The 61,039-nt window shown below is 45.2% G+C and overlaps 1 protein-coding gene and 1 non-coding gene across 2 annotated transcripts in view; both read left to right on the top strand.

Annotated features, from left to right (window-relative positions):
• The first annotated feature begins 558 nt into the window (after positions 1–558).
• On the top strand, positions 559–31,930 carry LOC138372897 (lactosylceramide 4-alpha-galactosyltransferase-like). Its single transcript, XM_069338575.1, has 7 exons — positions 559–1,691; positions 11,140–11,302; positions 18,170–18,417; positions 20,756–20,966; positions 23,834–23,996; positions 30,595–30,767; positions 30,960–31,930. The coding sequence occupies exons 1-7, from the start codon at positions 1,638–1,640 to the stop codon at positions 31,244–31,246; spliced, it is 1,299 nt and encodes a 432-aa protein (XP_069194676.1). The 5' UTR covers positions 559–1,637; the 3' UTR covers positions 31,247–31,930.
• Positions 31,931–60,059: 28,129 nt separating this feature from the next.
• LOC123761796 (uncharacterized) overlaps positions 60,060–61,039 on the top strand; it is a 2,921-nt gene continuing 1,941 nt past the window's right edge. The window contains exon 1 of the transcript XR_011230968.1: positions 60,060–60,967. This is a non-coding gene — a transcript (uncharacterized protein). The remainder of the gene's footprint in view (positions 60,968–61,039) is intronic.

The raw sequence follows: 61,039 nt of genomic DNA, 5'->3' as shown, positions 1-61,039 counted from the left end.
CCGCATACTTCTGATGGCATGAAAGTATATTATGGTTCCAATAACAGTCTACATGTAAACTGGCAAATGAACCTTTGTCATAAATGGAGATTATTCTCAAGGTATATCTTTATTGTATTATATGTTACTGGTTTAAAATATATATGTATGCTGAAAACGTTTTCTTTGAAGAATGGGGGTTTCTGCAAATGAAATTCATGGGGATACTCAAATAATTTTCAATTGTATATATCACATTCTCGTCATTAATACATCGTATTAATGTAACCAAGTGTAATGAAACCTAACCATACCTTAACCTAACCTAACCATGGATAGAGATTAGATAATAGCATAAGTTATATAAGTGTTCCCTTGAGGGGGGTTTCTAATCCCTGCGGACCGGTTAATTGGACATATTGAACTCTAGAACATAAATACGAGCATATAAACACCTTAATTATTTACTCTTTATAACCAAACATTTCTTAAATAATAATACTAATTTTAGCATAATAATAATTATTGAAAAATCTAGTAATAATTAACAAATTACTTGGTTTACGCATTATAAATAACCACATATTTGTTCTATTTGTTCTCCAGGCACAGAAAACGGAGGTGTCCCATACAGAAAATGGAGACTTGTAAACAAAGACAGAGCGGACAGTGTTACCAACGCCAGGCGGAGAGGCGGCTTGGGGACGATGTTTTACCCTGAGAATAAATAAGATTGGACGGTTATTGTCGTAGATTCAGCTACTCAGAACAATAAGTTCCAGTACCACGGGCTATGGTGAGCCCGTGAGTGGAGGCTTTTTGGAGCCATTATCTGTATCAGTGGCTGATACTAGAGATCTGCAAGATTGGACGGCTTTTGGGATCTGGTAACTGTGCAAGGCCCCAGCGGAAGCTAAATATTTTGTTAATATTATAATACCTAATAAAGGTTTTCTCAATTATTATAAATATAATTTTATATGTAAATAAATTATATAAAATTATCAAATTATTCATAAAAATTCACAGAGGGCGAAGACCAAGCATTAAAAGAATGTATTTTTAAATTCAAATGTGACAGTTTCTCTCAGCCAATCGTAGCACTAGCATCCCAGGCTCGCCAGCCAATCAGTGAACCGGTTTCACAGGCAGCTTGCCAATCATAAACCAGCTTCCCAGACAGAGAGCCAATTACATAACTAGCTTCCGAGACAGCCAATCAAGAAGTCACCCCGCCAACCACAGAGCAATGAACTTCCACCCAATCACGATGCAAGCTTCCAAATAGACTCACCAATCACGAACCAAATCAGCTCATTCATAGCCAATCACGAAACCATGTTTACCATTATTACAACCAATCAATAAGACTGCAGCGAGTCAAACATTCCAATCTAGCGCCAAATTACCAAGATAACCGATCATATACCGAGCCAACCAATCACAAGCCAGCACTCTCGAACATGTAGAGAACATGTTAAGATCATTCGACAAGTCTGTCTTAAATAAGCTGATATATGGGCTTACATAAGCTGATCTGAGCTTAGATATGCTAATCTGGGGATTAACTGAGCCATAAGTGAGCTGACCGGCTCACGAAACTGGCTCTTGACTGACGTAGTTTGACCGCACTGACTGGTCAAGTCTAGCGCTTACGGATGAACCTTCGCAGATATCTCTTCGTGCTGTTTCGTCACTGTTTCAGATTCGTGGTGAGTTTTTATATATAATTTTTGATGTCATTGGCCGTGGATATTGTTGGTTTAAGCGACCAACACATAGTAAACATTGTGTAAATGGTCGCTTTCAACCAGCGGTGCCCATTGGCTAGTTGAGTTGAAAATAGTCCAATGGTAACCTTGTATACGAAATTGTATTATTATTATTTTTCATATTTCTTGGTTTAGTTTGTTATATTTATATCCATAAAAGTATGTTTGTAAATTGGTATGCATGCTGTACATGCACGCATGCACGCGCGCGCACGTCAAGGGGCCTGATGGCTGAGTGGACAGCGCTAGGGATTTGTAGTCCCAGGGGTCCGGAGATCCATCCCCGGCGGAGGTGGAAACAAGAGGGTAGATTCTTTCACCCAGATTACTCTATTCATCTACCAGTAAATAGGTACTTGGGAGTTAGACAGCTGCTACGGGCTGCTTCCTGTGTGTGTGGGAGGGGGGAGAAGTTGATTGATTGACAGTTGAGAGGAGGACCCAAAGATCCACAGCTCAACCACCGCAAGCACAACTAGATGAGTACACACAATTCTGATAAAGAAAGAGATCTAGGGGTGGTTCTAGATAGAAAACTATCACCTGAGGACCACATAAAGAATATTGTGCGAGGAGCCTATGCCACGCTTTCTAACTTCAGAATTGCTGTTAAATACATGGATGGCGATATACTAAAGAAATTGTTCATGACTTTTGTTAGGCCAAAGCTAGAATATGCAGCTGTTGTGTGGTGCCCATATCTTAAGAAGCACATCAACTGGAAAAGGTGCAAAGACATGCTACTAAGTGACTCCCAGAACTGAAGGGCAAGAGCTACGAGGAGAGGTTAGAGGCATTAAATATGCCAAAACTAGAAGACAGAAGAAAAAGAGAAGATATGATCACTACATACAAAATTTATAGGAATCCGGATCTCAGGAATTCTTTCTGAGACCTGGAAATTCAAGAACAAGAGGTCATAGATTTAAACTAATTAAACACAGATGCCGAATAAATATAAGAAAATTCCCTTTCGCCACCAGAGTGGTAGACGGTTGGAACAAGTTAGGGGAGAAGGTGGTGGAGGCCAAGACTGTCAGTAGTTTCAAAGCGTTATATGACAAAGAGTGCTGGGAAGACGGGACACCACGAGCGTAGCTCTCATCCTGTAACTACACTTAGGTAATTACACTTAGGTAATTACACACACACACACACACACACACACACACACACACACACACACACACACACACACACACACACACACACACACACACACACACACACACACACACAAACACACACACACACACACACACACACACACACACACACACACACACACACACACACACACACACACAAACACACACACACACACACACACACACACACACACACACACACACACACACACACACACACACACACACACACACACACACACACACACACACACACACACACACACACACACACACACACACACACACACACACACACACACACACACACACACACACACACACACACATACACACACCAGGAAGCAGCCTGTAACAGCTGTCTAACTCCCAGGTACCTATTTACTATTAAGTAACAGGGGCATCAGGGTGAAAGAAGTTTAGCCAATTTGTTTTCGCCATGACCGGGATCGATCCCGGGTCCCTAGATCTACGCATCCAGAGCGCTGTCCCGCACAGCCGCTAGGCGGTGTGTGTGTGTGTGTGTGTGTGTGTGTGTGTGTGTGTGTGTGTGTGTGTGTGTGTGTGTGTGTGTGTGTGTGTGTGTGTGTGTGTGTGTGTGTGTTGTGTGTGTGTGTGTGTGTGTGTGTGTGTGTGTGTGTGTGTGTGTGTGTGTGTGTGTGTGTGTGTGTGTGTGTGTGTGTACTCACCTAGTTGTGTCTGCAGGATCGAGCATTGACTCTTGGATCCCGCCTTTCGAGCATCGGTTGTTTACAGCAATGACTCCTGTCCTATTTCCCTATCATACCTGGTTTTAAAATTAGTAATAGTATTTGCTTCCACAACCTGTTCCTGAAGTGCATTCCATTTTCCCACTACTCTCACGCTAAAAGAAAACTTCCTAACATCTCTGTGACTCATCTGAGTTTCAAGCTTCCATCCATGTCCTCTCGTTCTGTTACTATTCCGTGTGAACATTTCGTCTATGTCCACTCTGTCAATTCCTCTGAGTATCTTATACGTTCCTATCATGTCCCCCCTCTCCCTTCTTCTTTCTAGTGTCGTAAGGCACAATTCCCTCAGGCGCTCCTCATACCCCATCCCTCGTAGCTCTGGGACGAGTCTCGTTGCAAACCTCTGAACCTTTTCCAGTTTCATTATATGTTTCTTCAGATGGGGACTCCATGATGAGGCGGCATACTCTAAGACTGGCCTTACGTAGGCAGTGTAAAGCGCCCTAAATGCCTCCTTACTTAGGTTTCTGAATGATGTTCTAACTTTTGCCAGTGTAGAGTACGCTGCTGTCGTTATCCTATTAATATGTGCCTCAGGAGATAGATTAGGTGTTACGTCCACCCCCAGGTCTCTTTCACGCGTCGTTACAGGTAGGCTGTTCCCCTTCATTGTGTACTGTCCCTTTGGTCTCCTATCTCCTAGTCCCATTTCCATAACTTTACATTTGCTCGTGTTGAATTCTAGTAGCCATTTCTCTGACCATCTCTGCAATCTGTTCAGGTCCTCTTGGAGGATCCTGCAATCCTCATCTGTCACAACTCTTCTCATCAACTTTGCATCATCCGCAAACATCGACATGTAGGACTCTACGCCTGTAAACATGTCGTTAACATATACAAGAAATAGAATTGGTCCCAGCACCGATCCTTGTGGTACTCCACTTGTTACTGTTCGCCAGTCCGACTTCTCGCCCCTTACCGTAACTCTTTGGCTCCTTCCTGTTAGGTAGTTCCTTATCCATTCTAGGACCTTTCCCCCCACCCCCGCCTGCCTCTCGAGCTTGAACAGCAGTCTCATGTGCGGTACTGTATCAAAGGCTTTTTGGCAGTCCAGAAATATGCAGTCTGCCCAACCATCTCTGTCCTGTCTTATCCTCGTTATTTTATCATAGAATTCCAGAAGGTTTGTTAGGCACGATTTCCCTGTCCAGAACCCATGTTGATGTTTGTTCACAAACCTAATGTTCTCCAGGTGTGCAACCAGTCGCAGCCTAATTATTCTTTCCAGTATTTTACAGGGGATGCTTGTCAGTGATACAGGTCTGTAGTTAAGTGCCTCCTCCCTATCTCCTTTCTTGAAGATCGGCACGACATTTGCCTTCTTCCAGCAACTGGGCAATTCTCCTGACATAAGTGACTCATTAAAGATCATTGCCAGAGGCACGCTGAGGGCCTGTGCTGCTTCTTTTAGTATCCACGGTGATACTTTGTCTGGTCCAACTGCTTTAGTTGCATCTAGAGTTGCCAACTGTTTCATTACCTCCTCTGCTGTCACCTCTATATCTGATAGTCTTTCATCTAGGGTAACCCCTTCCAACAATGGGAGCTGCTCAGGCTCGGTAGTGAACACTCCATGGAAACTGGCATTCAGTGCCTCGCAGATTTCCTTGTCACTTTCAGTATATGCCCCCTCTGTCTTCCTTAGTCTTGTCACTTGGTCGTTCACCGACATTTTTCTTCTTATATGACTGTGTAGTAACTTGGGTTGTTTTTTCGCTTTGATTGCAATATCGTTCTCATAGTCCCTTTCCGATGTTCGTCTTATGTTAATGTAATCGTTCCTAGCTCTGTTGTATCTGCTTCTGTTGTCCTCTGTTCTTTGTCTTCTGTACTTCCTCCACTCCCGTCTGCTGGCCATTTTTGCTTCCTGACACTGTCTATTAAACCATGGGTTATTATATTCCTTCTTATTTTTTCCCTTTACCGTTGGTATAAATCTCTCTTCGGCCTCCTGGCATTTCTGTATGACTAGGTCCATCATATCTTGGACTGTTTTTCCTCTAATTTCTTCCTCCCACTGCACTTCACCCAGATAGTCCCTTATCCTCATATAGTCCCCTTTCCTGTAGTCAGCTCTCCTTTCCCAGATCTCTTGTCCCATGGTCATAAGTTTGAATTCCATCATGTAGTCAAAGACTAGGACACAATGGTCACTGGCCCCTAGAGGTATTTCATGCTCTAAATTCTCGATATCTTCTACGTTCTGGGTGAAAATCAGGTCTAATAGGCTCGGTGCATCTCCTCCTCTTTCCCTTGTGTCTTCCTTCACATGTTGTGTCAGGAAATTCCTGTCTATAACATCTACTAATTTTGCTCCCCACGTTTCGTCCCCTCCATGGGGATTCCTTGATTCCCAATTTATCTCTCCATGATTTAGGTCCCCCATGATCAGCAGCTTCGCTCTCATTCTGTGGGCTAGTGTTGCTGCCTTCTGCAGTTCATCTATACATGCTTTGTTGTTGTCATCATACTCCTGCCTGGGTCTTCTACTGTTTGGTGGGGGATTGTAGATTACCAGGATCACAATCTTCCTCCCATCTACTGTCAGAGTTCCATGTATGAAGCTTGTGCACTCATTGGTAACTCGATTTCCCAGGTCTTCAAACTTCCATTTCCGCTTTATTAGGAGTGCTACTCCCCCTCCCTGTCTGTGTGTCCTCTCTTTTCGTATCACCTGGTACCCTTCAGGAAAGATTGCATCTGAGATCATGTCATTAATTTTAGTTTCCACAATTGCAACTATGTCAGGATCTGCTTCACTCACTCTTTCTTTTATCTCTTCTGCTTTATTAGATACCCCATCAGCATTGGTGTACCAAACCTTGAGATTCTTCATGGAAACTCTTGTACCAGAGTTCTCCCTTTCTCTGGGGGTCTGGGGGGATCTGGGGGATGTCTGGGGGGTGACTGGGGGCAGAGGGGATCTGGGGGATCTGGGGGGTGTCTGGGGGATGACTGGGGGCGGGGAGGGTCCGGGGGATGTCCGGGGGGATCCGGGGGGTGTCTGGGGGGGTCCGGGGGGTGTATGGGGGGTGAAAGAGTTCAGGAGGGGGGTGTTCAGAAAGAGTGCTTGGGGGGCTACTGGGGGCTGGGCTTCTAGGAAGGTAGGTAGGAGGGTCTGGGGTAGGGCCTGGGTAGGTAGGTCTGGAGTAGGAAGGGCATACTGGGTCTGAAGATTGGGGAGGGCATAGAGGGGTTGGGAGATAGCGTAAGGTTGGGAGACAGATAGAGGTTGAGAGGTTGGGAGGGGGAAGGATAGAGGGGGTGGGGGGGACCTCCCACCTCCCTCGCAAGGGTGGGGGGTCACATGGAAGGAGAGGGGATGAGGAGGGGTGAGGGCTGGGTAGGCTTTGGGTGTTGAGAGGATGAGGTCTGGGTGGGTTCTTGGGGTTGAGGGGATGAGGTCTGGATGGGTTTTGGGGGTTGAGGGGATGAGAGCTGGGTGGGTTTTGGGGGTTGAGGGGATGAGGGCTGGACGGGTTTTGGGGGCTGAGGTGATGAGGGGGTCCTTGGAATGTGGGATGAATTTGACTCCAGTGGGGTCAGAGGGGTCAAGGGATGTGCTGGGGAGATAAGCAGGGGCGGCTGATTTGGGAAAGGGGTGACCTGAGAAGCACGTGTGAGCTGGTTAGCATGGGGTGGTTTAGCACTGGGGTGTGTAGCTGCGCTCAAATGGAAAGAGTCGTACTGTTGTTTGCTTGCTCTGTGGGCAATCTGTTCCTCCTTCGTCATGAATTTGTCAATAAATACGTTGTAGTAATTTTCGCTACCTCTGAGTAGGTGTTTGTGATGCAGTATGTAATCCACTGCCTCTTCGTTAGTGAACTGTACCAGGACAGGTCGTTTCCTGTTACAGTTGTATGGTCCAATGCGTCGGTGGACTTGCACCTCATTCCCTGCCATCTGGGCTCTCATGTCTCTCAAGATCCCCTGTAGTTCCAAATCCTCAATCTCCATCCTTTCCTGCCTCGATGTGTGTGTATGTGTGTGTGTGTGTGTGTGTGTGTGTGTGTGTGTGTGTGTGTGTGTGTGTGTGTGTGTGTGTGTATGTGTGTGTGTGTGTGTGTGTGTGTGTGTGTGTGTGTGTGTATGTGTGTGTGTGTGTATGTGTGTGTGTGTGTGTGTGCGTGTGTGTGTATGTGTATGTGTGTGTATGTGTGTGTGTGTGTGTGTGTGTGTGTGTGTGTGTGTGTGTGTGTGTGTGTGTGTGTGTGTGTGTGTGTGTGTATGTGTGTGTGTGTGTGTGTGTATGTGTGTGTGTGTGTGTGTGTGTGTGTGTGTGTGTGTGTGTGTGTGTGTGTGTGTGTGTGTGTGTGTGTGTATGTGTGTGTGTGTGTGTGTGTGTGTGTGTGTGTGTGTGTGTGTGTGTGTGTGTGTGTGTGTGTGTATGTGTGTGTGTGTGTGTGTGTGTGTGTGTGTGTGTGTGTGTGTGTGTGTGTGTGTGTGTGTGTGTGTACTTACCTAATTGTACTTACCTAATTGTGCTTGCGGGGGTTGAGCTCTGGCTCTTTGGTCCCGCCTCTCAACCGTCAATCAACTGGTGTACAGATTCCTGAGCCTATTGGGCTCTATCATATCTACATTTGAAACTGTGAATGGAGTCAGCCTCCACCACATCACTTCCTAATGCATTCCATTTGCTAACTACTCTGACACTGAAAAAGTTCTTTCTAACGTCTCTGTGGCTCATTTGGGTACTCAGCTTCCACCTGTGTCCCCTTGTTCGCGTCCCACCAGTGTTGAAAAGTTCGTCCTTGTTTACCCGGTCGATTCCCCTGAGGATTTTGTAGGTTGTGATCATGTCCCCCCTTACTCTTCTGTCTTCCAGTGTCGTGAGGTGCATTTCCCGCAGCCTTTCCTCATAACTCATGCCTCTTAGTTCTGGGACTAGTCTAGTAGCATACCTTTGGACTTTTTCCAGCTTCGTCTTGTGCTTGACAAGGTACGGGCTCCATGCTGGGGCCGCATACTCCAGGATTGGTCTTACATATGTGGTGTACAAGATTCTGAATGATTCCTTACACAGGTTCCTGAACGCCGTTCTGATGTTAGCCAGCCTCGCATATGCCGCAGACGTTATTCTCTTTATGTGGGCTTCAGGAGACAGGTTTGGTGTGATATCAACTCCTAGATCTTTCTCTCTGTCTGTTTCATTAAGTACTTCATCTCCTATTCTGTATCCTGTGCCTGGCCTCCTGTTTCCACTGCCTAGTTTCATTACTTTGCATTTACTCGGGTTGAACTTCAACAGCCATTTGTTGGACCATTCACTCAGTCTATCCAGGTCATCTTGTAGCCTCCTACTATCATCCTCTGTTTCAATCCTCCTCATAATTTTTGCATCGTCGGCAAACATTGAGAGGAACGAATCTATACCCTCTGGGAGATCATTTACATATACCAGAAACAGTATAGGTCCAAGGACTGACCCCTGCGGGACTCCACTTGTGACGTCTCGCCAATCTGAGACCTCACCCCTCACACAGACTCGTTGTCTCCTGTTGCTTAGGTATTCCTCTATCCACCGGAGTACCTTCCCTCTCACTCCAGCCTGCATCTCCAACTTTCGCACTAGCCTCTTGTGTGGCACTGTATCAAAGGCTTTCTGACAATCCAAAAATATGCAGTCTGCCCACCCTTCTCTTTCTTGCCTTATTTTTGTTGCCTGGTCGTAGAATTCAAGTAACCCTGTGAGGCAGGACCTGCCATCCCTGAACCCATGTTGATGCTGTGTTACAAAGTTCCTTCGCTCCAGATGCTCCACTAGTTTTTTTCGCACAATCTTCTCCATCAGCTTGCATGGTATGCAGGTTAGGGACACTGGCCTGTAGTTCAGTGCCTCCTGTCTATCCCCTTTCTTGTATATCGGGACTACGTTAGCTGCTTTCCAAGTATCTGGCAGTTCCCCTGTTGCCAGTGATTTGTTATACACTATGGAGAGTGGTAGGCTCAGTTCTCTTGCTCCTTCCTTTAGAACCCAAGGGGAGATTCCATCTGGGCCTATAGCCTTCGTCACGTCCAACTCTAGTAAACACTTCCTTACTTCCCCACTGGTAATCTCAAACTCTTCCAGTGGTTCCTGGTTAGCTATTCCCTCACTTACCTCTGGAATTTCTCCTTGTTCTAAGGTGAAGACCTCCTGGAATTTCTTATTCAATTCCTCACACACTTCCTTGTCATTTGTAGTGAATCCTTCCGCCCCTATCCTTAATCTCATAACCTGTTCCTTTACTGTTGTTTTTCTCCTAATGTGGCTATGCAACAATTTAGGCTGAGTCTTTGCCTTGCTTGCGATGTCATTTTCGTATTGTCTTTCTGCCTCTCTCCTCATCCTGACATATTCATTCCTGGCATTCTGGTATCTTTCTCTGCTCTCCAGTGTCCTGTTATTCCTATAGTTTCTCCATGCCCTTTTACTTTGCTGCTTAGCTAGCCTACATCTTTGATTAAACCATGGGTTTCTCATCTTCATTTCTCTGTTTTCCTTTTGGACTGGGACAAACTTGTTTGCTGCGTCCTTGCACTTCTGCGTGATGTAGTCCATCATATCTTGGGCCGTCTTTCCCCTGAGCTCTGTTTCCCATGCTATATCTGTTAGGAATTTTCTTATCCCCTCATAGTTTCCCTTTCGGTATGCTAACCTTTTGGTTTCGGTATCCCTCCTCGAGTTCAATAACCCTTCTTCAATCAAGTACTCAAACACCAGTACACTGTGGTCGCTCATTCCTACTGGGTCCTACTGTGTGTGTGTATGTGTGTGTGTGTGTGTGTGTGTATGTGTGTGTGTGTGTGTGTGTGTACTCACCTAGTACTCACCTATTTGTGCTTGCGGGGGTTGAGCTCTGGCTCTTTGGTCCCGCCTCTCAACCGCCAATCAACTGGTGTACAGATTCCTGGGCCTACTGGGCTCTATCATATCTACATTTGAAACTGTGTATGGAGTCAGCCTCCACCACATCACTGCCTGAGACATTTACTAACTATTCTGACACTGAAAAAGTTCTTTCTAAAGTTCCTGTGGCTCATTTGGGTACTCAGTCTCCACCTGTGTCCCCTTGTTAGCGTACCACCCGTGTTAAACAGTTTATCCTTATCTACTTTGTCAATTCCTCTGAGAATTTTGTTGGTAAAGATCATGTCTCCCCCTTACTCTTCTGTCTTCCAGTGTCGTGAAGTGCATCACCAGTGAGAGTGGGCTGAAGATATTTTCTTCTATTACATTTATATTTGAATGATAAAAAAATATTTATTTGTGTTACTTTGCTATATATTTCTTGCAGAAACCTCGTTGAAAATTACTGATCTAAGAATAACTCCTCTGGTCCACTTGAGCCGCAGAGCATTGTCCCCTCCGGTTTATTTTCACTTGGTTCTCGAGTGGAGATGGAACTAAATGCTAACCGTAACAAGTGTACTTATAAGATGTCAGTGACTTTCAGCTCTATTTACCCCACGCCTCATCCACAGGGAGGCCAGCGTCAGAACTTGGAAGGCGGGTGTGGTGGGCGTTGCTGTGGGCGTGGCATGGGCGTGTGCAGCATGGTGCGGCTGTGGGTGTCTTCGCGGGCGGTGGTGGGCGGCAGTCTGGCCGCCCTGGTGCTTCTCCTGCTGGTGATCAAGATCCTCCTTGGTGAGTGTGGCCTCCAGAATATGTCTCAGTGACGACATACTCATGTGGGTATGTCTGTCCCTGAGATATACTCACATGAGTATGTCTCAGCATCACAGAGTCCTGTGAACATGTTACCTGGTGAGTAATAACTGGAACACTTGAGTTTCCTGAGTAATATTGTAACTTATCTTGACTCATGGTAAAGTTCCTGAGTAATAATATAACTCCTATCTTGACTCATGGTAAAGTTCCTGAGTAATAATATACCTCATATCTTGACTCACGGTACAGTTCATAAAGCCAGATTAAGCTTGCAGTTTTCGGCTAAAGTTAGAAAGTAAGTAAGTAATTATCAAAAGAAGGCACCAAACCGGGAAGGCTATGTAGCACCATCAAATGCGCGGAATAATCAGAGGGCGCTAAATATCACCAAGGATGCCAATACGAGAACAGAAACGCATAAGGCGAACGATATCAAAAGTATCCGAGTCGCCAAGAATTCTATTAAGGGACAGGTGACCGCGAGAGGTGGTCGGAAAACAAGACACACGCTCGTCCCGGAAGTCAGTACATTCAAGAAGGACATGCACGACCGTAAGAGGGACACTGCAACTAGGACAATAAGGAGCAGGGCAGCGCTCCATCAAGTGACCATGGGTTAAGCGAGTATGGCCAATATGCAACCTCGCCAGAGCTGTTTCCCACCGCCGGTTACGGTGGTAGGAGAAAGGCCATGAGGACACACAACTTTTAAGAGAACGTAGTTTGTTACCAGTAACAGAAGACCAACAAGGCTGCCAACAGGTAAGGATGGAGGAATGGATAACTGGGTAAAAGTCTGCATAAGGAATACCTCACGCATCCTCATGCTCATTTAAAGAGACACCAATATGGCTGGGAACCCAGCAAAACTCAACCAACTTAAATTTACTGTAAATAAGAAACAGCCAATGCTGGATCTCGACAACTACTGGATGAACTGGATTAAAGGACCCGAGAGCCATGAGGGCACTACGAGAGTCAACAACAACTACAAAGGAAGATTGACAATGAGAAAGCAGGAGACGAAGAGCATAGAGAATAGCATAAAGTTCTGCTGTAAAGATGCTAGTCTCCGGAGGCAAGCGACACATATAAGTGCAATCAGAAAAAACAACAGAGTAGCCTACACTGTACGCAGACTTAGATCCATCGGTGAAGACGGAAACAGAGCGGGAGTGAGAAGAAAAGTGCTCAAGGAAATGGCGTTTTAGAACCGTAGGAGGGGTAAAAGCATTAGTGATGTGGGTCAAGGATGTACAAAACTGCAGAAGGAGGATTCTCCACGGGAGGCAACGAAGGAACAACATGACGAGAAATATTAGAAATACGAACGGAAAGAGAAAACTGTAAGCGAGATAACCGGACAGAAAGAGGGAGGTGGTGAAGAGGAACAGGAACCGCAGGAGGGGCAAAAGTTAAAACACGACAGAGGCGAGAGGAAGGATGTTGTAAGGACCGCGCAAGATAGCGAAGACAGTAGCGATCACGGCGGTCCTGGAAAGATAGGAAACCAGTATCAACATACAAGCTGAGGACGGGAGTCAAACGAAAGGCACCAGAACTGAGACGCAACCCAGTATGGTGCAAAGCATCAAGACGGCGAAGAGTAGAAGGAGAAGCAGACGAGTAAGCAGGGCAACCATAATCGAGTTTAGACAGGACGAGAGAGGAATGTAAAGCAAGGAGAGTGCACCTATCTGCTTCCCAAGAAGTATGGGACAATACCTGAAGGAGGGTAAGGGCCTTAGAGTATTCAACTCGGAGGTAAGAGATTTGGGGCGACCAAGACAAACGGGTGTCAAAAATCAACCCCAAAAGCTTTTCGGAATCCTGGTACATAAAGGGATGACCATAAAGTGACAAAGAAGGACGAAGAATATCACACTTCTGAGTAAAAGTCATAGCGCAAGTCTTAGACTTAGAGAACCTGAAGCCATGATCAACACGGCGGCCCAAGATGACACAGCATCAATCGCCAGTTGAAGCCAGCACTGAAGGAGAGGCGAATCATCACCCTAACAGCAAAGGGTAAGATCGTCGACATAGAGAGCGGAGAAGACGCCAGAAGGAAGGGAGAAAAGAAGACCATTGAGGGCACAGAGAAGAGAGTAGTGCTCAGAACACTACCCTGGGGCACACCTTCGTATTGCTGAAAAGAGGCAGAGAGAGCGGTACAAGCCTCACCCGAAAAAAACGACGAGAGAGGAAGCTGCGGAGAAAGAGAGGGAGATGACCACGAAGGCCAAAAGAATGAAGTTGGGATAGAATATGATATCGCCAAGTGGTGTCGTAAGCCTTTTCCAGGTCAAAAAGGATGGCAACAACGGAGGTCTTCACAGCAAAAGCAGTATGAATATAGACCTCCGAGTTCACCAAGGACATCTGTTGTGCTGCGGCACTTGCGGAAACCAAATTGAGAAGGGGAGAGGTGATGATGGTGTTCTAAGAATCACATCAGACGAACGTTAACCTTACGTTCAAAGAGTTTGCAGACACGACTCGTGAGGGCAATAGGGCGAAAGTCCTTAGGGGAAGTACCCAGAGACCCTGGATTGCGAACAGAGAGGAAAACGGCATCCAGCCAGTCCTCAGGGACTGACGACGACTCCCAGATCTGATTATACAGACTCAGTAAATACTGAGACGTGCACAGGAGATAGCGAAGCATCTCATAATGAATGCCATTGGAGCCCGCTGCCGTAGAACCGCAGAGGGCCAGGGCAGACCAAAGTTCAGAGAGAGAGAAGGGATCGTTATAGGGAAGTCGAAGATGAGTGCAGAAATCTAAAGGACAAGATTCAAGGACAGGTTTAGGAAGAAGGAAAGATTGGGGAAGATGAGAACCAGAGCTAACAGAAGAAAAGTGGGAACCCAGTTTGGTAGCGATCTGCAACGGGTCTGCCACAAGAGTACTACGGAGGTGAAGGACCGGCGAGACATCGAGAACGAACTTACCCGTTATCTTGCGGATACGCTTCCAGATCGGTGGCAGAGGAGTTTCAGACGTAATGGTGGAGACATAAGACACCCAACATTTACGTTTAGCTATACGGATGGCCCTACGGGCCACCACACTTGCCTTCCAAAACAAAACAAAAGAATCGGCCGTCTGCCGGCGGCGGTGTCTCTTCCAGGCTGCACGCTTACAGTGGACAGCCCGAGCACAGTCTGTATTCCACCAAGGAATGCACTTCCATGGGCCCCGAGAGGAAGAGCGAGGAATAGAGCGGACGGCAGTGTAGAAGATGGTGTCATGAAAAAGGAGGAGAGAGCGAGGGAGAGGCAGAAAGAAGAGGTCAGAGAGAGCAGCACTGAGGGTAAATAGGTTCCAGTCTGCCTTAGCAAACTGCCACCTAGGGAAGGAGAGGGGAGGGTGAAAAGAGAAAAAGGTAACAAGGATGGGGAAATGGTCACCGCCATGGAGGTCATCAAGAACCTGCCACGTGAAATCTAAGTAAAGAGATGACGAGCAAAGAGAAAGATCAAGACAGGAAAGGGTGCGAGTCCGAGAGTCAAAATGCATGGACTCACCAGAATTCTGAAGAGACAGGGAAGAAGAGAGGATAAACAGCTCAAGAAGGCAACCTCGGGTATTTGTCAGAACATCGCCCCAAAGGGAATGACGACATTTGAAATCACCCAGCAGGAGCACAGGCTCCGGCAAGGAGTCCAGTACGTGTTTAAGATCGGGAAGAGAAAGACGGACACTCGGGGGGAGATAATTGGAATAAACCGTATACCATTTCCTCACAAAGATACGAGCAGCAGAACAATGGAGAGGCAAAGGAAAAAGTAAGGGGACAAAGGGAACATCAGAGCAAATGAAGAGAGCAGAAGAGTTAGGAGCCCCATCAATGGCTAAGGGGGGGGAAAGGAATAGCCACGAAAGCGACCAGGACGAGCACCAATCATCGGCTCCAAGAGACAGACACAAAGGGGCAAAAACCATGAAATCATAAGTTTTTAGTTCAAGGAAATTGGCGTAATTACCACGAACGTTCCACTGAAGAATAGACATCGACAAGAAGAGAAAGGACAGCAACAGAGAATAACGAAGAAACAAAGGTGAAAAGGGAACACAGCACGTTAAAGAAGCGCAGGATCAGGAGTCAGGGTCAGTGAAGTCAGGGTTAGGGGGCATGGGTAAACTGAGTAAAGAAGGCGGGAAGGGAGCCTGAGGACCGACCAGGAGCGGACGAGTAGGATCTGGAGGAAGAAAAGAGGAGGATAACCGAGGGTCAAGGACAGTAGCAGGAAGGGCAGAAACCAGGGAGTGCACTTCAGCAAGGGCAGCAACCGAGAGGGCAGCGGGGGCCAAAGAGACCTCCATAGCAGGAACAGGGGGCGCAACCACCGAAACGGGAGGGGATGGAGCAAGAGAGTCAGAGGTACGGGGCGAAGGAGAAAGCGAAGCCTTCTTACCTGCTTGGGAGGAGGAAGGAGAGGAGCCAGGCTTACGCGTCTGACTCAAAGAGACAGGCGTCCCAGCAACTACGTACTGGGCAATAGATTCTAGAGTCTCAACAGGTGAAGCAGAACAAGAGCATACACGACGACCATTGGGAGAGCAATGTACATCAGCCCGCACTGACAAGCGGCGGGGAAAGCCAACAGACGGAGGAGAAGGATGGGAAGGAGGATCGGAGGGAGACGAGGAAGAAGACACAGAAGACACGACAGACTGGGTAGAAAGAAGGGGAACCCCAGACAGAGGACCAGGAGGGGGACCCTTCGGGACAGAACTCAAAGGAACTGGAGGGGGGCAGTGGGCGTATCAGGGTCCAAGGCCCGGAAACGGTTGTGAGTCTGAGGAAGGATGAGGAGAGGAAGAGCGCAACACGCGAGCATAAGAGACGTTAGATTAACATGGGAGATGGCGAACTTGGCGCCTCGCCTCAGGAAAAGACAAACGCTCCCGGTGCTTCAAGTTGAGGACGGCTGCCTCAAGCTTGTACTGTATACACGCACGGGAGAAGGTAGGGTGGGCTTCACCGCAATTGAGGCAGCGAGCCTGGGGAGAAGTGCACTCCGACTTAGAGTGACCCTCGCCCCCACACATAGGACAGAGAGAGACAGTACCAGAGCAGCGGAGGGCACCATGCCCAAACCTCCAGTACTTATTAAAGAGCCGAGGAGAGGGAATGTACTCCTGGACGGAGCACCTGGCACCAGCAAGAATGACAGAGGGCGGAAGGGTCCCAGCTACCATCAAAGGTAATCTTCACAACCCGAAGGGGTTGATGGCGACGGCCACAAGGGGGACGAGTAAGCAAGTTTACCTGGAGGACAGAATGACCCTGGGTTTCGAGGATATGTCAAACATCTTCGTGGCAGTCCTGGAGATTCCGAACACTGGTTGCAACATGGGGTGGGAGGAGAATAGTGCCAACACTGGCATTCAACCAAGCGTTCTTGGAGACCCAAACAGGGGGTCTCGTCAAGGCAGGACAAGGCGGCCAAGCGGGAGGCTGCATCCTGAGAAGGAGCAGCAATGACACATGTACCGAGACGGGTGGGGTGGAAGATAACAGAGGCATCTACTGAATCATCAAAGTGCCTATGGAGGGAGAAATCGTCAGGAGGCGCAGAATCAAGAGGGAGGAGATCAAAGTATTTGGCCCATGAAGCGGGACCAAACAAGGCCTGATACACATCAGTACGGGAAGGAATTGAGCGAGTGCGGCCGTGGCGAGAACAGCATTGAGAACCCCAGAGAGAGAGAGGGGTTAAAAGGCGCAGTAGTCACAACTAAAGACCGAGCCGTGCTAGGGGACAAGGTGGTCACCACTGGGGGCTTGGGGCTCGACCCAACCACAGAGGAGGGAGGGGAGCCGAGGGGAGTTGTCAGGAGGGTCAAAGGAGGAGCAAGGTCAGGGCCCAATGCAGCAGGGGCTACAGAGCCCGGTCTTCCAACACAGGCCGACTCGAGGGCTTGGTCGCCCACCCCACGAGCCCGAGAAGGTAAAAGAGGAACATTAAATACGAGAGGAAAGACATTCATTCACGAATGTGCCCCCACGCCCACCACGGAGCCTCAATTAGAGGCAGGACACCCAACAAAAGACATGTTGCCGATCTTGCCGGGCCCTCTAGGGGTGTGTCGTGAGTATACGCCCGACAAACGCCACCTTAAGAACCGTCAGTCCGTCGAGATCGGGTTCAGTGACGAAAGGAGGATTGTCAATAAAAGGGTCCCCTTGCTCAAGACGTCGGGTACTACAGTTCTATGGGTGTAAGAGTATGCCTCCTCAAACACCCGGGCGTCAAAACAAAAGAAGGTCTAAAGAATGATCAAAACAGGCAAAAGGTCAGCAGGAGATGACAACGAGAAAGGAGAAAAGTGGGGGGGGAGAAGAACGAAAACACGAGGAAAAGGAAAAGTTGTCCAGCAAAATTCGTGAGGACAGCAGCAGGAGCAGAAGGCCACAAAAGGACAGAGGACTGACTCATGGAGCATCACACTCTGGCAGCCGCCCACCAACCCCCCTCACGGCATCAACGAGCCGGTCAGCGAGAGGGGCTAAAGTTAGAAAGCTTTCCATTGTGCTTTGATTAGACAAAAGTTACTGATACTTGGCTCCCAGTGTGAATCTTGACTCCCAGTGTGAATCTTGGTTCCCAATGTGAATCTTGGATCCCAGTGTGAATCAAATTCTTGGTTAAAGTAAGCTGTATAGGCCTACCCGTGCTTCATTATTGATAAAACAAGCTATATAGGCTTACTCTTAGTTCAAATGAAAGAAGGTCCTCAGGACATGAGTTCAGTGTCACACAGTAATGGTTCATGTTTCTGAACTTTATGCAGAAATTGGTTATTGTTATAACTATATATTGTTTCAACAGGCAGCAGGACCTCCCTGAGTCTTCCAGCGGTGGTGGCCGACTACGAAGACCACTTCGCTATAGACGTGGTGATGGGCGTCGAGGGTGGAGTGGGCGAGGGTGGGTGGCGGGCGGCGGCCTGCACCCTACAGGCCAGCACCACCCCGCCGCCCTTCCCCGTCAGGCTGCCCAAATTCACCGCCTCTTCCAGCGCCCAGAACATCTTCTTCCTGGAGACTACGTGTGCGTCGGCCCTTAATGCTAAGATGGTGGGTGGAATGAGTGTTTGTTGGGTGGTGTTTGGGGTCTGGTGGTGGTGTTGGTTGGTGGTGTTTGGTGTCTGGTCGGCGGTGATGGTTCGTGTTTACCACTTGGGCTGGATGGTATAGAGCGACGGTCTTGCTTCAAGCAGGTCGGTGTTCAATCCCCGACTGTCCACAAGTGGTTGGGTACTATTCCTTCCAACTTAAAATTTTTCCTTGTTTACAAGACTTGATGAAAGGGATGTTATGTATATAGAGACTTTGTCTCTGTCTTGGCCCGACAGAGGGGCGCCTCACAGCTGAGTAGACAGCGCTTAGGATTTGTAGTCCTGTGGTTCCGGGTTCGATCCTCGGTGGAGGCGGAGACAAATGGGCAAAATGTTTCTTTCACCCTGATGCCCCTGTTACCTAGCAGTAAATAGGTTCCTGGGAGTTAGACAGCTGCTACGGGCTGCTTCCTGGGGGGGGGGGGTAACAAAAAGGAAGCCTGGTCGAGGACCGGGCCGCGGGGACGCTAAACCCCGAAATGAAATGATGAAATGAAATGAAAACCTCTCATGCCATGTTCCCCTCGTGGAAGATACCCCTCAGGATGGAGGGAATATTGTGGACTTTGAGGTCCCTGAGGGCCTCAAGTTTGGCGCTTGTGATGTCTCTCTTCTGACAAAAGAATACTAGACAGACTAAGTGTGTTTCATCTTCCAGGGGTTAAGAGCAGATGTCCTGGTGGGTCACATGACTCTTTCCTGCCATCCACTTTGACACTTCCTCTCATAGATGAACTAAAATTAGTGCACCTAACATGACAGTTACATAAAGTTTGTGTCTATACACCACCTTCGAACCTCATCATTTTGTCAACAAACTAATTATTAATAAAGTCATCACGTCAACATGTTTCTGTACAAGTTGTTAACTGCGCTTATCTCTAGTTTCCTGTGTTTATCTTCATATTCCCTGGGGATTTTCATGTGGCTTTACCATAGCAAAACAACACAATATTATCATTGAAAATTCAGCTAATCAAACTACAGTATACTGTATATGTTTACTTCCCTTCAATGCTTTCTCGAATTCTCTTTAGTGAAGGCTGAGCCTGTATTAATGTGATTACCTATCTAATTAGTGGACCTATCTAATTAACAGTGCTTATAAAAGTCCCTCTCCGTACCAAGGCAAACGTTGTGTCGAGGTGGTCACTAGGCACCACCAACACATCCTGTTCGCTCACTTATTACCTCACATTCACCAAACATAGTCAAATCATAACATAGAAGGAAAAGGCAATGTACAGGATCTGGGTGTACTCATGTCGGAAGACCTTACCTTTAAAGAACACAATAAAGTAGCCGTCACAACTGCAAGAAAAATGACAGGTTGGATAACAAGAATCTTTCACACCAGAGATGTTATACCGATGATGATACTTTTCAAAACGCTTGTGCTCTCTAGAGTGGAGTACTGCTGCACAATGACAGCCCCTTTCAAAGCTGGAGAAATTGCTGACCTGGAGAGCGTGCAGAGATCCTTTACTGCTAGAATCCACTCAGTAAAACATCTAAGCTATTGGGACCGACTAAAATGCTTAAATCTGTATTCTCTTGAGCACAGACGGGAGAGATACATAATAATTTACACATGGAAAATAGTAGAGGGGCTGGTCCCAAACCTGCACATAGAAATAACATCAAATGAGACCAGGAGGCATGGTAGGATGTGCACAATAGCCCCGTTGAAGAACAGAGATGCAACAGGTACTCTGAGAGAGAACTATAAACATCAGAGGCCCTAGACTGTTCAACACGCTTCCGCTACACATAAGGGACATAACTGGCCGACCCCTCATAGTGTTCAAGAGAGAACTGGATAAGCACCTCCAAAGGATACCTGATCAACCAGGCTGTGATTCATACGTCAGGCTGCGAACAGCTGCATCCAAGAGCCTGGTTGATCAGTCCAGCAACCAGGAGGCCTGGTCGACGACCGGGCCGCGGGGACGCTAAGCCCCGGAAGCACCTCAAGGTAACCTCAAGGTAATATTGTTTAAAGAGTCGACCAATCCACACACACACACACACACACACACACACACACACACACACACACACACACACACACACACACACACACACACACACACACACACACACACTTCAAGTTAAGCAAAACAGCTGGATTTTTTATGGAGTGGCAAATTGAAAGAACGGCGGCCTGCCTCCAATGCACAACCTGACTCACCGAGTAACATGAGTATTACCAATCTAATTAATCCCCCCAAACATTAGCATTCAGTCTACCGTCTCTTCACAGGTGGTAAATAATATTTTCTTCAATAACTTGACAGGCGTGTGCAGTAGAGAGCGCAGCAGTCCACCACCCCGACCACCAGGTCCACCTAGCCCTCACGTCCACCCACGTAGGGGGCACAGATGCCATCATCCACGCCCTCGCCTCCTACAGCAACATCCACATCTCCACGCTGGATGTTGACGACGTCCTGGAGGGTACAGGACGACTCGGCAAGTGGCTCCGAGGGATGGAGTGGGCAAGGAGCGGTAGGTGAAAGGGTGACGTGGAGCGGTAGGTGAAAGGGTGACGTGGAGCGGTAGGTGAAAGGGTGACGTGGAGCGGTAGGTGGAAGGGTGACGTGGAGTGATAGGTGGAAGGGTGACGTGGAGTGGTAGGTGTAAGGGTGGCGTGAAATGGTAGGTGGAAGGGTGACATGGAGTGATAGGTGGAAGGGTGACGTGGAGCAGTAGGTGGAAGACTGCTTTGGTCAGCTTCTTGATCTCTACCACTGAAGGGGTCTTTGCCAGTTCCTGCAACATAGTCTCCATCACTAATTATCCTAGTTACTAGCCAAAGTAAAAATAAAAAATAAAAATTGGAAAAAATACAAAAATTTGCACGGCCCCTGTTACAAGGCCACACTTACCTCAATCGTGAAGAGATCCAGTTGGATGTCTAGTCAGTGCAAGATGTATCCTTTGCTAATTGAGCTGGACCCTAGGCTACCACACAACCGTTCTGCGGAATGCAAGAAATTTAGTTTCGGCACTCAAAAATCAAAATTTTTACAATTTATATATAAAAATTTCAGTTCCAGGTCAGGCCAACCACTTGTTATGGGGTATGTGGTTGTACTGAGAGGGCCAATTTTAAAAGACTAAGGAGTTCCTAAAATAGTGGCAATACGGAGGCCCTGGCCCCCAGGGAAAGAATATTTCCCAGCAAAGAATAATAGTTTGGCTAGAATAAATGTCTGTAGTCTAAGGTAATCCCCTATTCCACACTCAACAGGATGAAAAGATACTCCTAGCTTATTCCTTATTTATTAAACCCTCTAATAATCCCCATATACATTAATACAACGAATCTCTTTACCACTCTACCTTACGTTAAACACCTTGGTGGGTCCATCTAATTACCACAAGTTACACAAACTTCAGAAAGCTTCCTGGCAATACGTTAGTAATGAATAAATATGATATGCTAGGTTAGGCTGACCTAACCTAATCTAACCTAACCTAACCTAACCTAACCTAACCTAACCGAACCTAACCTAACCTAACCGACGCTTGGATCGTCGACTTGATTTGGCGTCACCAGCTCTTTATTTTCGTCAAATTTCTTTATAAAGAGATACTTTTTCAGATTAAAATTATGTTTTTTCGTGTTGTACATTTACCACCAACATTATAATGAGTAAATATATCATATTTATTCATTACTAACGTATTGCCAGGAAGCTTTGTGAAGCTTGCGGTAATTAGACGGACCGACCTTGGTCCATATAAGCAGGATGCAAGGTTTACAATTGCAAACTAGGGTAAAGACTACTTGGAGAAGGACACTTGTAAAGGCTCTAGGTAGCCTAGGTAAACTTGAGCACATGTGGTTTCACTAGCACACCCTAGAGTAATCTATGGGATATAAACACTACCTTAGGCTACACCAGAACTTAGCTACACAATTTGCCAGAACACTGTAACACAGTATTACTTAACTTAGAGAATCAATGTAGAATAAGGTAAGGGAAAGGGAGGAGGAGGAGAAGAACGGAGAAGAACTCTTAAATATGCTGCCGGGAAGTGGCCTAGCTGATCATACAGCAATAAACAGACAAGTCTTCACCGACATTCATTATTAGTTACTTTAACAGTTCTAAGAATAGCTGATAGCTAGTTCAATGTTATATTTAATAATCAACAAGCTCAGAACCTGAATGCTCTGTGAAAAACACGATTCATCTTACGTTTGGCAAGGAAGATGGAACCAAGGTATGAGAAGTTCTGCATATAAACGTTATTGTTAATTAACTATCCTTCTCACAAAAGTATTTGGAACTTAATTTGACCTCTGGTTTCCAACTAAGAATCTAGGGTCGTAACAACAAGCCTAAGGTATATACTGTATATATATATATATATATATATATATATATATATATATATATATATATATATATATATATATATATATATATATATATATATATATATATATATATATATATATATATATATATATATATATATATATATATACACAGGGTTCCTCTCCCAGACAAAATGTAGTACGTCCATCTCAATAGAGTATGCTAGAATTAGCATTAGTTTTACACATCTCATTCTCAACAGACTACACTAGAGTTAGCAGTAGTTTTACACGTCTCTGTCTCAACAGACTACGCTAGAGTTAGCAGTAGTTTTACACGTCTCTGTCTCAACAGACTACGCTAGAGTTAGCAGTAGTTTTACACGTCTCTGTCTCGACAGACTACGCTAGAGTTAGCAGTAGTTTTACACGTCTCTGTCTCGACAGACTACGCTAGAGTTAGCAGTAGTTTTACACGTCTCTGTCTCGACAGACTACGCTAGAGTTAGCAGTAGTTTTACACGTCTCTGTCTCGACAGACTACGCTAGAGTTAGCAGTAGTTTTACACGTCTCTGTCTCGACAGACTACGCTAGAGTTAGCAGTAGTTTTACACGTCTCTGTCTCGACAGACTACGCTAGAGTTAGCAGTAGTTTTACACGTCTCTGTCTCGACAGACTACGCTAGAGTTATCAGTAGTTTTACACGTCTCTGTCTCGACAGATTACGCTAGAGTTATCAGTAGTTTTACACGTCTCTGTCTCGACAGATTACGCTAGAGTTAGCAGTAGTTTTACACGTCTCTGTCTCGACAGACTACGCTAGAGTTAGCAGTAGTTTTACACGTCTCTGTCTCGACAGACTACGCTAGAGTTAGCAGTAGTTTTACACGTCTCTGTCTCGACAGACTACGCTAGAGTTAGCAGTAGTTTTACACGTCTCTGTCTCGACAGACTACGCTAGAGTTAGCAGTAGTTTTACACGTCTCTGTCTCGACAGACTACGCTAGAGTTAGCAGTAGTTTTACACGTCTCTGTCTCAACAGACTGGGCTGGAATCAATTTGTCGGATGCGCTACGTCTGGGTGTGGTGTGCTCTGTGGGAGGTATTTACCTTGACTTGGACATGTGGACAGTGGCACCCTTGCCTTCCAGCGAGTCATGGATTGGTCGGGAACGCTGGGACCATCTCTCCAATGGTGCCTTCAAGTTAGTATTGGATGTAATACTTGTGATATAATACTGACAAGATGATACTAGCAAACCACACACCAGAAGTTCAGATGATGACGTTTCGGGATGGACCGAAATGTCATCATGTCCTCATCTTCTGGTGTGTGGTTTGGTCATCAAGATGAGCCACTTGTTAACATTTAGATTTATGCAAATCTGTAAATTTGAGCATATAATAGTATAAATTATGAAGATCTTGACAGATCTTCCCCCCCCCCCCCTCCCCATCCGGCCCGTTGGCGCCGTGAGGGAGCTTGGTGGACGGCTGCCGGAGTGTGATGCTCCGTGGGACAGTCCTCTGTCCTTTTGTGGCCTTATGCTCCTGCTGCTGTCTTCTCTAATTGTGCCGGATTGCCTTTCCTTTTCCTTGTGTTTCGTTTTTCTCCCCCCTCTTCTCCTATCTGCTTGTCATTTCCTGCCGACCTTTTGCTTGTTTTTGGTTATTCTTTTGGACTTCTATTTTGACGCCTGGGTGCTTGAGGAGGCATACTCTTGCACCCGTAGAACTGTAGTACCCAACGTCGAGAGCGAGGGGAACCTTTTATTGTCAATCCCCCTTTTGTCGCTGAACCCGATCTCGATGGACTGACGGTTCTTAAGGTGGCGTTTGTGGGGCGTATACTCACGACGCACCCCTAGGAGGCCCCGACATGATCGGCGATGGCTTCTTGTTGGGTGTCCTGCCTCTAATTGTGGCTCCATGGTGGGTAATGGGGGACATTCGTGAATGAATATTTTTCTCTTCGTACCTATGTCTAATTGTGTTCCTCATTTACCTTCTCAGGCTCGTGGGGTGAGCGACCAAGCCCCCGAGTTGGTCTGTATTGGAAGACTGGGCTCTGTAGCCTCCGCTGCATTGGGCCCCGACCTTGCTCCTCCTTTGGCCTCTCTGACTACTCCCCTTGGCTCCCCTCCCTCCTCTGTGGTTGGGTCGAGCCCCAAGCCCCCAGCGGTGACTACCTCGTCCCCTGGCACGGCTCCATCTCTTGTTGTAACTACTGCGCCTTTTAACCCCCTCTCTCTCTCTGGGGGGTTCTCAATTCCGTCCTCGACACGGCCGCACTCATTCGATTCCTTCCTGTTCTGATGCATATCAAGCCTTGTTTGGTCCCGCTTCGTGGGCCAAATACTTTGATCTCCTCCCTCTTGATTCTGCGCCTCCTGACGATTTCTCCCTTCATAGGCACCTTGTTGATTCCGTGGATGCCTCTGTCACCTTCAACCCCACCCGTCTCGGTACATGTGTCGTTGCTGCTCCTTCTCAGGATGCAGCTTCCCGTTTGGCTGCCTTATCCTGCCTTGGCGAGACCCCTGTTCGGGTCTCCAAGTACGCTCAGTTGAATGCCAGTGTTGGCACTATTCTCCTCCCACCCCATGTTGCAACCGGTGTTCAGAATCTGCAGGACTGCCATGATGATATTCAGAATATCCTTGAGGCCCAGTGCCATTCTGTCCTCCGGGTAGACACGTTTACTCGTCCCCCTCGTGGTCGTCGCCGTCAACTCCTTCGGGTTGTGAAGATTACCTTTGATGATAGGACCCTTCCACCCTCTGTCCTTCTTGCTGGTGCCAGATGCTCTGTCCAAGAGTACATTCCTTCTCCTAGGCTCTGTAACAAGTGCTGGAGGTTTGGGCATGGTGCCCTCCACTGCTCTGGGACTGTCTCTGTCCTTTGTGTGGGGGCAAAGGTCACTCTAAGTCGGAGTGCACTTCTCCCCAGGCTCGTTGCCTCAACTGCGGTGAGGCCCATCCTACCTTCTCCCGTGCGTGTGTCCATTACAAGCTTGAGGCAGCCGTCCTCAACTTGAAGTACCGGGAGCGTTTATCTTTTCCTGAGGCGAGACGCCAGGTTCGCCGGCTCCCGCCTTATGTTAACATCTCTTATGCTCGCATGTTGCGCTCTTCCTCTCCTCGTCCTTCCCACCTTCCTCAGACTCACAACCGTTTCCGGGCCTTGGACCCTGATACGCCCACTGCCCCCTCCTCTGTTCCTTTGAGTTCTGTCCCGAAGGGTCCCCCTCCTGGTCCTCTGTTTGGGGTTCCCCTTTTTTCTACCCAGTCTGTCAAGTCTTCTGTGTCTTCTTCCTCGTCTCCATCATATCCTCCTTCCCATCCTTCCCCTCTGTCTATTGACTCTCCCCGCCGCCTGCCAGTGCAGGCTGATGTCCATTGCTCTCCAAACGGCCGTCGTGTGTGCTCTCGTTCAGCTTCCCCTGTTGAGATGCTGGAATCCGTTGCCCAGTACGTAGTTGCTGGGACACCTGTCTCTTTAAGTCAGAAGCGTAAGCCTGGCTCCTCTCCTTCCTCCTCCCCAGCAGGTAAGAAGGTTTCGCTTTCTTCCTCGGCCCCCTACTTCTGCCTCTATCGCTCCTTCCCCTCCCATTTCGGTGGTTGCGCCCCCTGTTCCTGCTATGGGGGTTTCTTTGGCCCCCGCTTCCCTCTCGGTTGCTGCCCTTGCTGAGGTGCGCTCCCCTCTTTCTCCTCCCCCTCTTTCTCCTCCCCCTCTTCCTGCTGCTGTCCTTGACTTCTCCTCTCGGTTGTCTCTTCCTCTTCCTCCTCCTCCTCCTCCAGACCCCGCCTGTCCACCTCTGGTCTGTTCTCCCACTTCCTTCTCTCCATCTTTGCTCAGTTTACCCATGCCCCCTAACCCTGACTTTGCTCACCCTGATCCCGACCCTGATATTCTTTAACATGCTCTGTTGCTCTTTCGCCTTTGTTTCTTCCTTGTTCTCTGTTTTTGTCCTTTCTCTTCTCGTCGATGTCTATTCTTCAATGGAACGTTCGAGGTTATTACGCCAATTTCCTTGAACTCCAACTTCTGATTTCGCAGTTTTCGCCCCTTTGTGTCTGTCTCCAGGAGCCGATGCTTGGTGCTCGTCCTGGTCGCTTCCGTGGCTATTCCTTTCTCTCCCCCTCCCCCCCAGCTATTGCTGGGGCTCCTAATTCTTCTGCTCTCTTGATTCGCTCTGATGTTCCCTTTGTCCCCTTACTTTTTCCTTCGCCTCTCCATTGTTCAGCTGCTCATATTTTTGTGGGGAAATGGTACACAGTTTGTTCCATTTATCTCCCCCCGAGTGTCCCGCTTTCTCTTCCTGATCTGAAACACCTACTGGACTCCTTGCCGGAGCCTGTGCTCCTGCTGGGTGATTTCAATTGTCGTCATTTCCTTTGGGGTGATGTTCTGACGAACACCCGAGGTCGCCTTCTTGAGCCGTTTATCCTCTCTTCTTCCCTGTCTCTTCTAAATTCTGGTGAGCCCACACATTTGGACTCTCGGACTTGTACCCTTTCCTGTCTTGATCTTTCTCTTTGCTCGTCTTCTCTTTACTTGGATTTCACGTGGCAGGTTCTTGATGACCTCCATGTCAGTGACCATTTCCCCATCCTGGTTATCTTTTTCTCTTTTCACCGTCCCCTCTCCTTCCCTAGGTGGCAGTTTGCTAAAACGGATTGGGACCTATTTACCCTCAGTGCTGCTCTCTCTGACCTCTCCCTTCTGCCTCTCCCTCGCGCTCTCCTCCTTTTTCATGACAGTCTTCGACGCTGCCCTCCGCTCTATTCCTCGCTCTTCCTCTTGGGGTCCACGGAAGTGCGTTCCCTGGTGGAATGCAGATTGTGCTCGGGCTGTCCGCTGTAAGCGTGCAGCCTGGAAGAGACACCGCCGTTGGCAGACGGCCGATTCTTTTCTTTTCTTTTGGAAGGTATGTGCAGTGGCCCGTAGGGCCATCCGTACGGCTAAACGTGAATGTTGGGCATCTTATGTCTCCACCATTACGTCCGAAACTCCTCTGCCACCGAACTGGAAGCGTATCTGCAAGATAGCAGGTAAGTTTGTTCCCGATGTTTCACCGGTCCTTCACCTCCGTGGTACTCTTGTGGCGGACCCGTTGCAGGTCGCTTCCGAACTGGGTTCCCACTTTTCTTCTGTTAGCTCTGGTCTTCATCTTCCCCAATCTTTCCTTCTTCGTAAACCTGTCCTTGAGTCTCGTCCTTTCGATTTCTGCACTCGTCTTCGACTTCATTATAATGATCCCTTCTCTCTCTCTCTGAACTTCGTTCTGCCCTGGCCCTCTGCGGTTCTACGGCGGCGGGCTCTGATGGTATTCATTATGAGATTCTTCACCATCTCCCTCCGTGCACGTCTCAGTATTTACTGAGTCTGTATAATCAGATCTGGGAGTCGTCGTCAGTCCCTGAGGACTAGCTCGATGCCGTTGTCCTCTCTGTTCGCAAACCGGGGTCTCTGGGAACATCCCCAAAGGACTTTTGCCCTATTGCCCTTCCAAGTTGTGTCTGTAAACTCTTTGAACGTATGGTTAACGTTCGTCTGATGTGGTTCTTGGAACACCATCACCACCTTTCCCCTTCTCAATTTGGTTTCCGCAAGTGCCGCAGCACGACAGATGTCCTGGTGAACTTGGAGTTCTATATTCGTACTGCTTTTGCTGCGAAGACCTCCGTTGTTGCCGTCCTTTTTGACCATGAAAAGGCTTACGACACCACTTGGCGATATCATATTCTATCCCAGCTTCATTCTTTTGGCCTTCGTGGTCATCTCCCTCTCTTTCTCCGCAGCTTCCTCTCTCGTCATTCCTTTCGGGTGAGGCTTGGTACCGCTCTCTCTGCCTCTTTTCAGCAATATGAAGATGTGCCCCAGGGTAGTGTTCTGAACACTACTCTTTTTCTGGTTGCCCTCAATGGTCTTCTTTCCTCTCTTCTTTCAAGTGTCTTCTCCGCTCTCTATGTTGATGATCTTACCCTTTGCTGTCAGGGTGATGATTCGCCTCTCCTTCAGTGCCGGCTTCAACTTGCGATTGATGCCGTGTCGTCTTGGGCCACCAATCATGGCTTCAAGTTCTCTTCTACTAAGACTTGTGCCATGACTTTTACTCGGAAACGGGTCGTTCTTCGTCCCTCTTTGTCACTTTATGGTCATCCCCTTGAGTACAAAGATTCCGCGAAGCTTTTGGGGATATTCTTTGACACTCGTTTGTCTTGGTCTCCCCATATCTCTTACCTCCGTGTTGAGTGCTCTAAGGCCCTTACCCCCATTCGGGTATTGTCCCATACTTCTTGGGGAGCGGATAGGCGCACTCTCCTTGCTTTACATTCCTCTCTCATCTTGTCTAAGCTCGATTATGGTTGCCCTGCTTACTCGTCTGCTTCTCCTTCTACTCTTCGCCGTCTTGATGCTTTGCACCATACTGGGTTGTGTCTCAGTTCTGGTCCCTTTCGTTCGACTCCCGTCCTCAGCTTGTATGTTGATACTAGCTTCCTGTCTCTCCAGGACCGCCGTGATCGCTACTGTCTTCGCTATCTTGCTTGATCCTTGCAACATCCTTCTTCTCACCTGTCATGCTTTAACTTTTACCCCTCCTGTGGTTCCTGTTCCTCTTCACCACCTCCCTCTTTCTGTCCGGTTATCTTGCTTACAGGATTCTCTTTCCGTTTGTATTTCTAATGTTTCTCCTCGTGTTGTTCCATCCTTGCCCCCGTGGAGAGTCCCCCTTCCGCAATTTTGTACATCCTTGACCCACATCACTAAAGCTTTTACCTCTCCTACGGTTCTAAAACGCCTTTTTCTTGAGCACTTTTCTTCTCATTCCTGCTCCATTTCCGTCTTCACTGATGAGTCTAAGTCTGCGGACGGTGTTGGCTACTCTGTTGTTTTTCCTGACTGCACTTATATGTGTCGCTTGCCTCTGGAGACTAGCATCTTCACAGCAGAACTTAATGCTATTCTCTATGTTCTTCGTCTCCTGCTTTCTCGTTGTCAGTCTTCCTTTGTAGTTGTTGTTGACTCTCGTAGTGCCCTCATGGCTCTCGGGTCCTTTAATCCGGTTCATCCAGTGGTTGTCGAGATCCAGCATTGGCTGTTTCTTGTTCACAGTAAATTTAAGTCAGTTGAGTTTTGTTGGGTTCCCAGCCATATTGGTGTCTCTTTAAATGAGCGTGCGGATGCTGCCTCCAGGGAGGCTGTCCGCTCTTGTCCCATCTCTCGTAAAGGTATTCCTTACTCCAACTTTTACCCGGTTATCCATTCCTCAGTCCTTACCCATTGGCAGGCTTGTTGATCGTCTGTTACTGGCAACAAACTACGTTCTCTTAAAGGTTGTGTGTCCTCATGGCCATCCTCCTACCACCATAACCGGCGATGGAAAACGGCTCTGGCGAGGTTGCATATTGGCCATACTCGCTTAACCCATGGTCACTTGATGGAGCGCTGCCCTGCTCCTTATTGTCCTAATTGCATTGTCCCTCTTACGGTCGTGCATATCCTTATTGAATGTCCTGACTTCTGGAATGAGCGTGTGTCTTATTTTCCGACAGTCCCCCGCGGTCGCTTGTCTCTCGATAGTATTCTCGGTGACTCAGATACTTTTGATATCATTCGCCTTATGCGTTTCTGTTCTCGTATTGGCAGCCTTGGTGATATTTAGCGCCCTCTGATTATCCCGCACATTTGATGGTGCTAAATAACCTTCCCGGTTTGGTGCCTTCTTTTGATAATTACTTACTTACTTGACAGATCTTCTGCAGGTTCCTGTTCTAAATTCCTGAAATATCTCCTCAGAATCCCTAAGGATCATTGGCTGTGTGTAGAGGCCATCAGGGAGCTGACGGAACACTTCCAGGGCAATGTTTGGGGACACAACGGTCCAGGGGTCTTCCAGAGGGTGGTGAGGAAGGCTTGCAACATCCAGAACATCACTGATGTCCACCAGTGCAAGGATCTCGTAATGTTGGGTGAGCGTAACTCTCATTCACTATTGGGCCTGGACCTCGTAGTGCATGCAAACATCGCTGACATAGTCATGCAAAACATTAATAATGATTTCTATGTTGCTGGGAAATAGTTGATAGCACACTTGGTACATGTTTACCGTTCAGTCTTACTGCTAATATATCCGGTCGCTCATGGTAGTAATGTTTCCGCAGCTCCCTCCACCTTCTACCCGCTCCACTGGAAGCGCTGGGAAGAACTCTTCGTATCTGGTGGGGGCATTTCTTGGACTTGGCCTCAAAACACTGTTGGAATCCACCTTTGGAACAAGTTTAGTAAGGGGGCGCCCCTGCACCCCGGAGATGGCTCGATCGTTGACAAAACCTCACAGAAGAACTGCCCCAAAATATTCGACACAGTCACACAGATCAGGAAGCTCAGAGATAACTTGCAAAGAAGAAAGATGCGCAAAATATCTTCAAGACACAGTTTGGAAGCATGAGAAAAGCATATTAATCTTCAGTTATTATGTTTATAGCACAAAGTTACTAAGAGAATGCTGTGTCCACAATACCTGAGTATAAAAGGTTACTTGTTCAAACCCAAAGCTGAGCAGATGTTGCAACTTGCAGCTGTTGTTTGGGCAATGAAATAGAGAGGCTTTCTAGTAACGTCCTTACACCCAGTGCCCAGTGCCCAGTGCCCAGTGCCCAGTGCCAAGTACTCAGCTCATAACATGTATCAGGGACCGTTTTCCATTTACATTAAACTAACAAAAAAAATTGAATCGTTATTAGAAGTTATGCGATCTGGAATATGCAACAATTAATGGCAATAACTGGGCTGATAATTAGACCCAAACCACAAACCTGACAATCCAAGGCAATAATGATATTAGGGTTCATCCTGGACCATTAGCACGACCTAATGATGATTCAGGACCAACCAAATCACCGCCAATTGTCTCTATTTTCACATTTCTGGCTTGGGTTTGATTTGAAATATTTCATGACCCTAAAAATATCCGTAAACCCCAGATAAATCCCAGAGGAATAATACAAATATTTTTGTCACATATGTGTATATGTATTATAATTGATTTATATATTTTATATGTTTTATTTTCACCAGCAGGCTGGTGATGGTTATAAATATTTTCAGTGACAATATATACATATGAAGTTTTTTATGGAGTGTATATTGTTATACATTGTATAAGCTAATGTGTATACGCATGTTAAAAAAAAAAGAACTCCAAGTCTACCTATATGTGTAAGTCATCTTTAGTTTGTGCGTGCGTATGACTTATGCGTGCGTATGATTTACGCATGCGTATGACTTACACGTGCGTATGACTTACGCGTGCGTGTGACTTACGCGTGCGTATGACTTATGCGTGCGTATGACTTACGCGTGCGTATGACTTATGCGTGCGTATGACTTATGCGTGCATATGACTTACGCGTGCGTGTGACTGACGCGTCGCTGCTGATCTGACGCTCCTGTGTTGGAAGACAAGACAGTGATGCTCAGAGTTTGGGTTTCACATTTTACTGTTAGTGAAGTGTTTAGGTGTATGTACTACATATTAGTGAAGTGTCTAGGTGTATGACCTACATATTAGTGAAGTGTTTAGGTGTATGTACTACATATTGGTGCCAAAATGGGGGGGGGGAGGATGGGTAATTATGTTGGGAGATTGAGAGGATTACACACTGTGTAATGTGTTCATTGTCCAACGCCACCATTGTTACTGCCAGAATTATCTGACACCATCATCATCATCATCATCGTCATCTGACACCATCCTTGGTGTCACCATTAGTTGGATAACATCGTTATCAGACACTATTAGTATGATAACAGGTTTCCTCTGATGCCATTAGCACTACTGTACAGTGTAGTCTGACACCATGGTCATCAGTAGTTTGATCAACCCTTCCTCGTGAGTTGTCACAATGGACAGAAAATGATGTACTAACCTAACCACTGGACCCGTGCACATAAAACATGGTTGATTGCGAGCTGCTGTGATTTATAGCACATCATATTATGTCCGTTTGGGGATTTTGACGTCAAAATGTTATGTATTATTCGAGAGGACAAGCTGGTCTAACGACACCATTGTTGCTAGTTGTTTGATGCCGCCATTTTAACTACTATTGTTTGCGTCGTTATTGTTATATCTGACTTGTTGGTTATTATGATATCTACCATGTTTGTTAGATGTATATTGTTTACACACCTGGTCGTTATTTGTTTGTTTTTCACGGTCTCCAGGGAGTTCTGAATGGCTTATCTGTCTCCTTTGCGGTTTGTTTTTCACTGATTTCATGACTCGTTTGGTACAACATCTGTAATTGTTGTTTGACACAGCAAATCTCTGTGACTGTGTCTATTGTTTGACAATATCTCCACCTATTTTGACTAGTAACGTTACCTAAATTCAACTCTTCCTCCGAATAGACAGTACGTTACTGTCTATTTGGAGGACTGTCCAAATAGACTGAAAAACTGTTAGTGTAATAGTGACTGTCTGCATAGTACATAAATACACTTAATTGTGCTGTTACATTTACCTCCCCATATATTCTCCTAATTTTGTGTTAATACACTCAAAATTTTTAGGTTAAAATTTTCGTGTTCAACTCTTGAACTTGAATATGTCCATAGAGCTAGCAAACAGGGCGAGGATAGTGGCCCAACCACCGCGGAATTGAACTTGAGTAGAGTGAAGTAGGATTGAGTGGGGGCGTCATTTGCAGTGTACACAGAGGCTGGGATCGCAAGCAGTTGACGGTTGATTACAGATGTTGATGTTTAAGCGTTTCGTTACTGGTCTTTTTTGTTGACGATTTCAGCAAACTCTGATCTTTGGTCTTCTTCTTGGACTTGTCGGTCTTGGTCTTGGTGGTCTGACTTGGTGCTGGCCTTGTGGTGCTGTCGTAGGTGCAGTGTCGTGAAGGACACCGGCAGCTGAGTTATCTTGAAGTTATCTTGAGATGATTTCGGGGCTTTAGTGTCCCCGCGGCCCGGTCCTCGACCAGGCCTCCACCCCCCAGGAAGCAGCCCGTGACAGCTGACTAACACCCAGGTACCTATTTTACTGCTAGGTAACAGGGGCATAGGGTGAAAGAAACTCTGCCCATTGTTTCTCGCCGGCGCCTGGGATCGAACCCAGGACCACAGGATCACAAGTCCAGTGTGCTGTCCGCTCGGCCGACCGGCTCCCAGTGAGTAGTGACATTTCCGTGGAGGAGGAGATGGTGTTCCAACAGACACGTCCTCATCCGATTCATCGGATGAGTGAAGAGGAGGTGGTAAATCGCGCAGGTAAAACTCTTGAAGGTTGAGTTCTTAAATTTGAAAATATCCTGAGTTACTTTATAATTTATTGAAAGACTTTAGCTTTGTTTTATTAGTTAATATAGCTATAGGTTAAGTACTAATTGTAATTAAGAAACAATAAATACTATTTACATGTTTGTCCTCCTACACTAAGAAGGTTAGGTTAGGTCGTGGCTTTCTATACAGCTTTTCAGGTAAACTCTAATGTTCACAATATTTTGGTGCGATGCTGGCGATTAAGTGTATTTATGTACTATGCCGATAGTCAGGATTGTACTTATTACATTTAGTATTAAAACGTACTGTCTGTTCGGAGGATGGGCTGCCTGAATTTACCTGAGAGCCTCGAGCTCTAGGAGCCCAGATGAGAAGACATTGCTGGAAGCATGTCAAATTAATTGTCTCTTTATTATTTCTAATTTTTTTTCAATTGAATATTGAGCTTACCTTGAAGTTACCTTGAGGTGTTTTCGGGGCTTAGCGTCCCGTGGCCCGGTCGTCGACCAGACCTCCTGGTTGCTAGACTGGTCAACCAGGCTGTTGGATGCGGCTGCTCGCAGCCTGACGTATGAATCACAGCCTGGTTGATCATATCCTTTGGAGGTGCTTATCGAATTCTCTCTAGAACACTGTGAGGGGTCGGCTAGTTATGTCCCTTATGTGTAGTGGAAGCGTGTTGAACAGTCTCGGGCCTCTGATGTTGATAGTTCTCTCTTGAACACTGTGAGGGGTCGGCCAGTTATGCCCCTTATGTGTAGTGGAAGCGTGTTGAACAGTCTCGGGCCTCTGATGTTGATAGTTCTCTCTTGAACACTGTGAGGGGTCGGCCAGTTATGCCCCTTATGTGTAGTGGAAGCGTGTTGAACAGTCTCGGGCCTCTGATGTTGATAGTTCTCTCTTGAACACTGTGAGGGGTCGGCCAGTTATGCCCCTTATGTGTAGTGGAAGTGTGTTGAACAGTCTCGGGCCTCTGATGTTGATAGAGTTCTCTCTCAGAGTACCTGTTGCACCTCTGCTCTTCAACGGGGGTATTCTGCACATCCTGCCATGTCTTCTGGTCTCATGTGGTGTTATTTCTATGTGCAGGTTTGGGACCAGCCCCTCTACTAATTTCCACGTGTAAATTATTATGTATCTCTCCCGCCTGCGCTCAAGGGAGTACAGATTTAGGGTCCTTAGTCGGTCCCAATAGTTTAGGTGTTTTACTGAGTGGATTCTAGCAGTAAAGGATCTCTGCACGCTCTCCAGGTCAGCAAATTCTCCAGCTTTGAAAGGGGCTGTCATTGTGCAGCAGTACTCCACTCTAGAGAGCACAAGCGTTTTGAAAAGTATCATCATCGGTATAGCATCTCTAGTGTGAAAAGTTCTTGTTATCCAACCTGTCATTTTTCTTGCAGTTGTGACGGCTACTTTATTGGTTTCTTAAAGGTAAGGTCTTCGACATGAGTACACCCAGGTCCTTTATATTGCTTTTTCGTTTTACGTTATGATTTGACTCTGTTTTAAACGCGATTTTTGCTTTTATTTTTCATTTTTTTCCATAGTGCAAGAGCCGGAACTTATCTTCGTTAAACACCATATTATTTTCTGTAGCCCATTGAAAGACCTGATTTACATCTGACTGGAGGTTCGCTGTGCTTTCTATGTTGTCTACTCTAATAAAAATCCTAGTGTCATCTGCAAAGAATGATACAGTGCTATAGGTTGTGTCCTTGTCTATGTCCGATATGAGGATGAAAAAAAGTACTGGAGCAAGCACAGTACCCTGGGGGACTGAGCTCTTCACGGTTGATGGGCTGGATTTTATTTTGTTGACTATTACACATTGGGTTCTATTATTCAGGGAATTGTAGATCCATCTGCCAATTTTCCCGGTAATTCCTTTTGCACGCATTTTGTGTGCAATAACACCATGGTCACATTTATCAAAAGCTTTTGCGAAATCTGTGTAAATTACATCAGTGTTTTGTTTGTCTTCCATAGCATCTAATGCCATATCGTAGTGGTCCAGCAACTGCGACAGGCAAGAGCGCCCTGTTCTGAAACCATGTTGTCCGGGGTTATGGAGATGCTGTGATTCCATGTATTCTGTGATCTTACTTCTTAGCACTCTCTCAAATATTTTTATGGTGTGTGATTTTTGTGATGTGTGATCGGTCTGTAATTTTCTGTCTCTGCCGTATTTCCTCCTTTATGGAGTGGTGCTATCTCTGTTGTTTTTAGTATGTCAGGGATAACGCCAGTATCTAGGCTTTGCCTCCACAGAATGTGAAGGGCCTGCGACAGCGGTTTTTTTACAGTTCTTGATGAATATGAAGTTCCAAGAATCAGGGCCTAGTGCAGAGTGCATAGGCATACTGTTTATGGCTTCTTCAAATCCAGTGGGGATAGAATGACGTCTGATATATGGTTTGATGTTGGTATCATATCCATGAAAAACTCATTTGGGTTATCAATCTTTAATGTGTTTAGTGGCTCGCTGAAAACAGAGTCGTACTGATTCCTCAGAATTTCGCTCATTTCTTTGTTGTTATGGGTGAAAGTTCCATCTCCCTTTCGCAGGGGCCCGATACTAGATATAGTTTTTAATCTTGATTTGGCATAGGAGAAAAAATGTATCGGATTTCTCTCTATTTCACTGATGGCCTTTTGCTCTCTTTGTCTCTATTGGATTTTGTATGATTCTTGTAGCTTTAATTCAATCTTTTCTATTTCTCTACCCAACCGTCTTCGCCGTTCTTGAGATAGGGTGCGGCTCTCAAGTTGTTCCACTATTCGTTTTTTTCGCCTATATAGGGAACGACGTTCCCGTTCCAATCTGCATCTCTTTCTCTTTTTTCTTAGGGGTATGCGGTTTGAACATATTTTCTAGCTGTTCTTCCCAGTTTATTTGTGAAGTCCTGATTGTGAAGTCCTGGTTTATTTGCTCCCAGTTAATCCGTTTATTATTAAAATTGAATTTGCTGAATTCTACTTCCTTGCGACTCGGGACTGGTTATGAAGGTCTACTCTCCATGGTTGTCATAACTTCAATCAGATTGTGATCTGAGTAACAGGTATTTGTGATCATTATGTTCCTGATCAATTCATCATTATTAGTGAAAATGAGGTCCAACGTGTACTTTTTCCTTATTGATTCTTTTATTTATTGGTTTAAGGCAAACCTGTCGCACATCTGTAGCAGGTCATTTGCATGTGCCTGTTCATTTAGGCTACTTCCTGGTATTCTTTCTGATATTACTGTATTAGCCAGGTGCTTCCATTTCAGGTGCCGTAGGTTGAAGTCCCCAAGCAGGATGATGTTCGGAGCTGGATTTGTGAAGTTTTCTAAGCAGTGTTCTATTTTCATTAGTTGGTCTTTAAACTGCTGAGGATTTACCTCCGGTGACTTATATTCAAGGACGATAACTATTTAGGATCTCTATTTTGATTATCAGCACTTCCACCATATCGTTTGTGGTGTTTAGCAGCTCAGTACAGATGAGTGTGTCTCTGATGTAGAGGCTGACCCCACCCTGCGGTCTGTGTTTCCTATCACATCTGAAAATATTGTACTCTGAGATCCATATTTCACCATCATGGTAGTCCTTGGTGTGAGTTTCTGTTAAGGCTGCAAACACTGCATTTACCTCGTGTAGGAGGCCATCTATAAAATGAACTTTGTTAGATTTGCGTGTTTTTATACCCTGAATGTTATCAAATATAAAATAATGTTATGGTATTAGTGGAAGTGCTGGATGCTTTACTTGGTATTAATATCTGAGGCTCTGGTAGGAAGGCCACTGTGCTTGTGTCCTCTCTAGCATTTGACCGAGATGGTGGTAGAGTCTGGACAGTTATGGTGGTAGAGTCTGGACAGTTATGGTGGTAGAGTCTGGACAGTTATGGTGGTAGAGTCTGGACAGTTATGGTGGTAGAGTCTGGACAGTTATGGTGGTAGAGTCTGGACAGTTATGGTGGTAGAGTCTGGACAGTTATGGTGGTAGAGTCTGGACAGTTATGGTGGTAGAGTCTGGACAGTTATGGTGGTAGAGTCTGGACAGTTATGGTGGTAGAGTCTGGACAGTTTTAGCCATTCTTCTCCTCTTTCTGGAGCTGACGTTGTCTTGCCGTTTACGGCTTCGGAGGATACACAGTTCCACGGATTTATTACATTTTTCTCTTGTAACGTATCTTTATCATTTATCAATTCTGATAGAAATTACCTACTTAAAATTATCTGTTAGATTAAGGACCTGCCCGAAACGCTGCGCGTACTAGTGGCTTTACAAGAATGTAAATACTGTACTATCCAATGTATTCTCACAAACCCAATGTACCTTCTTGTATATATATAAATAAATAAATAAATAAATAAATAAATTTTGGGTAAAATATCATCTCCTGTTCTCTGTCCAACATTGTGGCTTGATGGATTTAAAGCTGTTGTGCCTTGCCTGAGTTACATGAGCCTTTTAATACAGACATGACCTATGACCTGAGGTAATGTTGTTAAGTCTTGAGGAGGTCCGTCAACAGGGAACTGTACTGTTGTTAAGTCTTGAGGAGGTCAGTCAACAGGGAACTGTACTGTTGTTAGTCACGAGACCCTTAACCTTTCCTGGTACAAGAGTTGACTCAGTTTTGGAATGATTTTTTTTTTGCGGTATCTCCTCCTTACTGAGCAATTTTCAATGACTAAGTCATTTTCTTTACCATTTTCGTTATCGTTATCTTCAGCATGATCGTGTTGTTATTGTGGTTGTGATGTGTATTGTTATGCCCTACATACAAGGTCTTGCATTTGTCAGTATCGGAAAGTATTTGTCAGTTTTCTTACCGCATGTGAAGGTCATGTAGATTGCTTTCTTAAGCTTCAATATTGTTTTCACGTCCCACTTTACCATAGATTTTTTGCATCATCGGCAAATTTGATGAACTGGTTTGTGATTGATGTGTTGCATAAACATCGACATCATTCATGTATTGCATAAACAGTTTGCCCCAAGTTGGAACCTTGCAGTACTCGACTCGAAAATATACATTTTTCTCCATTCAGATTCTCTGTCATTTAGGATAACTCATTGTTTTAACTCATGCCAGTATTTTGTTGTCAATACCATGTGCTCTCCAGTTCCTGTGCTGGTCTCTCGCGTGGCACCTTATCCCAGACTTTAGACGTGTTTGAGTAACCTGCGTGTTCTGGAGGTCTTAAGGTATAATATATAATGTCGTCAAAAATATGACAAATGTTTGACAGTGTCGTAATAACTATAACCCCCCCCCCTTCCTGGGTATAATCTTTGGCGAATGTGGCCTTTTTTATCATCTTTTCTTCTTCGCCTAAGGTCTTTCTAATTTTGTATGGAGCCCCTAAGGCAGTTCGTTATCGACTTAAACCTCGTTCTGGCAGCTCCTGCGACGGCGCTGGAACCAAGCGTATTGGCGTTTGTCTTTCCATTGGACAATTTCAGCATCGTGGAGACGGGGGAGGACGACCTGCTGCATTGCAGTCTCCGTGGTGTAGTGGTAAGACACTCGCCTGGCGTTCCGCGAGCGCTATGTCATGGGTTCGTATCCTGGCCGGGGAGGATTTACTGGGCGCAATTCCTTAACTGTAGCCTCTGTTTAACGCAACAGTAAAATGTGTACTTGGATGAAAAAACGATTCTTCGCGGCAGGGGATCGTATTCCAGGGACCTGCCCGAAACGCTACGCGTACTAGTGGCTGTACAAGAATGTAACAACTCTTGTATATATCTCAAAAAAAAAAAAATGAATAACAGCTTCTCCTCCATATCGACCTACCCTATCTTTGCGCCCTGGAGAGGAAACTCCAGACCAAGAACCAGAGCGCGACTCCACAGTCTCCTGAGACCGCAGGATGCCTACATTGACAACATGAATACTTATATAGGAACTTCTGAATATGCTGTGACACAGACGACACTCTAAAGGTTTTCAGAATTAGCGTTTATTTTGTATTATAAGTTAGTTATTTCATGACTGTGACCATTGTTTGACACTGTATTCTTTTGCCTGTTCTGTGGCCAATGTTTGACACTACAGTGGTACCTCGGCTTACGAGCGCCTCTGGTTACGAGTTTTGTATGAATGATTTTGATTGCTCTCTAACCCTCTTGCTGATATTTGACATGTCATCATGACAGTGACTGTAGTCCAACAGGGCCCACTCATATGAGTCATTGACACTGTCTAGCCATTAACTGTTGGATGTTATATATATGACTAAGGTGTGTCAGTTCTAACAGTCTTCGTGACTGTTGTGTCATACGCACATCGTGACTGTTGTGTCATACACACATCATGACTGTTGTGTCATACGCACATCGTGACTGTTGTGTCATACGCACATCGTGACTGTTGTGTCATACGCACATCGTGACTGTTGTGTCATACGCACATCGTGACTGTTGTGTCATACGCACATTGTTGACTGATAATGTCTATCTTGAGGTTATCTTGAGATGATTTCGGGGCTTTAGTGTCCCCGCGGCCGGGTCCTCGACCAGGCCTCCACCCCCAGGAAGCAGCCAGTGACAGCTGACTAACTCCAAGGTACCTATTTACTGCATGGTAACAGGGGCATTCAGGGTGAAAGAAACTTTGCCCATTTGTTTCTGCCTCGTGCGGGAATCGAACCCGCGCCACAGAATCACGAGTCCTGCGCGCTATCCACCAGGCTACGAGGCCCCCTCACCACAATGTCACCACATTGTCAGTCAATGTCACGGATATAATGTCACTACAGCTGTAACTGACAATGGAGAGCTGTAATAGGCAATAGAGAGTTGCTGTTGTTGCCAGACACATTGTGTACGTAATAGCAGCGACCTGTGTTGTGGCTCGACCATTTGGGCCGGACGGTAGAGTGACGGTCTCGCGTCATGCAGGTCGGCGTTCAATTTCCCGACTGTCCAAGTGGTTGGGCACCATACCTTTCCCCTCCCCCCCACCCCAAATCCTTATCTTGACCCTTCCAAGTGCTATATAGTCGTAATGGCTTGGGGGCCTTTTCCTGAGAGTTCCCTTCTCTATCAGCATTGTGTTTTCTGCCAAGACCATTTGTTGGTTTTAATTTCAAGTGAGTGTGGGTGACTGGTGCTGTGGCGTAAGAGAAGGACCCAAGATAATAAGGAATGATCTCGGAGAGGCTGCAGGGTCCGTACAGCAATCCCGGTTGCAATTCTTATGTATCATGTTGTGGCGCAGTCGATTAAGGCGCGTCTGGGATCATCCTGGACGTAAGTTCGAACCTTCGTCACGGTCTTTGTGGATATATTCAAAGGAATGAATCATTTTCTTTTCTTTTTTTTTTTCTTTTTTTTTGAGATATATAGAAGAGTTGTTACATTCTTGTACAGCCACTAGTACACGTAGCGTTTCGGGCAAGTCCTTAATCCTATGGTCCCTGGAATACGATCCCCTGCCGCGAAGAATCGTTTTTTCATCCAAGTACACATTTTACTGTTGCGTTAAACAGAGGCTACAGTTAAGGAATTGCGCCCAGTAAATCCTCCCCGGCCAGGATACGAACCCATGACATAGCGCTCGCGGAACGCCAGGCGAGTGTCTTACCACTACACCACGGAGACTGCTCATTCGGTTTAGAGAGGCCGTGAGGCGGTATTGACCGAGTATATTAGTGGTTGTTGTGACCCTCTGGAGACTGGCGGATCAGTTAGGATATTACAGATGAAGAGTCAGATAATGATCGATTATTTTGTAGTTGATGTTAGATGTGAGATCAAGAAATTTAATTATAAGGGTGAGGCTGTTTAGGGATTAGTCACATACATTATGGCGTGACCTCACCGGAAACTAATCTATGAAAGTATAAATCTTTTTTTTCAAGTTTCAACGTCATTATTGGGGAAATCATTTTGAAATGATATACAATGTTATGCGCTAATTTTGTTTCATTTGTGGCATATTCTAATTTAGTATTAATTTAATTAGAGCATATATATATATATATATATATATATATATATATATATATATATATATATATAATATTATATTATATATATATATATATATATATATATATATATTGCAAGGTTAAAACAAATAATCCATTGGAGCTGTGAGCATGAGAACATTATATAAGAGTTAGAGAGAGCTGATTGGTCACAATGGTAAGTGTTGCCGCAGTGTTTGTGAGAGATACAGGAAGCAGAACATCATGCTGGGCAGAGACGGGCTCACCATAGCCCGTGCTACTTGGAACTTCCTGTTCCGGGTAGCGAATCTTAAACAACAACAATCATACAGGAGATAGAGTGACCTGATTGGTCACAATACGGAGTACATTTAGCTGCAGTGCTCCTGAGGAGTGAACACGGGCAGTCAATGTGTCAGAACAACCTGATGGATCTATTCCCAGCTGAGATTGTTGGGGTATTTTGAAGGGGGGAAGATATTTAGACGATATACCAATAGATAAATAGGGTTATTATATAGCATATATTGACCGTATGTACTTATTTATAAGCGAAATAGTGACTATAAGCAATAAGTCCTATATGTGCTGTCTTGTGCGAGAGCGGGTTGACCGTGTTGTGGTGTAGTGGTCTAGGGTGCTAGCTTGGTAGTCCCCAAGTGAGCGGGTGTTCGAACCCTTCTCACAACTACAGATTTTCCAATATAGTATATATTGTTGACTTTGAAAATTGTTGCAAATTATCATTTTAAGGGAGGATATTTAAGTGTCTTCCATCTTCGAGCAATAGTAAGCCAAGTGGGAGTATGATTTGTTTATCGTGTTCATTCAGTGTCTCGGAAGACAGAAGTAGTCATACGGTAACGTGGTTACCTAATTGTGCTTGCGGCGGTTGAGCTCTGGCTCTTTGGTCCCGCCTCTCAACTCTCAATCAACTGGTGAGGTACACAACCTGTCCTCTTTAAAAATAACGTCGCTTTTGGCCGTATAACCGAAAGTGGACGTAATTTGAAAATGAAAAAAAAATAAAATAAATTTTAGATATTTTTTCTCAACAACAGTAAGTTAATGGTCCTCTGGTAGGTTAAGTGGGCAGGAAATTCTCATAAAGTTTCAAAACGTTATGAAAAACTTTAATTGAAAGTTTCCTCTCCTAACCTTTCCAGGTAAGCTGGACGACTCAAACAGAAAACGGGACAGTACGTCACTTTCGTAAGCCGATTTCATTTCAAATTACGTCCATTTTTGGCCATAGCGGCGCATACCAGCCTATAGCGACGTGATTGTTAAGAGGACGGGTTGATACATTAACGTGTTCGGTAATATATACAGCCCACCACGGAGGACTTAGATGTACACCATTTGGTCACCATTTGGTCCGGGAGACATCTCCCGTCACGCAGGGTGCAGTCGCACCTCCACAGATCTCCAGTATCAGCTCTTGATACTGGTAATGGCTCAAAAGGGCCACCACTTACGGGCTATTCATGTCCGTGCCACCTCTTGGGTGGCTTAATCTTCATCAATCAATCAATCGACTTAGATGTACATGTAAGCTCTGAAACTGCTCTACAGTAGTTTTGAAGCATACTCTAGCATAGGAATATTAAACTGGATAAATTTTGTCATATAATGGCGTGATAAGGTATAGAAATGTACATAGTTGTAACTCAAGCCATCATTATAATAATAATAATAATTCATTGTGTTGGGGACAGGCAGCCAATGTATATATGTACATGTTAGGGTTATATCGAGATTCCCCCCCCCCCCTCCCAAGGTCGAACTACTGAACCTCTCGAGGGTGCAACCTCTCAGCAAGCTGACTCCTGGGTTTACTGTCAGTTGAATAGGGGAAATTAGGCGACAGGAAACATGCCCAACCATATCTGTCCCACCTGCGAGTGTACAGATTATTATGGGGGGGACACAATAAGTGTTTGGGATTTCCCTAGAGATGACAACTTTGAGCTGTGGCTCCTGGTCCCCAGCACGTGTGTACAGACTGAATGTTACTTTAATTTAGATGGAACTTTTCGTCACCTTGTGGGCATCATTATTAGTACTCGAGGGTACAGCTGCCCATCCACTTGGACTGGACGGGAGAGCGACCATCTCGCTTTTTTGCAGGTCAGCGTTCGATCCCCGACCATCCAAGTGGTTAGCCACCATTCATTTATCCCGTCCCACCCCAAATCCTTATCCTTATATTCCTTCCAAGTGCTGTGTGTGTATTCACCTAGTTGTGTTTGCGGGGGTTGAGCTCTGCTCTTTCGGCCCGCCTCTCAACTGTCAATCAATCAACTGTTGCTAACTAATTTTTTTCACACACACACACACACACCCAGGTACCTATTTACTGCTAGGTAACAGGGGCATTAGGGTGAAGGAAACTGCCCATTTGTTTTTCCGCCGGCTACAGGGATCGAACCCCGGTCCCTAGGTCCACGAGTCTAGAGCGCTGTCCACTCAGCCAGCCAGCCCCCGGCGCGCGCGCTCGTGTGTGTGTGTACTCACCTAATTGTACTCACCTAATTGTGCTTGCGGGGGTTGAGCTCTGGCTCTTTGGTCCCGCCTCTCAACCGTCAATCAACTGGTGTACAGATTCCTGAGCCTATTGGGCTCTATCATATCTACATTTGAAACTGTGAATGGAGTCAGCCTCCACCACATCACTTCCTAATGCATTCCATTTGCTAACTACTCTGACACTGAAAAAGTTCTTTCTAACGTCTCTGTGGCTCATTTGGGTACTCAGCTTCCACCTGTGTCCCCTTGTTCGCGTCCCACCAGTGTTGAAAGTTCATCCTTGTTTACCCGGTCGATTCCCCTGAGGATTTTGTAGGTTGTGATCATGTCCCCCCTTACTCTTCTGTCTTCCAGTGTCGTGAGGTGCATTTCCCGCAGCCTTTCCTCATAACTCATGCCTCTTAGTTCTGGGACTAGTCTAGTAGCATACCTTTGGACTTTTTCCAGCTTCGTCTTGTGCTTGACAAGGTACGGGCTCCATGCTGGGGCCGCATACTCCAGGATTGGTCTTACATATGTGGTGTACAAGATTCTGAATGATTCCTTACACAGGTTCCTGAACGCCGTTCTGATGTTAGCCAGCCTCGCATATGCCGCAGACGTTATTCTCTTTATGTGGGCTTCAGGAGACAGGTTTGGTGTGATATCAACTCCTAGATCTTTCTCTCTGTCTGTTTCATTAAGTACTTCATCTCCTATTCTGTATCCTGTGCCTGGCCTCCTGTTTCCACTGCCTAGTTTCATTACTTTGCATTTACTCGGGTTGAACTTCAACAGCCATTTGTTGGACCATTCACTCAGTCTATCCAGGTCATCTTGTAGCCTCCTACTATCATCCTCTGTTTCAATCCTCCTCATAATTTTTGCATCGTCGGCAAACATTGAGAGGAACGAATCTATACCCTCTGGGAGATCATTTACATATACCAGAAACAGTATAGGTCCAAGGACTGACCCCTGCGGGACTCCACTTGTGACGTCTCGCCAATCTGAGACCTCACCCCTCACACAGACTCGTTGTCTCCTGTTGCTTAGGTATTCCTCTATCCACCGGAGTACCTTCCCTCTCACTCCAGCCTGCATCTCCAACTTTCGCACTAGCCTCTTGTGTGGCACTGTATCAAAGGCTTTCTGACAATCCAAAAATATGCAGTCTGCCCACCCTTCTCTTTCTTGCCTTATTTTTGTTGCCTGGTCGTAGAATTCAAGTAACCCTGTGAGGCAGGACCTGCCATCCCTGAACCCATGTTGATGCTGTGTTACAAAGTTCCTTCGCTCCAGATGCTCCACTAGTTTTTTTCGCACAATCTTCTCCATCAGCTTGCATGGTATGCAGGTTAGGGACACTGGCCTGTAGTTCAGTGCCTCCTGTCTATCCCCTTTCTTGTATATCGGGACTACGTTAGCTGCTTTCCAAATATCTGGCAGTTCCCCTGTTGCCAGTGATTTGTTATACACTATGGAGAGTGGTAGGCTCAGTTCTCTTGCTCCTTCCTTTAGAACCCAAGGGGAGATTCCATCTGGGCCTATAGCCTTCGTCACGTCCAACTCTAGTAAACACTTCCTTACTTCCCCACTGGTAATCTCAAACTCTTCCAGTGGTTCCTGGTTAGCTATTCCCTCACTTACCTCTGGAATTTCTCCTTGTTCTAAGGTGAAGACCTCCTGGAATTTCTTATTCAATTCCTCACACACTTCCTTGTCATTTGTAGTGAATCCTTCCGCCCCTATCCTTAATCTCATAACCTGTTCCTTTACTGTTGTTTTTCTCCTAATGTGGCTATGCAACAATTTAGGCTGAGTCTTTGCCTTGCTTGCGATGTCATTTTCGTATTGTCTTTCTGCCTCTCTTCTCATCCTGACATATTCATTCCTGGCATTCTGGTATCTTTCTCTGCTCTCCAGTGTCCTGTTATTCCTATAGTTTCTCCATGCCCTTTTACTTTGCTGCTTAGCTAGCCTACATCTTTGATTAAACCATGGGTTTCTCATCTTCATTTCTCTGTTTTCCTTTTGGACTGGGACAAACTTGTTCGCTGCGTCCTTGCACTTCTGCGTGATGTAATCCATCATATCTTGGGCCGTCTTTCCCCTGAGCTCTGTTTCCCATGCTATATCTGTTAGGAATTTTCTTATCCCCTCATAGTTTCCCTTTCGGTATGCTAACCTTTTGGTTTCGGTATCCCTCCTCGAGTTCAATAACCCTTCTTCAATCAAGTACTCAAACACCAGTACACTGTGGTCGCTCATTCCTACTGGGTCCTCAAAACCAATTTCTCTTATGTCGGAGTCGTTCAGAGTGAAGACTAGGTCGAGTCTCGCTGGTTCGTCGTTTCCTCTCATCCTTGTGGGTTCACTGACATGCTGGGTTAAAAAGTTGCTTGTCACCACCTCCAATAGTTTGGCTCTCCACGTATCCTCGCCTCCATGCGGTTCCTTGTTCTCCCAGTCAATCTTTCCATGATTGAAGTCGCCCATGATGAGCAGGTGGGATCTATTTCTACATTCAGCAGAGGCTGCCCTCTCAATTATAGTGTTAACTGCCTTGTTGTTGTTTTCATACTCTTGACTGGGTCTCCTGTCATTTGGTGGAGGGTTGTATATTACTGCTACTACTATTCTTGGTCCTCCCATTGTTATGGTGCCTGCTATGTAGTCTCTGAACTCCTCACAGCCCGGGATGGCCATCTCCTTAAAACTCCATTCCCTTCTCATGAGTAGGGCCACTCCGCCTCCTCCTCTACCTTCCCTCTCTTTCCTTATTACTGTATACTCCTGGGGAAACACGGCATTCGTTATGATTCCAGAGAGTTTTGTTTCAGTGAGTCCGATTACATCTGGGTTAACTTCTTGTGCTCTTTCCCTTAGTTCACTTGTCTTGCTTGTGATCCCATCTATGTTCGAGTACATCACCCTGAAACTGACTCTCTTCTGCTTCTTTTCTGGGGGGGACCTTTGGGATCTGGGGTGAGTGGGAGCTGGGGGACCTGGCACGGGGGGATTGGTGGAGGAGGGAGGGCTTGGGGTGGTGGGGAGAGGGGGAGGGTACAGGGGGTGGATAAGAGGGGGAGGGTACAGGGGGTGGATAAGAGGGGGAGGGTACAGGGGGTGGGTAAGAGAGGGAGGGTTGGGGAAGCATGGGGGGAGGAGAGGCTGTGGGGGATAGGGGAGATGGGGGGGCTTGGGGGGAGAGAAAAGGGTGGAGGGCTTGGGGGGCGTGGGGGAAAAGGGAGGGCTGAGGTGGGTGAGGAAGAGGGGAGGGTTTAGGGGAGTGGGGGAGAGGGGAAGACTTAGGTGGGGTGGGGGAGAGTGGGGGGCTTAGGGGGGAGGGGGGAAGGGAGGGCATGGGGGTGGGAGAGACGGGAAGGCATGTGGGAGAGGGAGGGCATGGGGCATGGGATGGGGGGAAGGGAGGTCCTGGGGAGAGGGTGAGGGGGAGAAGTGGGGGAGGGGGGTGGTGGGGGGAGGGTGGGGGGAGGGTGCCCTAGGTGGGTACTTAGTGGGGGGCTGACAGGGGATGGGGCAGGTTGGGTGTCTGTTGGGTAGAATTTGGGGGTGGTGCCCCAATCCCTGTGGCTGTTGCACTGTTTGAGGAGGGTTCTCCACTTCCCTCTGGGATTGTAGGGTTCTGGGTTGTGGTACTCTGATTTCCTTCTCTCCCCTGCGCTCCTTCCTCGCGTCTGCTGTCCGTATTCTCTCTTCCCTTGTCATATCCCTCTGCAGGAATATTTTCTTGAACTTCTCTACACCTTTTAGACAACACTTCCTTGCTAGCAGTTCCTCTTTCGCGATTTCGCTCATGAAAACCACCTTTATCATTCGGTCTCTGTCCTTGTTGTACTTTCCAAGCCTGAAAACCTTTTCAACATTTCGCTCAGCTCCCTCCATCCTTACCTCTTTAAGGATCTCTTTAATCATGTTTTTGTCCTTGTCTCTCCGCTCCTTTGGTCTGGTCCCTGTTTGTTCTTCAATGCCTGCTACTACTACTGCTCTATTTCTCTCTATCAGCCGGCTAGTACATCTAGCTGCTTCCTGAGAGGAAGCCACTTCCATGGCAACTTCCTTAACCGCAGACCTAGCTTCAGGGCTCTTTTTAAGCATTTCAGCAAATGAGATCTGGGTTGTGGTGGTCCCCTCCACAGTAGCATTCCCATCTCCTGGGGTACGGTTTGTGCCTGGTATTGTGGAAGAGTCTCCTTTAGGTATCTTATCTCCTCCTTTGCTGCCCTTAAATCATCTTGCAGGTTGGCTACTGTCTCCCTCATTACCCTCAGTCCTTCACTGAATTCATTCTGCATTTGCTGGAGTACTTCCTTCATCCAGGCTTCCTGTTCCATCCCATCCTCTGCGTTTGTTCCAGTTGTGAATGTCCTGCGTTTGGCAGTCAGAGTTCGTCTCCCTTCCATGATTTCCCTATGAGTGTGTGTGTGTGTGAGAGAGAGAGAGAAGAGAGAGAGAGAGAGAGAGAGAGAGAGAGAGAAGAGAGAGAGAGAGAGAGAGAGAGAGAGAGAGAGAGAGAGAGAGAGAGAGAGAGAGGAGAGAGGGAGGGAGAGAGAGGGTGTGTGTGTGTGTGTGTGTGTGTGTGTGTGTGTGTGAGTGAGTGAGTGAGTGTGTGAGTGTGTGTGCGAGTGAGTGAGTGTGAGTGAGTGTGTGTGAGTGTGAGTGAGTGTGTGAGTGTGAGTGGGTACCCAAGTCTTGTTACAAGAGCTACGCTCGTGGTATCCCGTCTTCCCTGTGATCTTTATCAAACATGATTCCTATCCTCCAGCCTCACCCCCCCCCCCCCTTAACCCTTCCAAGTGCTGTGTAGTGGTAATGACTTGCGCTCTCCGCCTGATAATTACCTTACCATCCCCATAGTCACAGGGAGGACTATACGGGACGGTAATTATAGGGGTACACAGGTGTCATGCGCGGGGCCCAGTCCGACTGAATCCACCCAGACTCTAGTCTCCAGTAGTCTATATATTTATGCAGATGGTTGGTAGTGTGTGGACCTCATATGTAGGTCTTAACTCAATGATGGTAGTGTGTGGACCTCATATGTAGGTCTTAACTCAATGATGGTAGTGTGTGGACCTCATATGTAGGTCTTAACTCAATGATGGTAGAGTGTGGACCTCATATGTAGGTCTTAACTCAATGATGGTAGAGTGTGGACCTCATATGTAGGTCTTAACTCAATGATGGTAGAGTGTGGACCTCGTATGTAGGTCTTAACTCAATGATGGTAGAGTGTGGACCTCGTATGTAGGTCTTAACTCAATGATGGTAGTGTGTGGACCTCGTATGTAGGTCTTAACTCAATGATGGTAGTGTGTGGACCTCGTATGTAGGTCTTAACTCAATGATGGTAGAGTGTGGACCTCATATGTAGGTCTTAACTCAATGATGGTAGTGTGTGGACCTCATATGTAGGTCTTAACTCAATGATGGTAGTGTGTGGACCTCATATGTAGGTCTTAACTCAATGATGGTAGTGTGTGGACCTCATATGTAGGTCTTAACTCAATGATGGTAGAGTGTGGACCTCATATGTAGGTCTTAACTCAATGATGGTAGAGTGTGGACCTCATATGTAGGTCTTAACTCAATGATGGTAGAGTGTGGACCTCATATGTAGGTCTTAACTCAATGATGGTAGTGTGTGGACCTCATATGTAGGTCTTAACTCAATGATGGTAGAGTGTGGACCTCATATGTAGGTCTTAACTCAATGATGGTAGAGTGTGGACCTCATATGTAGGTCTTAACTCAATGATGGTAATGTGTGGACCTCATATGTAGGTCTTAACTCAATGATGGTAGTGTGTGGACCTCATATGTAGGTCTTAACTCAATGATGGTAGTGTGTGGACCTCATATGTAGGTCTTAACTCAATGATGGTAGAGTGTGGACCTCGTATGTAGGTCTTAACTCAATGATGGTAGAGTGTGGACCTCATATGTAGGTCTTAACTCAATGATGGTAGAGTGTGGACCTCGTATGTAGGTCTCAACTCAATGCACAATGAAACTGCATTTACGTGATGTATCGAAGAAAAAATTCGTCGAAGATTTTCTACCATAGAGCTAAAGAGCATTGGGGGGGGGGGGAGAACAATGCTTGAAACCCTGAATGGGCTTCAGTTGGAAGCCTCAGGAACCCTAGAGGGTTCAGTAGAGTCCCAGGTTGCATTGCTTCTGACTATCTGGCGTAGTGGTCTAGGACGTTTGCTTGGGTAAAAATATAAGTTTCAAACAAGATTCTACAAGGGAAGTGCAACACCCGATAAACATTCACTGTAACTGGCCTTATGTTAGTTAGTGCAGGCGATGAGTCACAATAACGTGGCTGACGTATGTTGACCAGACCACACACTAGAAGGTGAAGGGACGACGACGTTTCGGTCCGTCCTGGATCACAATTAATCGACTTGAGAATGGTCCAGGACGGACCGAAACGTCGTCGTCCCTTCAACTTCTAAGTGTGTGGTCTGGTCAACTTATGTTAGTGTTATATGCAGTATGTTGCTATGGAATATTCCGTTGATGACATCTCTGCATCTTGAGAATTATCTTGAGATGATTTCGGGGCTTTTTAGTGTCCCCGCGGCCCGGTCTTCGACCAGGCCTCCACCCCCAGGAAGCAGCCCGTGACATCATTCCCCCTTGTTGATCAAGGGGGACTCGTGGAGACTATGGGTAGCTGATGTGTGTTCACCTCGCTACTAAGACTAAATAACTGGAACGAGTTGGTTAATTTCTAAATATAATAGAACTGGACATGTCAGTGGTTACGTGGTGGTGGGGGGAATGTGTAGTAGTTTATTATATAAAGCCACAACCCAGAGAGAGAAATATCCAAGAGTAATGGCGATTCGACATTGTATCATTCTTATCAACATTGAATTCTTGGACACTGTGCCCCACGGAGTCGATATTCAGTGTTTTGGGTATAAATTCTTGGACACTGTGCCCCACGGAGTCGATATTCAGTGTTTTGGGTATAAATTCTTGGACACTGTGCCCCACGGGGTCGATATTCAGTGTTTTGGGTATAAATTCTTGGACACTGTGCCCCACGGAGTCGATATTCAGTGTTTTGGGTATAAATTCTTGGACACTGTGCCCCACGGGGTCGATATTCAGTGTTTTGGGTATAAATTAAGTAATGTTTACGTTTTCTTTTTAATTTTAGATTGACAGGGGTAACAATACTATATTAAAGGGAAGCTAGAAGTATAAAGTATTTCTGGCGGAGCCAAATGCAGAATGGGGAATATAATTTTTGAGCAAATAAAATTTATAAGTAAATAAGAGTTTAAATATACATTAAACAAAGAAGTATTAAAGTTTACATTAACTTACAATAGTAAACACAAGGAATACATATATGTACTAGGTACATATATCTGACTTGATAGGTTGATCTGAGACTCCTAAACTGTCATCTGATTACAGTTGCTTATGTATCAGAAGTTTTATAATGATAATTAGATCATAAATTACTGTATTACGAGTGTGTCGACGATACAGTAGCAACGAGAGTCCGTAAAGAGTCTCTCCAACAATGTATTACGAGTGTGTCGATGGTACAGTAGCAACGAAAGTCCGTAAAGAGTCTCTCCAACAATGTATTACGAGTGTGTCGACGGTACAGTAGCAACGAGAGTCCCGTAAAGAGTCTCTCCAACAATGTATTACGAGGTGTGTCGACAATACAGTAGCAACGAGAGTCCGTAAAGAGTCTCTCCAACAATGTATTACGAGTGTGTCGACAATACAGTAGCAACGAGAGTCCGTAAAGAGTCTTTCCAACAATGTATTACGAGTGTGTCGACGGTACAGTAGCAACGAGAGTCCGTAAAGAGTCTCTCCAACAATGGATTGATATTATTGCCGAGTATGATTATTATTAATGTCATTATACCGATATGAACTTGTTAAGCAACTTAACATTGCAATAACAACAGACAAACATCAATCATGATGGCACAATATTGCACCAGCATCGTGTGCATCTGTCAAGCTGTGTGTAGGTGGACAATGTCACCTGAAGTATGTTGACCAGACCACACACTAGAAGGTGAAGGGACGACGACGTTTCGGTCCGTCTTGGACCATTCTCAAGTCGATTGTGATCCAGGACGGACCGAAACGTCGTCGTCGTCCCTTCACCTTGTAGTGTGTGGTCTGGTCAACATACTTTAGCCACGTTATTGTGACTCATCGCCTACAATCTCACCTGAAGATTTGTGTTCAAGTTGTGGAACGGCGAGAATTATGAACACAATTGTGTACATAGACGTAATCAACAATCACGTTCTTAGGTTCTTATTAGAGAAGAATTTACAAACTGCTGGCAGTAAGTCACAATAATATTGCTGGAAGAGTTAGGACACCTTAGTGGACCAGTCGTAAGACTTGATAATGGTCAAGTGGAAGAGTTAGGACACCTTAGTGGACCGGTCGTAAGACTTGATAATGGTCAAGTGGAAGAGTTAGGACACCTTAGTGGACCAGTCGTAAGACTTGATAATGGTCAAGTGGAAGAGTTAGGACACCTTAGTGGACCGGTCGTAAGACTTGATAATGGTCAAGTGGAAGAGTTAGGACACCTTAGTGGACCAATCGTAAGACTTGATAATGGTCAAGTGGAAGAGTTAGGACACCTTAGTGGACCAGTCGTAAGACTTGATAATGGTCAAGTGGAAGAGTTAGGACACCTTAGTGGACCGGTCGTAAGACTTGATAATGGTCAAGTCGGTTTATTTTCAGACTTGTGGTTTAGAAAATCTTACAGGATTTCAGGAAAATTTTAACAAACTTACTTACAGGAAAATCTTACAGCAAGTCAGGAAAAGCTCCTGAAGGTGTTTTGTCGGCTTAGATGTGATGGAAAAAGGTATTAATAATTCGTAATATATATATAGTGTGTGGACTAATGTTTTTGAAAATGTTTTTTGAAAAGGTAATTGAGAAACCAAAGAATGTTACATTTTTAATACCTATTTAGAATAGTAGTATAATGCTTTGAAATGGATTGCAGGAGATTGTAGGAAGGAGGGATATCAAATATGTTCATGAAAACATTAAACAGAGGTAAAAAGAGAGAGTGGTACAAAAGGATTAATGGGGAAGGTAAGTGTAGAACTTAGGAAGTTAATGAATGGGGAAGTCAGTTTAGAACAGGAATTCATACAACTGATTAGAAATGTTAAAAAAGAGATAAGAAAAGCAAAAAGACACTATGAAGTTCGCATAGCAGGGCAAGCGAAGACAAATCCTAAAGGGTTTTTCAGTTATATCATAAGAACATAAGAACAAAGGCAACTGCAGAAGGCCTGTTGGACCATACGAGGCAGCTCCTATTTATAACCACCCAATCCCACTCATATACATGTCCAACCCGCGCTTGAAACAATCGAGGGACCCCCACCTCCACCACGTTATTCGGTAATTGGTTCCACAAATCAACAACCATGTTACCGAACCAGTATTTACCCAAGTCTTTCCTAAATCTAAACTTATCCAATTTATACCCATTGTTTCGTGTTCTGTCTTGAGTTGATACTTTTAATACCCTATTATTATCCCCTTTGTTATGTCCATTCATCCACTTGTAAACCTCTATCATGTCACCCCTAACTCTTCGCCTTTCCAGTGAATGCAACTTAAGCTTTGTTAATCTTTCTTCATATGAAAGATTTCTAATTTGGGGAATTAACTTTAGTCATCCTACGCTGGACACGTTCAAGTGAATTTATATCCATTCTATAATATGGCGACCAAAACTGAACTGCATAATCTAAATGGGGCCTAACCAGAGCAAGATATAGCTTAAGAACCACACCAGGAGTCTTGTTACTAACGCTTCGATTAATAAATCCCAGTGTCCTATTCGCCTTATTACGAACATTTATGCATTGATCCTTTTGTTTTAAATTCTTACTAATCATAACTCCCAGATCCCTTTCGCAATCCGACTTCGCAATCTCAACACCATCTAGCTCGTATCTTGTAAACTATCATCATTACCTAGCCTCAAAACTTTACATTTATCAGCATTAAACTGCATCTGCCAGTCTTTTGACCATTTTAAAACCCTATTTAGATCAACTTGAAGTGATAGCGAGTCTTCTTCCGTGTTAATTTCACTACCGATTTTTGTATCATCTACAAATTTGCAAATGTTGCTACTCAAACCTGAATCTAAATCATTTATATATATTATAAACAACAGAGGTCCCAGGACAGAGCCTTGAGGTACTCCACTAACAACATTATCCCACTCTGATTTAACCCCATTTATACTAACTCTCTGTTTCCTTCGGAATAGCCATGCCCTAATCCAACTTAATATAGCACCCCCAATACCATGAGCTTCTATTTTTTTAATTAGTCTTTCATGTGGCACTGTATCAAAAGCTTTGCTAAAGTCAAGGTACACAACATCACAATCCTTACCACTATCAACTGCCTCAACTATGCTGGAATAAAAAGTTTGCAATTTGTTAAACATGAACGGCCATTTGTAAAACCGTGTTGCGACTCATTCATTAATTTGTGTTCTTATGTTCTTATATCTGTATTTACTAAAGAGGAACTCAACAATATGCCTTCAGCTGAACAAGTCTATGTGGGTGGGGACGATGACAGGTTGACTAGTTTAGCAGTTACCAGGGAGGATGTTATTAAAACACTTTAATGCGCGCGGTACCCGTGAAAAAAAATAGCGCGGCGTTTTTTTCTCATGAGCGTCAACACCAAACTGTGTAATCTTTTCACTCTCCTGACACCAATTCTCGAGCTACGTATTTCATTTTGGTATCAATGTGCTGGCAATAAAATTCTCTACAAGATCATATGTATAAAATGTAACCAAAGCATTAGCTATTCCACCACGAAATAAATAAAAACGTAGATCTCTCGCCGTCTCTCCGTACGCCCAAGCAGCAACAAAATGTTCATACTCTTTTGTTTGTTGTCAGCTCCATATTAGTCCTACAGCGTTAAATTTTATATCACTGAACTCGCAAAAATATTCTCTACACAGACATATGCATATAAATGTAGAATCATGATTGCGGCTAACACAAGAGTGTGTGAAGTGGGCGATTACCCTCGTTGTGTCACCAACTCAAAAGTCTCTCCTGTAAGTTACAATGCAATGCCGTTTTCTCAAATAGGCCATGTGCCTGTTACAGAAAACGGAAATTTAATGGCAAACATATTCATACAAACCCCAAGTCGATTGAAATTGAAATTGAAATTGAAATAAGTTTATTGAGGTAAAATACACACAAAGGGATGAGGTAACTCAAGCTATTCTCACCCCATTCAGTACAACGTGTTAATATATACATAGACACACATCACAAATAAACACATTACCAAACATTCTGAGAGGTAAACATGTACATTTCCTCCTTCACAAGTAGTATGGTATCAGACGTACACACAAATACTTTTATGACCTAGGTATACTGTATAGACAATTTGCAAGACACCTGCAGATAATTCAACAAAATATTACAGTCTTGGTGCAAAATTCTTATATCTCTCAAGAATATCATCAACCTTTCCGTTGTGACACATCCAGGCTATATGTTCAGGAACAGTCCTTATCTCAGTGTTTCTATATACATTAATCAACGGACAATCAAGAACATAATGGGCAAGGGTGTGAGACCTTAACATACCACATAGTTTACACTTCGTGTCATTATCATGAACATCTATCCCATATTCCCAGTAATATTTGTACCCAAGCCTGAGCCGCATGTACACAGAGTCACTCCAAGCATTTCTCCTTTTACCATAAGTGAAAAGGGTGTTTTGACTCACATACATGTAGTGTTGCATGGTTTGACTTCTCTCATACATTATCTCTCTCCTCTCCACTCCCGCCTGTGCCTGAATATTTCTGATTTTGCTTCTTATTTGTCTCATTGTGAATTCACATTCAATGTCAACTTGTGGTTTTGATGTGGCACGTTTGGCCAAGTCATCCGCCACCTCGTTGAGTACTATTCCAACATGAGATGGAATCCACATGAATTTCACACTATGAACCTTTCAGCTGTATCTCAGTTATTCTTCTCTTACAGTCCTCCACTATAGACATGAAGACTGGGTTTCGACTGTTTAAGGACTCCAGTGCTCCTCGGCTATCGACAACTACAAAAACATTTTTGTCGTCATGACGTACTTCCTCCAAACACGCCAGAATGGCCTGCAGTTCAGCTTGTGTGGATGATATATAATTACTAAGCCGGAGTTCAATTATCCTGTCCACAGTCCCAAACTCCGTATAATCCCTTATTAGGACACCACACCCTGCCCTGCCATCCTTCCGCCACCGACCCGTCGCAATATACATGTAAACTGTTGCCTCTTGGTAACCGAGATATCATGCTTCCATACAAACACCGTAATTGTCCCGGTTCATGATGAATCTTTTTCACCTTGAGGGGTACAATTTCGACGTCTATTTTCTGTACTTTCCAGGGAGCAGACATATTACACTGTCGACAGGGTTTACAGCAGTCAAGTACAGTCGTATTCCCTGAGGTCATGAGCTAATCCCCTCGTGTAGCGTGTCTCCCTCAGTTTCCTGGAAGTGTGTACGTCACTCAAGCAGGTCTGAACGCTCTCAAACAGCTTATCCCCTCCTTTTCTCCGCATGAAACGAATAGATACTCTAGTGTTAATGTCACGGACTCTATCACACACACTGTAAATTTAATTCCATTCTCATTATTTCAATCATTGCATTTCTTTGACATCCAAGAATAATCCTCATAGCCTCGTTCTGTATCAGCTCTATTTTTTGAATTCTGCCTTGGCCTGTGTAAGACAATACGGGTGCTGCGTAGTCTATCAGGGACCGAACAGTGCTTATGTATAACATCCGTAAGATAGGTACCCCAACACCTTTACCAGAAAAAGCCAGTGCCTTCAGAGGATGCAGACGGGCTTTACATAAGGTGCTGATATGATTTATTTCAGCATTTTTACTCTCACATGTGTATCCAACATACATGCCCAGATACTTGTACTTCTGAACACGGCTCAGTTCCACACCATTTAGAGTAAGTGTTATATTTGTGACTACCAATTTTTGTCAACTACCATTCAAGCTGTCATTGCAATCAATCTTATATTGTTTCTGCTGTATTGTGCCTACCAATTTGTTGTCAACTACCATTTTAAGCTGTCATTGCAATCAATCATAGCTACCTATGTGCTTTAATATACTGTACCTATAATTTTCTCTCATCTTTTTTTTTTCATTCCATGTAATCTGTTATCATTTTTTTGTCTATAAATTTTGCAAGTATTTACCTCCTTAAAATTTTCTTAGATTAAGGACCTGCCCGAAACGCTGCGCGTGCTAGTGGCTTTACAAGACTGTAATTACCATAATTGTATCCTCACATTCCTTATGTACATTCTTGTATATGCATAAATAAATAAATAAATTTCTTCGTTTCCTATACTCATATTTGGTTTTATCTGCATTTATAACTAAGCCTAACTTGTGACAGGTTGTACCAAGTATGTTAAGAGCAGTTTGAATTTTGTTCCCAGAAGTGCCTTGTATAAGAATGTCATCAACATATATGATCGTCGTGACCCCTGGAGGATACATCTCTGATGCTAATCTGTTCATTAATACCTTGAATAAGGTGGGACTTAATACTCCCCCTTGTGGGGTACCTAACTGAAACCTCCGTTCCTCAGACATGTATCCCTGGTAATACACCTGACCTTTTCTGCCTTGTAGATAATCCCTTATCCAGTGTAGCAATCTCCCTGTTATTCCCAGATTGGCTAATTGGTATAAGATTACTTCCCCATTGGCTTTATCAAATGCTCCTTGTAGATCAACAAAAACTCTACAATTGTCATCCACATTAGACAAACACTTTAAGAGACAATCCGCAGTACTTTTGCCTTTGATAAAACCAAAGAGATTACTGGACATGTTATCACCTACAAGGTAGAGTAGCCTATTTAACAAAATCCTTTCCATCATTTTACAAAAGCAGGATATTAAGGAGACAGGTCTGTAGTCCTCCGTTTGACTTAGGGATAGGAATGATGACAGCCTCTTTCCATTTTCTTGGTAACTTTCCCTCTCTATAACTCATATTAAACAAATCAAGTAAGGGATTAGGTTTCATACCGGCTAAATAATTAAGTATGTCATACGTTACTCCATCTTTTCCCCGGAGCAGTAGAGCTGCCACTTTTTATAGCATCCAGTAGCTCATCGTGAGTTATCTCAGTGCATGTTATAGATCTTGTATTTAAGGCACATAAAGTTACTCCATTTCTAATATTTTCCCATGACTCAATGGTGACTCTCGTGTCTGCAGGTAAGGACTCCATACCAGCAGCACTTGCCCATTTATCTACTACTCATTAGCAACTTTCCCTGGATCTGAGTGAGCAATGAATTTGGTCTTACAACCCCTGATTTTGTTTACTGCTCTCCATATGTCTTTAAGGTTCTTAGTATTACCAATGGACTGAGCAAAGTCTTGAATTCACAAGAAGGTACAATGGGTTGGAGAGATTACATACGCTTGGTATTTTTACATTCATGCAATGCCACTAACATACATAGCATTTCGGGTACTACAGTGGCCTCGACGGGGACAGGAAACCAACGACTTGTCAAAGATCCCCCATATTTTTCCTCTTCCAGTTGTATTTTAAAACCAGTAATTTTAAAACTCTGCCCGAAGCGCTTTGTGTAATAGTGTCTTTAGGCATTGTATGTACTAGTTCTATCTATAAATCCATCAACTTTTGTATCTTACCTTGTATGTATGTACCTTTGTTCTTCTTGTTGATAGTAGGTGCAGTTTGCATGAAGGGTTTGTCCTCCCGATGACTGCACGTATGTACCTTACCTGAATAAAAATTTATTTATTATTTTTATTTATTACCTAACAGAGTTTTGGCATTTAGGGCTTAGGCGGGTAGGCCGTTCCATGGGTTTATAACCCTTATGAGTGAAAAAGCATCTCCTGTTCTCAGTCCTACATTGTGGTTTATTGAGCTTGAACCCATTGCTCCTTGTTTGTGTTACATCTCACCTTTTGAAGGCATTGTCCAGACAATTACTATTATTATTACACAAGGAAATCCCTAAAACGTGATATATCAATGAAAAATACAGAAGGGCTTTAATGAGGATTCGAACCTATTTGCTGGATGTTCCATTAGTAAACTGAGTGGCGTTCAGTTGACCAGAGCGCGTCTGGGAACATCCAGCACATAGGTTAGAATCCTCATTAAGGCTCTTGTGACTTTAATTATTATTATTACCTATATATCTTCCTCTGTTCATGTATCATATATATGTACATTTGTATAAATAAATAAATAAATAAATAATAAATATTATTATTTTTGACATAATACAGGGACACTCAAGTATACCGTAGTTTACCCAGTTTGCTGTCTGAAGAAAACGTAAAGTGTAAGAACTTACACAGGAGTGTAAGCGTCCTCCGCCATTACGAGAACAACAACAACACCGACGCCGTGTGGACGCCGCCTCCGCCGGACCACTTGACTGGACATTACCCTCTTGGCTCTCGATACCACCGTCAGGCGTTCCTCTTCAACTGTCCGGATTGTTGCGACGCCTGGCGCCTTATCGCCCGGGGCCACAGGGAAGTTTTTAAGTTTTCCGGCTGGTTATTAGTGCGGGAAGACTGTCCGGCGGCGGCGTGGTGGAGTCAGGCGACGCTAATGTAGCCACACGGCTTTGTATTTTACCCTTCAAGGAAACGCCAGAGCACATCCAGCACCACTGCCATCGTGGCTCCATAATCAGCAGCAGGAGTTGTATGAAGTGGAAACCTTGACACAAACTGCACCTATCATGAAGATGAAAACACCAGATTCTAGAATGTGGGAAGAGGTTCAGTCATCTTGGAAATATAAAAACTCACATGTTAATGCATACAGTTGATAAACCTCATGAGTGTCTAGAGTGTGGGAAAAGATTCAGTCAGCTTGCATGTCTGAGGAGTCACATGGTGGTGCATACTGATGACAAACCTCATGAATGTCCAACGTGTGGGAAAAAATCAGGCAGCTTGGAAATATGAAGACGCACATGTTGGCACATACGGATGACAAACTTCACAAGTGTCCAGAGTGTGGGGAAAAATTCAGGCAGCTTGGAATTATGAAGAGTCACATGTTGGCACATATGGATGGGAAACTTCACAAGTGTCTAGAGTGTGGGAAAAGATTCCATCATCTTGAAAGTATGAGGAGGCACTCGTTGGTGCATTCCATTGAAACTCATTTCCACTGTTCCGTGTGTGGAAAGACATTTACGGAACGTATGATGAGCTTCATCACGGAAGTATCATGCTATCACCATGGACGGTAAGGCTCCGCTGCATGTAGCATTGAGATTTATTGTAATCTGTTTTATTATTTGTAATATTCATTTTATTC

The sequence above is a fragment of the Procambarus clarkii genome, chromosome 5 (assembly GCF_040958095.1).
Source record: "Procambarus clarkii isolate CNS0578487 chromosome 5, FALCON_Pclarkii_2.0, whole genome shotgun sequence".
Lineage (NCBI taxonomy): Eukaryota > Metazoa > Arthropoda > Malacostraca > Decapoda > Cambaridae > Procambarus > Procambarus clarkii.
Note: the sequence above shows the minus strand (reverse complement) of the source record. Positions and strands in the feature narration are given on the sequence as shown.

Bases quoted from the DNA above. Each gene is read 5' to 3' on its own strand.
- LOC138372897 (XM_069338575.1), top strand. From the start codon at position 1,638: ATGAACCTTCGCAGATATCTCTTCGTGCTGTTTCGTCACTGTTTCAGA. The intron at 1,692-11,139 runs GTGAGTTTTTAT...CCTCATCCACAG, and splicing joins GTCACTGTTTCAGATTCGTG to GGAGGCCAGCGTCAGAACTT. The intron at 18,418-20,755 runs GTGGGTGGAATG...ATAACTTGACAG, and splicing joins CGGCCCTTAATGCTAAGATG to GCGTGTGCAGTAGAGAGCGC.